The sequence below is a fragment of the Benincasa hispida genome, chromosome 4, assembly GCF_009727055.1.
Source record: "Benincasa hispida cultivar B227 chromosome 4, ASM972705v1, whole genome shotgun sequence".
Taxonomy (NCBI): domain Eukaryota; kingdom Viridiplantae; phylum Streptophyta; class Magnoliopsida; order Cucurbitales; family Cucurbitaceae; genus Benincasa; species Benincasa hispida.
In genome coordinates this window covers 35,137,694-35,209,782 of record NC_052352.1, presented here as the reverse complement: position 1 = coordinate 35,209,782, position 72,089 = coordinate 35,137,694, and the positions used below count along the sequence as shown (strand labels likewise).

Genomic DNA, 72,089 nt, shown 5'->3' with positions numbered 1-72,089 from the left:
GTAATAGTTAGTTTTGTTGTTTTTTTTTTTTTTTTGAGGATTTTGAGGCTAATTATCCCGGTTCATCAACTTTTGCTTAATGTACATGAGATGTATGTTGGTTTATATGCCATAATGTATGACATATAGATTTGAAACCCACCTTAGGTTATGCATTTTATTCATGCATCATATATTATAAGTGTTATAATATAGTTATTGGCATGATGAAATTACAAGAAAGCATGCACATGCATCATGAAATATAAGAGTTATATTATGTATGCATTAAGCATATTCATGCATCATCTTTATATTAGAAAAGTTATAGTATAAAGGTGTATGAAAGCATGTATGCTTGATTCATTGCTTTGTTATATAAGTGTTATATAAAAGTAGCAACGAATGAACAATGCATGGAGCATGACATTTAGGCTTGTTTATAAGAGTTATGAATGCCTCGTATGTGTAGCTTCGTATTATACTTGGTTTTGGTTGTTTCCGGTTATAAATGTTATAATGGAAATTGGAACTAAAATCGATAAGAAAGAGTTGCATGCAGACTTAGGTGAACTCATGTTTTAAAAGGGTTTTAAAATTGGATTGAGATAGACCTAAGTTCATGGTTCTAATGAGATTAGAAACCTAATTTTAATCTTTTGAATCGTTTAATAGAATTAAATTGATTTCCATAAAAGATTAAATTTGTATTAAATCTATCTATAAGGGACCTTTTGTCTAAGGCGGGTTCTGTCTAGGCTGGGGTATTTAAGCTGACGAAAACAGAACACCCCTACCTAGGAACCTAGTTGGAAAGGTGAATTAGACAGATTTGCTACAAGCATGCGACAGCTGATCAAAGACTTCGTTAAAGACTTAATGAATGATGATCAAAAGTTGTTCAACTTTCCAAAGTAAGAGTTACTTTTGGGCAAACCTAAAAAATCACTTAGTTAAAATCCTTAGTCGTGTTTTTTCTAAGTAAACTAAACCCTAGGTTATAAAATACTCAGTGGGAGGAAGAGATATATATGATATGTCAATGATTCCACTCACGTTTCTCCCTGAATGTTCACGTCGTGAGATTCATGTTTGGCCTTGTGGTGCCCTGGGAGCATCCCCCTTCGGATGGTGTTTGCATGAGTCAATATCAAGGTGGGCGGAGAGAGTATTTATAGTAAGTGGTTGAAGGATGTGTGTTAACATGTCCTGCAGTCTCCTTCACTGGTTTGCACCATGAGATCTTCTTGCACTACCTCATGGCACCCTAGGAGTGTCCCCCTTCGGATGGCTTTTGTGCGGTTGGTCAATATCAAGGTGAACTCCAGAAATGGATATGGTCACTTTAATTTTTGCCCCAATCGGATTTTTCCCTTTGGATTGGCTGCTTGAGGCGGAACTCTAGGATCTAAAATGAAGGGTCACACTACGGGAAATTGTTAAACAAGTTAATAATTTCTTGACCAAATCAATGATGGCTAGTCGTTATAGGAACAAGAGTTGTTCTGGTATTAATGACTGGTTGAGAGTGTATTAATTCAGAGGAGGGATAAATTGACTACCCTTTGGTGGTTTTTGTCCAAAATATTTGAAGCATCATTGTGAAACTAGATGTCATATGGGGTTCATTTCAGTTTTGCTAAACCGTATTGGATGTTGCTTTTTCAACGAGTATTTGCTAAAATCTAATGTAGATCAATGTGTTTGTTTTTCAGCAACATGAATGATTTTTCGTTAGTGCCTCTTTTAGTTTGACTGATTCGTACATTGGAAAGAGTTCGTTAAAATATATTTCGTGGTAAATGACCTCGAGTTTATCATGGTTGAGGAATGTCCTCAAGTCCTAACCCTTGATGCACCATAAAATGTTTGTGATGCATGCAAGGTGTGGATAAAGGCTAACTTGTTGGCCCGACTTCACATTTTGGCTAGCATACCTGATGCTTTGTCCAAAAGGGTTGAGAACATGGTCATTGTACGTCAAATCATGGACTCGTTACAAGGATTGTTTGAACGTCAGTTCTCAGTTTTTTTGGGCAACAAGGGATGGATGACAAAGAAACCAATAGTGTCAGTTTCCAAGATAACCTCTAGTTAGAGAAAGCAAGTGTTGTTGATTCTGGAAAAGTTCATCAACGAGAATTGTTCTCTGAAATGGAACTTAGAGCTTATTTAGGTTCTGGTACTAATCCCACTACTCTCCAAAAAAGGAAGAAGACTAAAGACAGTAAATGTGATTTATTTGTCTTGGAGACGTGTTTGGTAGAGAATGATGATTCTACTTGGATACTTGAGTCAGATGCTACTAACCACGTTAGTTCTTCCTACTAAGGATTTAGTTCCTGGTAAACGTTGCAAGATGGAGAGTTGACTCTTTGAGTCAGTACTGGTGTGGTTGTTTCTATTGTTGCCGTGGACAGGTTGAAGTTATTTTTGGACAAGAAACATTATCTATTATTGGATAATGTTTTTGTAGTTCCTCATATCAAGAGGAACTTAATCTCGGTTTCTTGTCTAATTGAACAAGGTTATACCGTCTCCTTTTTTTCTGTCTCTTATACACATCTAGATGTGTATAAGAGACAAGTATATGGACCATCAATTCCATAACTATATGATAGAACATGGAATCACGTCTCAACTCTCGGCTCTAGGTACACCTCAACAAAATGGTGTATTAGAAAGGAGAAACCGAACCCTGTTGGACATGGTTCGGTCTATGATGAGTTATGCTCATCTTCCAGACTCATTTTGGGGATTTGCAGTGGAGACTTCATGTTACATTTTGAACAACGTTCCCTTGAAAAGTGTTTCCGAAACACCTTTTGAGCTGTGGAAAGGTCATAAAGGTAGTTTACGCCACTTCTAGGTTTGGGGATGTCTGGCCCATGTGCTTGTGGCTAACTCCAAGAAGTTGGAACCACGTTCAAAAGTTTGCCTCTTTGTAGGCTACCCAGAGGAAACGAGGGGTGGATACTTCTATGATCCGAGTGAGAACAAAGTGTTTATGTTGAAAAATGCTATCTTCTTGGAAGAAGACCACATCAGGGATCATAAACCACGAAGCAAGTTTGTTTTACGTGAGACTACTAAGGGTTCAATAAGAGTTGTTGAACAAATTGATAGATCAACAAGAGTTGTTGATGTCGGTTCATCTAGTATACCATCTTAAGAGTTGAGACTGCCTCAACGTAGTGGGAGGGTTATGAACCCACTGGATCAGTACATGGGTTTGACTGAAGCTCAAAACATCATATATGATGATGGGGTCAAGGATCCATTGTCGTATAAGCAAGCAATGGAGAATGTTGACAAAGATGAGTGGATTAAAGCCATGAACCAAGAAATGGAATCTATGTACTTCAATAATATCTGGGAACTTATGGATCAACTTGATGGGGTAAAACATATAGGGTGTAAGCAGATCAACAAGAGAAAACAAGGTGTAGATGGAAAGGTGTAGACCTTTAAGGCTAGACTTATGGCAAAAGGTTATACCCAGGTTGACGGAGTGGACTATGAGGAAACTTTCTCACCTGTTGTCATGTTGAAGTCCATCAAGATACTCCTGTCCATAGCCACATTTTATGATTATGAGATATGGCAAATAGACGTCAAGACTACCTTTTTTAATGGTAAGCTTGAGGAGACCATCTACATAGCTCAACCCGAAGGGTTCATTGTTCCAGATCGAGAGCAAAGAGTTTGCAAGCTTAATAGGTCCATTTATGGACTGAAACAAGCATCTGGATCGTGGAACATTATATTTGATAGTGCGCTTAAATCGTTTGGCTTTGATCAGAACATTGATGAGCCTTATGTTTACAAGAAGATCATCAATAGCTCAGTAGCTTTCCTGGTACTGTATGTAGATGATATCCTACTCATTGGGAATGACGTAGGTTTTCTGACTGACATTAAATCGTGGCTAACCATTTAATTCCAAATGAAAGATTTGGGAGAGGTGTAGTATGTTCTAGGGATCCAGATCATTTGGGATCGTAAGAAAAAAAGTTGGCCTTATCTCAGGTATCGTACATTGATCAAATGTTGATCAGGTACAAGATGCAGAATTCCAAGAGGGGTTTCTTACCCTTCAGGCATGGAATTGTTTTGTCTAAGGATCAATGTTCTAAGACACCTCAAGAGGTTGAGGAAATAAGACAAATTCCCTATGCTTCAACTGTTGGAAGCTTAATGTATGCAATGTTATGTACTAAACCTAACATTTGCTATGCAATAGGGATTGTCAATCGTTATCAGTCCAATCCAAGATTAGATCACTGGACAGCGATCAAAACGATTCTCAAGTATCTTTGGAGAACGAGAGACTATATGCTCGTGTATGGAGATAAGGATTTGATCCATACAGGATACACAGACTCTGACTTTCAGACTGATAGAGATTCTCGGAAATCAACATCAGGGTCAGTGTTCACTCTGAATGGAGGGGTTGTAGTTTGGCAAAGCATCAAGCAAGGATGCATCACGGACTCCACTATAGAAGTTGAATACGTAGCCACTTGTGAAGCTGCTAAAGAGGTTGTTTGGCTTAGGAAGTTCCTTACATTTGGAAGTTGTTCCAAATATATCTTTGTCGATCACTGTCTATTGTGATAACAGCAGGGCTGTGGCAAATTCAAAGGAACCTCGGAGTCATCGTAGAGGCAAGCATATTGAACGAAAGTATCATTTGATTAGGGAGATTGTACATCACGGTGATGTGATAGTCACGAAGATCATGTTGGAGCATAACATTGTTGATCCGTTTACAAAGACTCTCACGGCTAAAGTGTTCGAGAGTCATCTAGAGAGTCTGGGTCTACGAGACATGCGGCATCTTGTCTAGGGCAAATGGGAGATGATACTGGGGTATAGAGTATGCCCTAGTTTATTGTATATTGTATCGGTTTTTCATGTATTGTACATTAGTCTCCCGAGGCATTAGGATAAGTGGGAGATTGTTGGGATTGGTGTCCTAATTCTCTTGGAGTCACGTAGTTTGTAAACATTGTACACATTGTTATTAATAAAATAAGAGTTATTTTATTTGCATTTACTCATATCCAATAAACTAAGATCCGTGATTATTGTATGTAAACTTAAGCATGTATGTGAGACATACAAGTGGAACATGCCTTAAGTAATAACCTAAATTGTCTGTAGTATAAGGATAAAGGAGGGATACCTTATCCCAGTGACACTATGGATACGGTCCACTTTGTAGAGGTTTACAAATGTTGCAAACTACTATAGATGGTCTGATCCTAACCATTCATGTGGAGACATGCGAGCAGAAATGTCCTATACAAAAAGTTTGTATAAAACTAGACCACGAGATGATTAGTCTCTTTATATAACACAGTTGATAATTGAGACTTACATCTCACTAAAGCGACCGTAGGTGACATGACCTTAATCCTAAGTGTTTTGGGAACTCCTACCTTTGAAGGCAGTTCTTTGATTAGTATGGGTGAGAGTGGCCAGATTGCCAACTCAACAAGCCTACCTTTTTAGGGATTTGTCTAATTATGGAGCTGGGAACTCAGTTACACAAGATGGGATTCACTTCTTCCCCGAAGTAGGGGTAAATAGATAGATTGCTCCCTTAAGGATTGATTCTAGGTCTTAAACATAGTAGCCACCTCATCTCTTTGGAAGAGAGAACCCAATCATAGTAGGACTATGACTTATTATTCACTAGAAGAATCAGTGGCACTTAAAGAGTTAGATGTAACTACAGGAGCAAAACGGTAAATTGGTCCAGCTGTACTTACAAGCGATTTGTGAAGGGTTATCGCACTGTTGATTGGTTAATATGGATGCAGAAATATATCTGTAGTAAGAAAAGTGCAACTATTAGTCTTTAGTAGAGTGTCTGACAGTTAACAGATGGTGGATCTCGTGACTAAAGAGTTTAGTTAGCTATTCACGTACCATTGGAGCTTCAAACTACAAGTCCATAAGGTCCCCTTAGTAGCTCAATGGGTTCAAGGGTAGAATCAGATTTTGGGGTTGATTTGAAGTGTTCAAATTAACAAGAGGAAATTCAATTATATGTGATATAATTGATATGATGTATAAGATACATTATTTGGAGGAATTAATGTAAATATAATTTACATTAAGTACCATAAAATAGAAAAAGAATAATGGTTTTTATGTTTCATGAGAAGAAATATTAAAACTATAGGTTATAAATATAATATGGTAAGTTGGTTATCATATTTATTTATAATATTAACTATATGATAATTAATTTTTTTTCTCTAATAACCGATTGAGTGGGAGGTTATTGGAAGTTTTATGGTAACCGTGAGATAAAAGAAAAATTGTTTTCCTAAATTTTAGTAGTTGCTTCATTCGAAAAGTTCTCAAGAAGATAAACTATCAAGTGAAAGAGTTTCACTAAGCGATGGCATTGACAAAGACTAAACGATCGTGTAGAGTTGAATATACGATAGTCATTCAACTGATCATTACTACACAATCGAGTAGCAAAGTCTATACGATAGGCTTGTGTTTACTAAACGATCGAGCACATCGTCTATGAGATAGACCAGTTTCTTATCTCCAACTTGCTCAAGCCAAGATCATACAGAGCCTACAACTTCTGGATTCTCACACTGAGAATACGAAGATAACACTTGTGGTGGTGTCTTTACTTAGTTCGTGAATCAAGTTGGACTCAATTGGGTTAGAGGAGTTGTTAGTTATGTTGATTGTGTTCGTGGTCGTGGTGGTCCGATCGTCGCATTCGAGTATTATTGTGGATGCTTTGTAGACTGATCGAGGGATTCTTGAAGAATGTTTCTTCAAAGGTATGCATCCTCTATCCCTTGTATCATCGTATAGCATGCTATAATTTTTGTATATGCATGACCTGTTAGTTTTTGTTTTTAAACTATAATTGTCTGTGATCAATTCGAATGGAATTTGGAACGATCCCTTCCACTGCTCATGGAAATCCTCTTGTTTGATTTCCTTCACAATTCACCTTTCCTTTCCAAGGCAGATGCAAATAGGAGAGGCATACAACCCCTTGGATAAGTAGCTTAAGATAGTGAGTGACAAGTTTTAATAAATGTTTTCTAATGCAAGTTTATGAATGATTTTCAACGCATAGGCATTTTATATGAAGTTATTATATTACGATTTTCTTCAAAGCATTCCTTAAAATGAATGTTGATCACATTATCTTTGTTTTTAAATGATGAAATTATTTAAGAGTTTAACATGTATTTTCCAGTAGCTATGTCGTGTTTTATCACATGATGAAATTGATCAAGTACACTCCATGTTTTACAAAGCATTATGTGTTGATATGAAACCATGAGGTATGATTATTTCCAATATGTATATTTTGTGTATGTTCTTAAATGCTTAAATGTTTGTTCCTTGTACAAATTCTACTCCATTGTTAGTACCGAAGGTATGGTAAGGTACCCAAATTTCAATGACGTCAGGGATCCTTGACACCGAAGGTATGGTAAGGTGATCAAGCCAATTCAGCTCTGCATGCATGTATGACTATATTATCGACATTGATGAGATCAAGCAAAAGGTCTCTCTCTCAACTAAGGTGATTAAGGATTGAACAAAAGGGCTTTCCCACATGTTTAGCCAGTGAAGCAATGTAGTTTTTCAAAATGATGTTAATGAGTTTTATTACAGGGTTTTCATGATGTATTTTATGATTTCAGTTCCATTTTCAAAACCCTGATCATGATTTTATAAATGTTTTCCTTGATAGGCATGTTTGTGTTATTTATGATTTAAAGTACGTTTTACATAAGATAATTACTCGTTGGGCTCTTCAGCTCACTCTTTTGAAATATTTCCCCTCCTCAATTAGCAATCGATGTCCCAAAACCTAGCAGCTGCCAATTAGTCACTTCTCAGACCCATAGAGAGTGGAAGGTTAGGTGGCTCATTATGATCTGTTATTTATTTTTATGTCCGTGTCAAGGGAAATAGGGGAAGTCATGTTGAACAGATGTATATGACTTTGGCTTCTAGAAATTATTATGTATGTTCATGTTGATGTTGGATCGACACCAACATGCATTGGAAGGGAACAGTATCCATAAGCATTCTAATTCATTAATTTTGGTTGAAAAGAAACATATTAAATAGAGTATAATGGATTTCATGAACATACCTTGGTCGAACCAACAAAATCTCCATTTCCAGCTATAAAATCCTCTGAATCCTTGTGTAGACCACCACAGGATCTTCCTTACTATCCTCTTGGTGCTCTAGATTGAGTTTGTGGACTCAAAATAAGCTAGAATCAAAGAGAATATGGAGAAAGCTCACTGAATAAACCCATTGAAGAACACCTTCTTCATCCAAATTTTTCAGCAATAATTCAGTCGGTTCTCCACTCTTTCTTCACTCCAATCTCTTCAATATATTGCAGACTATCTTGCAAAGAGATGTGTTGCATGGGATGCAGTTCATGCTTAGAGTAAACCAAAGGAGAAGGTGGATTTCTTGTAAGCTACTTGAAGATGAACTTTGAAAAACCCATTTTCAAGTTTTGTGTAATTTTCAATTTCCAAAATCTATTTTGATTTTAAAATCATATTTTGTTTCTAAAATCAAAATTTATTAATTTTAAAAATTAATTTCAAAAATTAATTTTCTAATAAAATTAATAAATAATTATTTAAACAATTTAAATAATTCTAATTAATTTAATATCCAATATTAAATTAATTTTTACACAAATTCATCTTCATATATTTAAATCATATTTAAATATATTTTCTCTAATTCCCGTTTGATTCTAATTTGAACGTTTCAAATTAACTTATCACACTACTCTAGAGCTGTCTCTTATACACATCTAGATGTGTATAAGAGACAGACTCTATACTATCCCTAAGGCGGGTAGGAGTGAATTCCCTCTTGTATCCTATGTCCCCAACTATCTATCCAGTCTTACCCCTGAAATGGCAGTCATATTGAGCTGGCGCTATTGAGCCAATCGTCACCTATGCAAATCTAAGGGAAATCCCAGATAAATAGGAATTCATAGTTAGCTCAGGATTAAGATCAAGTTACATAGGTCATCGTTTTGAAATAGTCAGTCTTAAATAGTAAACAGTGAAATAAAGTAAGAGTGACTCATTTCGTGGTCCGATCTTGTACAAACTCTTTTGCATAAGGACACTCCCACTCCTCATGTCCAACATGAACGAATTAGGATCACTTTGTTTGTAGCACTTTACAACTCCTTGTAACAACTACAGAGCAGGCCGTATCCAATAGTGTTACCAGAATAAGGTACCCAACTTTTTCATGTACTATAGATCATTTTGACTATTTACTCGAACCTGATCTACCTTTATGTTTCCACATAAAGTTCAAGTACTCATCCAATAGTCAAGGGACTTTTAGGTTTATTGGATTTCTATTCAAGTAATAGATCTATTCAATAACACATTTATTGAATTTTCAGAATAAGCTCCATTGTTTACATACCACGAGTTTTAGGACATAAAACCCAACAGTTGATATCTTTGATTAGCAGTAATTATATGCATTAAGTTGTTGTTGAAACTATATGTTAAGTCCTAAAAAATTATAAATTGCTAATCAGGTTTAACAGGTGCTAAGGGTACAAGTTTTTAGGAGTATGTTGGACAGTAGTTGTCATAAGAGGGTTGGCAATTGTTATTTTCACATCTCTTCTCAGTTTAAGTGGGTAATTTGGGGAAGGGTGTTACATGAATGAAGTCCTTTAACTCCCCGAGGTTGATGGTTGGGGTGAGTAGAGGTGGTGAGGAAATGTGTTGAAGGGATTGGTGCGGCTAGATGACCAAATCCTCACCAGCTTCGGTTTGGTGCTAGTTGGATGGGCTAACGCCCAAATCGAGTGGGTCATCAAATTTTTCCAAGAGATATGGCGAAGGAGATTTTTCTTTAGGGTCAGCGGAGGGAGACTTCTACGGTGAAGGGGAGCTTCTTTATTGCTCAGTAGAAGATTGGCTTTTTGGATCAATGGGAGGTGGAAGCAAACTTAAAGTTTCAAACAAAGGGGAAAGTAGAGGCAAAGGCTCTTGAGGCGCAAGGGTCTGTAGCAGCAATGGAGTATGGAACTGATCTGCTAGATTATGGCGCTCAGGACTAGTTCCGACCAGTTCCTCAAATTTGGCCTTGGACTTTTATCTTTTGGCTGGTGGGGTTGAGGGTCATTCAGGTCAATGAGAGTTGAGGACTTAAGGATTTTGGCAGGTTTAGGGAAAAACGGGGAGTTCCTTAACAATTGCCGCAAGATCTTATTAGTAATAATCCTGTTTACCCTTGACAAGGGCTTTTCGCCTACACCAAAACCTACGTACAAGCAAAGGCTTGGGATGGTCCATGGAAAGAAGAGTTGTCATCAGGGCTTGCCGAATTTGCCCCATATTTGCTGTGTAATGAGGCACGCCCAACATTGATGGGATGTCTCTGTGATGCAGTAGGCCGCCATCGGCCCGCTCGCATGTCCTCTACACAAATGATTAGAATCAGACCATCTGTGACAAGTCACGACACTTGTGACCATTCCACAAAGCGGGTCGCATCTGTAGCGTTACCAGGATAAGGTTTCCCTCCTATATCCATATACTGCAGACCATTTTGGTTATCACTTAAGATATTATCCACTTGTATGTCACCACATACATGCTTAAGTTACATACAAATAATTAGGGATTTTATGTTTATTGGTTTGTGGTAAAGCAAACTAAACATACAACTAAGTAAAACCAAGATGTGAAGTAAATATCATATATTATACAACATAAGCGTTTGTACAAACAATTTACAAACTACAGGACAGAGACTTTAAGGCATCAACCCCAACAAGAATGACTATGCACTGAACTTACTATGCATCGAGTTGTAGTTAATCATGCACTGATCACAAGTTTTCTTATAGTTTGCCAAGTATAAACAAAATACAAGTTTCTCGATGTAAGTCGAGATCGAACTCACTACGAATGTTTGGAAAGTAGCGTGTCTGTGGCAAGGACTAAAGTAATTGTAGTAGAGTAAAAAATCATGTGATTAAATTATCTAAACAGATAATGAACACTTCGAGTTTAATTTTGAGAAAACTTAGCTAGATAACAACTTTAACGTGTGTAAAAAAATGTATGGAGAAGCAAGGTTTAGGAGAAGTCTATGCCTAGTTCCTAAGTTTAGCTTCAAAGATAATCCAGGCTCGCAATATTCGTTCATCACACACCTCTTGGCGGCTAGCCACGTTTGTCATATCTCTATGACGCATGAATGATGTTGTGTTGAGCATAAGGTTGTTTCTATCTCTAGAAATACTTCTTATTTTGCTTAGTGAGATCCACAACTACTTACCCCCTCGGACAATTGGTTATAGCTACTTGACTCAATAAGTGATCATAGGCAAGTATTTAAATAGCCATATACTAAGACAATAGGATTAACCCTTAAAGACTCAACTTAGCTTATAGCATTAAACTCCCCCTTACCCCATTGAGATTAGTTATTCATGGTAAATGAAAAGGCGATAATGGAGAGGGGGGAGATAATAGAAGTAGACATGATGAGATAAAAATAGACTTGTTGTTTACATTAGTGAATAATCTCTTGACATTTCAAATGCAATACAACAGTAAAAGACAATAAGAGAGTAAAGGAAAAGACAATTTTAAGCAATTTCTTGCTTACTTCTAACAAATGTGATGTCAAGGTTGCTAGTGACAAAATGGTAGTATGAAGTGGAGAAGATCCTCTCAAGCTCTTACTCCGGTGAAGTTCCGGTGATAAATCGGGGTAGAGATTGGAAGTTGAAGTTCTCATAAATACTCTCTGTTTCACTCTTTGCTTGTGGTGTAAGTATCGTACCTAAGGGTGTTCTTAGGTAAAATTCGACTCTTTGACCTTTTCTTCATGGGCGTCAAGGCTCTATTTACAGAGCCATACACTAACAATCGTTGGGATTCCCGCTCTGATCAACCATCAACTCTGATGTGGTAGGTGAAAATATCAGCATTGCTATCAAGGTCAACATTCTAAAGCTATGGCAGAAGATCCACTGGCACTAGGTCAGAGATCCCGAAGCATGCAATCAAATATTTGTTCATCGGGTAGAAGCTCGGTGTATGCAGACAGATGTTGCGATCAACTACAAAATATATACTTTGGCGCAATTTAACTCATGATATGCGGCCAGTATGGATTTTTTTAGTGTACTTCAACGCAAGTGTATTATCTAATATGAATTCTTAGTATAATCAACGCATATTTTGCTTATCTACTCTCATTATTCTAAGTAAGAGGCTATAATAACTTATATTTCTATAAGTTATCAAGGACCATAAACAAGTTGTTCATTAGAGAATCAATGAAACTTAAGGAGAAATATGTAATTAGGGATAAAACGATAAATTCGACTCAACAGTAATTACGAGCAATCCGTGAAGGATCGACTTATTGATGACTAGTTATATCCATGGACATATAGATATATCTATAGTGCAAAAAGTGTAGCTGTAGATCTTTAGTGAAGTGACCTATAATTAATGAATGTTGATTATATTAATTAAAGAGTTTGATTAATTTAATTTCAAATCATTGGTGCTTCTAATCTGTAGGTCCATTAGGTCCCCTACTAACACTAAGGGTAAAACAAGGATCAATTGATTTTTAGAATAATTTGAATTGTTCAAATTATCTTAGGGAATTATATATTTGATTAATATAAAGTATAATATATAATGATATAATATAGTATATAGTTAATTATAAATATGATTTATAATTACTATATAATACGAGAGAATAATATTTTAATAAGATTTGAATATTAAATCAATATGAATTGGATTCATATAAATTCTATATAGTAAAATTTAATATGAATTGGATTCATATTAAAACTATAGGTTAAGAGAGAAATGTGTATTTTTATATAATTTAAATAATGCATGATCAGATAAATATGTGATATTTATATTGATTGATTAATAGTTAATTAGTTTATATTTATTTAATTATTTATTCTATATTAAGTATGATTATATATATATATATATAGGAAAATTCTTATAAATAGAAAAATTCAAAAAATATTTAGACTTTATAACAAAAAGTAAACTTTTTATACAAAGTGTAAATATTTTTTAATATTTTATTATATTTAAAGACCCTTTTAAAAAATATTTAATTATTTTATTATATTCAATATATATATATATTACTTAAAAATAAATTAACTCCCCTACAATTATGTTGGGGAAGGGAGAGTGGGATGAGGGGTTACTTTCACCTCACATTAGTTTCTATGTTAAAAGCATAGAAACACATAAGGTTTTTTATGCTAGATCTCTAATCACTCTTTGACAATTAAAATTCTATTTCCATTCTCTCTAAAATTCCAAGAAGAATTTCCTTGCCATTTTGGATCCCACCACATGTGATCCTTCCTGGAGACATAGTTGGGTAGCCTAATGGTGGAGTTCGTTGAAGGATTAGTCTTTAAAGAATTTTCATTGAGAAATCAAAGAGACAATGTTAAAACGCTTCCGCTTTGGGATTCAATCCCTTCAACATGCATGTTTAGGTATCTTATCCTAAAGTTGTCTTTACCTCAGAGTTGGCCATCTCCCATGCATGCACCAACTCACCCTCCAGGTGTCAACTCCTAAGGTTTTCTCACCTCAAAGTCGGCCACTTCTTCTATACTTGTCAACTTTTCTTCTCTTTTTTCTAGCTCCTACTTTCATCTCCAACCTCCATGGCTTCAACTGCTGATTGACCCCTATGCTTAACTTTGGATGCATGGTTCCCATACCATATGCCCAACCTACCATGTTTTCTCATTTATTTGGTTTTTGTCTCCTTCTCATAGCATAGTTTTTCCACTTGATTATTTTTCCAAGTGTTCAAGGCCACTCTCCATCCTTACTTTCCAAGTACGCGTCCAAGCTCAGTTCTCCTACGCTTCCAAAATGTCTTCTATGCATCCAAGATGTATCAAAGTTAACTCATTGAGGTCATACATCCAAGATGACCTTTCTTTCTCTTGTTTAGTATTAATATTGCCACACCTCAAAATATGCACCCAAGCTCTCATTCTCTCTCAAGATTACCTTCCATTCTCTTGTTTGGTGTTGATGTCTAGGGTTTCTTGATACAATTCTCCTCAAGGTAGTTGTTTCATGCTTTGTTTATGCTTCTCATGTGCCCAAGATAGAGTTCAAATTATTGGGGTTGATGCCATAAATCTCGTAGGGTCCTACAGTTTATAAACATTGTTGAACAAACTCTTTATGTATTTAATAAAATATATAATATTTTATTCATTATCTATAAAATATATGATATTTTTGTTGCATTAACCACAAACCAATAAACTAACATCCAAAGTTATCTTTGTAACTTAAACATGTATGTGGAGACATACGGGTGGATCATGTTTAAGTGATAACCTAAATGGTCTGTAGTAGATGGATAAGGCTGGGTACCTTATCCTGGTGACACTATGAATATGACTCGCTTTGTAGGTGTTACAATTGTTGTAAAGTGCTACAAATGATCTAATCCTGATCATTCATGTATTAGATATACGAGCGGGGATATTCTATACAAAGGAGTTTGCATAAGACCGGACCACGAAATGTTTAGTCTCATTATATAATACTATTCATAATAGAGACTTACATTTCACTAGGATGACCATAGGTAACATGACCTGAATCCTGAGTGAGTTGTGAACTCCTGCCTATGAGCACGATTCTTTGATTTGTATAGGTGAGAGTGGCCAGATTGTCGACTGAACAAGCCTACCATTTTGGAGATTCGTCTGATTGGGGAACTGGGAACATAACTACACAAGATGGAATTCACTCCTTCCTCGAGGCAAGGGTAAGTAGATAAATTGCTCCCTCAAGGGCTGATTCCGAATCTTGAACAATGTGGTGTTACACCCTCCCTTGGCTTGAGAGAAATTCAGTCATAGTAGGACTATGATCTATTGTTCATTAAAGGGATCAATGGTACTTAAGGAGTTAGATGTAACTACAGGGGCAAAACGGTAATTTGGCCCAACTGTACTTATGAGCATTTTGTGAAGGGTCATCGTACTGTTGATTGGTTATATCCAACGGACACAAAAATATATCTGTAGTGCGAAGAGTGCAGCTGTCGGTCTTTAATGGAGTGCCCGATAGTTAACGGATGGTGAATAATGTACTTAAAGAGTTTAATTAATTATTCATGTACCCTTGGAGCTTCAAGCTACAAGTCCATGAGGTCCCCTTGGTAGCTCAATAGGATTTAGTTGAGAATCAATTTTTGGATTAATTTGAATTGTTCAAATTAACAGATAGACTTAATTATATATGATATAATTAAGTTATTCAATTATATGTGATATAATTATCATAATGTATTTGATACATTATAGCTTAATGAGATGAAATAAATATTTGAATGAGATTCAAATATAGTTTCTATGAATTAGATTCATAGTTGTTAAATTTAATATAAATAAGATTTATATTAAATGTCATATAATAGAGAAAAGAAACTACAGTTTATATTGTATGTAATACAATATTAAAACTATAGGTTCTATGTTATATATATATAAATAATATGGTAACTTAGTTGTTGTTGTTGTTGTTGTTGTTGTTGTTGTTGTTGTTGTTGTTGTTGTTATTATTATTATTATTATTATTATTATTATTATTATTATTATTATTATTATTATTATTATTATTATTATTATTATAAGGAAGAGAGTTTCTCTATCTTTTCTCTCCACCCACTTTAGCGGTTGGTGGTTAATTATGGCAAGAAGAATAAAAAGAAAATATGTTTTTCTTCTTCTTCTATGTTAATCAGAGTTGAACGACTGAGAGAAAAAACCATAAGCGTTCTGTGTCTTTTGAGTTTTGTGATAGAGTTCTCAATCTTCTTCCACCTCCACATTAAACTTTCCCTCTTAACCAAAATAGTCAGAGCTCACCACTCATGGGCTCTCACCCTGAGAATACCAAGGTTTCATTGTATTAGTGTCCGGATTTTTGTTTGAGGCTTATCTTGAAGAAGGTCTTCAAGTTGTTCATGATTGTTCGAGGGAAAAACGCGAAGAAAAGTTCTTCAAAGGTGAGGTTTCTTGAAACCTTTTTTCTTGTAAAGCATGCTGTAATTTAGATTTAAATGTATATTTGTTTGCTTGTTTACTGTAAAATGTTGTATTCAATAAATTATAGAATTTGGATGATATGCTTTCGCTCAAGGTTCTCATTAGAGTTCCTTCACAAATAACCTTCTAGGTCCCCAAACTACCTTCTATGGTTTGTTCACCTTGATGAGTTGAGCCTACTTATGTGTTGTCCATAACATTTAACCAAATCCTCCTCCTTGACCAACCATGCGTCCAGTATACCCTCCCTATGCATCTAAGATGGGTCTAATGCATCATTTATTCAAATGATGTATATGAGATCATTCTCTTGTGATCTCGTGTCCAAACATCTTAGGTTAGGTATCCAATACTTTCTCTATGTGCCCAAGATAGCTTACATGCGCCCAAGTAGTATTTTCCACGATCAAAACTTGTGTCCAATGCTTCCAAGAAGTAACACTAGTTCCTTTGGTAAGTACTTCCTTTGTCTACAAGGTTTGAGCTCAACTCACTTCAACTACGCTTCCAACCTTAGGATCGTGAGTTGAATCTTCTCCACTATACTTCCAACCTTAGGATGATGGGTTGAACTTGTTCGACCACGCTACTAATTTTGGGTCATACTCCTTTCCTACTAACACTTAGTCAAATTTTCACTTCTCCGATGGACTATGTATTCAACCCTTCTCCTCCGATCTTCTCCTACTAACACCTAACCAAATTTTTATCCTTCTCTTCTAGTCCATTGCATACTTCACTCCTAAGTTCAACTGCATGGTCCCAACAATTAGAAATTTTCCTAAGTATCATTGCTTCTTTCAAAGTGTAGTTTGAACATTTAGCCAAATTCTTACCCTCCAAAATTCCAGCATGGGTTCCAATTAAGTATTCTTAACTCCAATGATTGTTTAGTGATCTTTAAACCTAAGTGGAGGGAAAAGAAATTGAGGGCTTACAAAAAGCATACTAGGATGCCCCAACATCTCCATGTGCCTAGAAATTTTACGTGACCGCAAAACAAAATATGATAATCCATATATCTATTTTCACAAGAATTTTGGATTCCCACTAAAAAATGACCCCTAAAATTATATTACATGAAAGGATAGTACAACTTATAAGCACTTACAAGATTACTATAAATTTTTTTTAATAGATAAAAAAAATGAGCAAATTGCAAAAGTCACTCTTATAGTGCGACGATGGTTGCAATTTCACCCTCAAACTTTAACTAAAAAAATTAAACCCTCAAATTTTAATTTAATGTTAAAATCGGGCCCTCAAACTTATAATAGTTATAGAAATTGGACATATAAAGGATAAAAATTGAATCTCCAAACTTATAGAACTTTTACAATTAAGAATTTAATTTTAATACTTATATAAATTTGAAGGTTTAATTTTATAATTAAAAATTTTATGGTATAATTGTAACCGTAATATCTATCATTTACTTACAAAAAATTGGCCAGAGAAATAGTAATGGTAATAATCCAATATGCGGAGGCGGGTAAAGAAGGTTCCCGCCACGAAATCACAACTTCCAAACCCGCCCGTTGACAAAGTAGAGGACACGTTCGTCATTTTAAAATTCTCAAACAGCGACAACTCCCGCACGTTTTTCGATATACAGACCTCGGAACACACGGACATACCGTACTCTAACCACATCAGATCCCAACCCGCCCCCTCCACATAATTTGGTCATTAAAAAAAATCCAAGATTAAAAAAAAAGAAACGAGAGAGAAAATGCCAGCCGGTCCATTTTTCTGATCGCCGAGCACTTCACGGATCGGATCTGCGTATCCTATAAATGGAAATGTTCCGATCTCAACGCCTTGAAGACTCGGTCTTGTTGGCTCAGTCGCCTACTGATCGTTCCACAATTTTGGACTTCAATAATCCTAGGGTTTAATTGTGTCTGATGCATACATTTTGATATGAAGTTATGTGCAGTGAATGCACTTTGCTTAATTCGTCGGAATTCGATTATCTGATTCTCTCCCACGCATTTTCCGATACTACCACTCTCCCCATCAGCAATGGCAGCTTCTCCTGTTAATTTTCTCTTTTGGTTCTTGCTCGTTTCGATTACACTATGGCTGGTTTTCATGTAAGTCCCTGAATTACTTACATTTCTGCTTCACTTATTCCTGTTTGATCGTTTAAGTCAATTTGGTTTTCTTCACAAGCTCAATGCCATTGCATTGTAGGGGTAATGGTGGAGAACGTTTAGGAATGAGAAACTGATTGTTTTAATTTCAAGTAGATTATTGTACTCCTATGACTTCTTCCCCTGGTTTGGGAAGGGTGGGGAATGTCATTGACGCCATATGAGTTATTTTTTAATAATTTAATCGGTCATTGTATATAAGGGAGAAGATGAGTTGTTTTTAGCTTGTATATGGTGGACTTATGACCTCCTGAACGTTGCAATACAAGATGAATTTGTCACATACAAACTTCTATTCTGAGATATGGAAAATAACCCCAAAAAATTCCGTGAAGGATTCGTTGAACATCAACCACAATGAAGATTAATCAATTCTTTCTAAACTGAAAACAAGGAGCCAACTTCAGAGTCATCAAATAACACCATCCAATCAGAACCCAAACTACATCAATTTATCTATCTAGACTACACAGTGAACGGAGGTCCTAGTTTGAACCATGCTGACAGAAACAGTTCCAACCCAACTCTTGAATGAAGCTCGATCCTCCAAACTGCTTGGATGAAAAAATCACCTGAAGTTTGATTCTCCAACTTGTGATGTTTATAAAAACATATTAGAAGTAATTTAGTCTCCTCAAGAAATGGCTTGTTCTTTTATTTCTTTTGAACAAGAAACAAAACATAAGGAGTACAAAAGTGCCAAGTATACAATGTGTAGACAAAGAAATAAAAAATAAAAGGGGAAAAAAAGTAGGAAACATCCTATGAGAAAGCTCTCCAGTTTGAACATATATCAGAGGGTGAATAGTTGACACTATTTCACTGCATTGAGCAATCTGTTAAATAATCTTTTGGTACATGTGTTAGTGGAAGCTCGGTAGATTCAGAAACATAAGTAGATAATGGAAGTAAATAAGTAGGGCATTCAGAATAGTTGTGCTAGTGGATTCCTGAGCAAGAAATATGGTTTTGTGTTTTGTTTAGAGAAATTTATCTATCTTTAGTGTGACAATTCTGTTACTGATTTCTGGTTAAGATTTAATTGCTGCTATCTCATCAAGATCTTATGATTCCATTCCAACTTCCAATATTCTCATCAACTTCCTTTAAGATTGCATCAATGTTGATAATTTCAGTTGGGATTCTGATTCATCGTAGGTATAAAACATCTATTAATGTTTTTCAGGTTCGCTTCTAGACTGGTGGCTTGGATCTTGAGCAGGGTTGTTGGAGCATCAGTAGCGTTTCGTGTTGGAGGGTGGAAATGTTTAAGGGATGTTGTGATCAAGTTTCGAAAGGTTTCATTTACATTTGTAAAGTTGTTAAATTTAATTTAATATTTAATTATGTGACCTAAAATTTAGGAACAAGGAAAATAAAATGCTCTTGAAAAGCCTCGTGCCCTTTCAAGAATATATTAGTATTAGTAACAGTCATTAGCCTTCCACTCTCCTGTGTGGCTTCGTGATGCGTGGATGGGTTAGGAAAGCTGGGGAAGGGATAATTGTCAAAGCTGCATTTTCCCTTTGGTTTCTGAACAAATATGGTTAATTTAATCGTAATTTATTTGAATAAAAATTTATTTAAACTGTTTGGTGTGATGTTGAATTTAGAAGTAGGATTTTGGGAAGCTAATTTTGCCTAATGGTCTATAAGTTGTGTTTTTCTATCGGTTTTCTTAGTTTAGAGGAGGTATCATCAATTAGATGTAGTCGTTGATCACCCGACCCAAAAAATGAAAAAAGGAATGAAGAAAACCAGCTGTTTGCCTCGTGTGTCCTCTTTTGTTTTCATCCTTTTTAATGCAGTATAGATTTCCCTGGCTGTTCCAACCTCCCAGTTCAGACACACGCACACAAAAGTCTCATCTAGACTGTCAACTTTAATGGGGTACCCTGATATCAAAATTTTGCATTATGAAGGTTCCAAAGAACAATGAAAGGGATGTTTGCTAAGTTGGACATTCTGTACTTTCAGATAGATTTCTTTTTTCTGTTGATTTTATTTCGGGATATTATATTTCACAACAATCTATGTGGTTTTGACTCCAGCTCCTCGATCAAGTATTTTTATTTATTTCTTTATACAGACTGATAGCTTTCCTAAGCAAAGTTGACTAATTTTATCAGTTACCACCTATTTTTTATGTGCTTTCCATTGCTATGTTATGCACATTGTACTTTTGCTAGAAGAATGGATGGTATTCTGTTGTATTAGGAGGTCATTACTCAAATGGGATTGTGAGACTTGTTGTTATCTGATTATCTTCAGGGTGCTATTGAATCAATATCAGTTGGTGAAATTAAATTGAGTTTGCGCCAGTCCTTGGTAAAGCTTGGTGTGGGGTTTATTTCTAGGGATCCGAAACTACAGATATTGATATGTGACTTAGAAGTTTGTATGAGGCCTTCAAGTAAAGGTAGGCCAAAGTCGTCGAAGCCTCGGAGAACCCGCAGTTCAGGCAGAGGAAAGTGGATGGTTGTAGCCAATATTGCTAGATATTTATCAGTTTCAATAACAGATTTGGTTCTAAAGGTATGCATAGTTCTGAGACTGATGTTTGCAATGTTTTTTTACGATTTTTCAATTGAAACACATGATTCTGAAAGTTACTTATATATTTGGATCTATATGTTGTAGAGCTGATTACTGTGCCATTTTGTCTTCTATTTATACTAGTTCTGATTAATTTGTTATGTTTATAGTAGTTTTTTTTTCTGTTTCTTTTTTGTTTGTGCAATTGGATCTTGGAACATTGCAGACTCCCAAAGCTACCGTTGAAGTAAAGGATTTTAGCATTGATATATCAAAAAATGGTGGAACAAGATCAAATTTGTTCGTCAAGTTACAAATATTGCCTATAATTGTGCATATTGGTGAACCACGAGTTAGTTGTGAACAGTCATCCAACTTAAGCAGTGGGGGATGTATATCTGCTGTCAATTCATCTTTTGCCACTATGGAGAAATCTTCTGCTCCTTTTAGTTGCGAAGAATTCTCTTTGTATAGTGAATTTGGTCACGACAGGTACTTTCTTTTGATTGTTTCCGTCGTTTTCATTCTGCTTTAACAAATGTGGGCCTTTATCTTGTCAAATTGTAGTTTAATCATTTGATAAGCATGTGCCCATTAAATTCTATGGCATTTTCCTATCTTTTGTGTTTGTCTTTTAGTTTCTTTGATGTCCCGTAATATTCTCATTATCGTGATCTTGAAAGTAGTCTATTTGATAGAAAGTTTACATTTTTATTTTATTTTATTTTATTTTTTGACATAGGGAAGCTGGTATAATCGTTAAGAAGGTTGATGTCACTTTTGGGGAGGTCAATTTGAACTTGAATGAGGAGCTATTTTCAAAAAGCAAGAAGGGGAAAGACACTTCTTTTGCCTCGGAAGAAACGGTAGATTCAACTGCTGATTCTCTCCCTGCAGTGAAGCCACAGAAGAAGCAAGCACTTGCATCTCTTTCGAAGTATTCCTCTGCTTTCCCAGAAAAGGTTGTATTCTGATTCGTTGTTATGTATTTTTGTCTTGTTCAGATCAGTAAGCATTTTAGTATTTGAGTGGTTTTCAGTCTCACTGCACTCCTCTATTTATTGAGCTCTGTTTTCAGAATATAAAGGTAGAGCCGTAGAACAGTTCACTAGATTTTACCTCATTATTATTGAGGAATCTAGGTCATGAGCTTTCTTTTGTTTTATTTTTGTTATAATTTTGATAAAAAGCAAACATCTTTTTGTAGGTGCGCTCTGTCCATTATTGTTAATATTATTTTTTGATATGAATCAAAGATGTATATTCATCAAAAGAGCCACAAGAACTAAAGGCAGGGGTAGAGGAAACCCCCTCCCACAAAACTAATTAAAAAGAGTCCTCCAATTGTTAATAATCATAAGAAGGCTATAATTACAAAAGAAACTGGTGTAATTTGTACGCTACCAAGAGCTGAAAAAAAGCCCAAAAAGAACTAAAAGAAGCAAACTTATCTTCAAATATCCTACTATTCCTTTCTTTCCAAAGACACCACCAAAGTGCATGAGTAGCACATCTCCAAAGGATTTTTCCTTTTCCACAAAACCTTCCACCATCAAGACCATCCATCATCCAATCATCAATCTTCTTAGGAAGACAACTAACCACCCCAAAAATTACTAAAAAGAATCCTCCAACCTGTAGAAACAAACTCACAACGCAAAACTGGAACTCTTTTCTGTCCATTAATTTTTGTATTACTGCTTTGTGCATATTAATGTCAACTGGAACTCTTTTTTGTAATCCTTTAGCTGTTTGAGAGTAGCTCATTCCCTGCTTTGTATGAGCCCCTTTGTGACCAATACTAATTCTATTATTTCTGATTAGAAAAAAATTGTAGGAATGTGAAAGGAAGGTTGATTGAAACTTCTGATAAATATGTGAAGTTGACGTATGGGAAGAAACCATATAGGATTCTTTGATATGTATGTTCTTTTAGTAAGAAACAATTGCATTCGTTATGAACAAATGATTTGGTGTCTGACCAAGCCAAGAGGCTAGGGTGATTACAGAAGTATCCTTCAACCAGCTAAATTGAAAAGGAACAAGCCATCACTCTTTAACATTAAAAGAAATGTTCCTATTTCTATCACTTGAGATCTCCTAAAAGATAATGGGACATTTCTCCTAACTGAGTTTAGGCATCTTCTTGGACAACAATAGGCTAGTTGGGCAAAATAGTAGCAGGCTTGATATATTGCTTTAGAACTGTTGAAAATCATCCGGGACCCTTCTGATGTGGAAGATACATGTGATTAGGAGTTTGGATTTATGGCGAAAATTTATCTTTTCCTTGATGAATATTTGCGGCCAGCCTGGTTTTCTTGACTAGGAAACATATTACAACCATCCTTCCCTACTGGCCAATCATAATTTGATTTTGAATTGATGCATGGGTGGAGCAAATTAAAGGCCAGGGGGGCCCATGTCATGCTTGGTTTTCCTTCTTTTAACCCATACTTTAAGATATCTATTTTCTCTCTCTCACTCTCTCTTCTCTTTTCAATTTGTAATTTTGATAGCAACCCAAATGCATTGATAAAGGAAAATATTCAAACAGCCAATTAATATTGCACGTGCTTATGAATGAATTTAATTCTTTAGACCCTGCCTAATGACCATTTGATATTTCAAAATTATTCTTGTTTGCATCTCACAATTCTTGACGATGGTTTTCATCTTTCCTAGAGAAACATCTGAATAACTACCTCTTTTAGTTTTCAAAACTTGACTTAGATTTTGGAACTCCTGAAAAGTAGATAATAAAACAAAGAAATTCATGGGATAAAGTAGTGTTTATAAGTTTAATTTTAAAAACCAATAACTAAAAGCAAAATCTGAGTTTTGAACCTTTAATTATTTATTTACATTTAGCATACACTTGACATCATTTTTAATATTTTGTAAGCTTGTGTCAGCTCTGTTTCACTGTCTTCCTGTAAGAATTTTTCTGGTTGCATTTATCACAGCGCAGTGAATTTTATAGTGAAACTGATAAACGAGTGTTTCTTTGACAGGTTTCCTTCAGTCTTCCTAAACTGAATGTTATGTTTATGCATCGTGAGCATGAGCTTGTTGTTGAAAACAACATCATGGGCATTCAATTTAAGATAATCAAATCACGCTGCTTGGAGGATTTAGGAGAGACTGCACGTCTTGATCTTCAAATGGAGTTCAGTGAGATTCATGTATTGTTTAATCTTTTGTTGATATGGAAACTTGCAGCTCTCATTTTAAATATTTGTCATGTAGCTTGCTCAATCTTTTTGACTATGTTTCCTACGATCTCAGTTACTCAGGGAGGCTGGCACTTCCTTTCTGGAGATACTGAAAGTCGATATAGTTACCTTTGTTTATGTTCCAATACAAGTGAGTATCCTCAATTACAGATTTAAGGTTATTTTCTTCACCTCGTTCATAATCATAATTTGTTCCTTGGTGTTCATTCAGCTTTAACGAATGTTAGGTCTTTGTCTTGTCAGAGTGAAGTTTAATCATCTTCAGATTATCATTTAAATACCTTTCTAATTTGATTGATTTAAAGAGGCTAAAAAAGGTAATGGAAGATGAAGCTTTCTTTTGTGGAATGATGGTAAGTTGAATGAAGATGTTTGTTCAAAGACTTCTTTAGAGCATCATCTGCTTCTTAATTTAAATGACTCGGGTGACTATGGTCCTAAGGTGGCTGGTCCTATCCTTCCCATAGATGCTACATTTTCACAAGAATAGCCACTTGAAGAAGACAAGCATATCTCCTTAGCCTACAGTGAGTACTAATTGGGTGAAGCCAAAGTTTATGAAAGCGTTCCCATTGCATCATTCTCGAAAGAAAGAAGTCCCCATTATCCCTGAAAGCTTAGAGAGTAATTCTAATGCTTTAGAAGAATCTTGTACTCATCTTTTGATTTCTTCTTCACACTCGATAACGCATCATAATGTCTTTTCAAAACATCAGTCTTGGGATCCTGTCAACCTCTCTAAGCAATCCATCATCTCTTTTTCCTTAGGTCAGATGTTCAGGTTATTAAGGGGGATCCAAGCCCCTTTTTCTAAAGAAGTTCTATAATCTTTTGATGTTGATGAGGAATCAATTGTAAGTGTAAGCAGTAAGAAAGAAAAATTTCTTATAGAGGAACCAAAGGGTGTCTCAGCTTCTCTTCCACAACACACACACCATGTATGCTTTAGAGGATTTTCAGAGGCAATTGCAGAAGCAACGCCAGTGTCTTCTCCTTTGATTTCTGAAAAATTCTCTTCTCTGGTAAAAGTTTGCAGTCTTCAGATGTGGGCATTTCCTCCTAGATCTTTGAGAGTTACAGTTTAATGGTGTTCGCCCTGTTCAATTAGAACCATTAGCACTTTTATGGATTTTTTGGGGCTGGATTTTTTGTCAGTCAGAGATTCTTAAAGTCTCATTTTCCTCTCATCGGAATTTTTTCAAGGTTTTTTGGTCTGTTGCTATGCAATCTTACCAATTTTTCAGTTCATTGTTTCGCTCTGTTGGTCTATTTGTTTTGGGTCAGTTCGTCTCTTTTGCTTCTTCTGGGGGCTCTTTTTCAAAATTTTTGGTGCTTTTTATTGTAGGCTTTTTCTTTTGTCTTATTTGGCTTGTACACTGTGATTGTCTCTTTTTTCTGTCATTTTTCTTTGGGTACTTTGTACTTTGGAGCATTAGTCTCTTTTCATTTTATTTATGAAAAGTTTCTTTCCTTTTTAGGAAAGAAGAGTAAGGACACTAAGGCAATGAAGCTTATGGTCTTGAGTTGTGTGAAATTCCTCCCTTAAATTCCCAAGGCCTGTTGTTGATGTTTGATTGTTCTATTGAGTTTGAGGCTTGGGTTCAGTAGTTCACACTTGGTTTTTTGGGGCTCAGTTATGCTTTTCTCCCGGATGGTTTTCCTTTTTGGTGGGGCTCAATTTTTTGAGTTTTTTTTTTCCTATACTTTTAAGTTCAAAGCTTTTGGTTTTTGGGATTGTTTTTTGCTCGATTTTCAGTGTGCGACTTTTTGTGTTTGCGATTGGTTTCTTAGACACTTTTGGTGTTTTGGGGCTCAGTTATGCTTTTCTCCCTTATGGTTTTTCTTTTTGGACAAGGCTTAGTTTCTTTTAGTTTTTTTCTTCTTGCTTTATGTTCAAAGCTTTGGTTTTGGGTGTTGTATTTGACTCGATTTTCAGTGTGCAGCCTTTTGTGTTACCATTGGCCTTTTAGACTCTCCCTTTGCTAGTTTCTTTTTGCTTTGTTTGCTTAGTGTGTTCTTGTTGTGGAAGTTTCTTTTCAGTTGTTTGTTCTTTTTGGTTTTTTGTAGTGGTTCTTCTTGTATTCTTTATGTTCTATTTTTCACTCTCTTGCGAGGTTTATGTCTTTGAACATTAGTCTCTTCTCATTTATTCAATGAAAATTTTGTCCCAAGTAAAAAGGAAAAGGACACAAAAAAAGAGTAATGCTCCGAGTAAAGTGTAACCTGGGGGATTGGGTTGCTCCGAGAAATCTTCTTTCTTTCCCGTTCACTTAGGGGGGTGTGGAGACAGTTGCTGTATTTTAATTATTGCGGTGTAGTCCTCCAGAGGTATTCTGAATGAAAGCACAATTCACCTCCCAACAGTTGCTGTATTTTAAGTCTCGTGGTGTGGAGACAGTTGCTGTATTTCGAGTCTTGCGGTGTAGTCCTCCAGAGGTATTCTTAATGAAAGCACAATTCACCTCCCAATTGTAAGAATATAGGAAAGGCACCTTAGCCTATCTCTGAAGTGGAAACTTTTTACAGTTTTTTGGCTGACAATTTGGTTAGAAGTTTTTACACTTCAATCCATTATTTTTAGGGTTAAAAACTAGTACTTCAAAAACCACAACTTGAAAAAGTTCGTATATCTCAAGTTCACGCATCTTTATGAAATAAAGTCTTTACTTTCAGACTTGTCTTCGAAGAGAACATTGTGATTGCGACTTATCGAACAATTTCTATCTCAAAAATATTGCAAAGGTTTTCCACGCTCCATACCCCCCTATTTCTTCTTAAGCCTGCCTGACTGTGAGACCGACTGGTCAAACAGAGACAAAAGTCGGCCCGCCCGGAACAAAAGGATCAAATCCTTCGACACCCCACGCATGACTAGGCGGGGCATAGCTTCTATTGCTGGCTTGTCTAGAACCCCTTCTTTAGGGTCATCAGAAGAAATCTTCTCTGCCCATTTTCAATTGGAAAATTTTGCTCCCAATCATCATTATTAATGAATCAAATCATCCAAAATCCTGAATTTTTTGTTGGCTCTTTTGATGAATAGAACACGCTCCTTGAGAGACAATTATCAGCTAGAAATTTTGTTGGGGTTTTTACTTCCTTATTTTATTTAATCTCCAATTGGAGAATGTCGTTGTAATCATCAGTAGGTGCTGGGATTTTTAGTCCGTTATTTCATCGATCAATGAAATTGTTTCTTATTCTAATGAGACAACTACCAGCTAGAGGCAAAGATAAATTGAAGGATGATAGTTGAGAAATGTACTCTAAAATTGGGATTCTTTTTGGTAAAATCCAACAAGTGAGTGCATTTTTCTTCTTATACATCTTGGTTAGTAGCTTCTTTTAGATAAAGTAATACTTGAGGTGGTTGCACTCTTTTCCCTTGCATGGTAAGAAGAGGGATAAAGTTAAGTCATTTTGTATATCTTTTAAGTTTAATGTTTCTTCTATATGTAAAGAGGCTTTCATTGGAGAATTATTAGCCCTTCTTGGAGTGTTTTTTACCCCCTGTTGTAAATTCAAGTATTGTGGTGCAGAGAAGAGCAGAAAATTCAACTTATTTTCTGGATGTGGGTAAGCTGACTCTATGTCAGAGTCAGAGTCAGATACATTAGATGTTGATAAATATGAGCAGTGAAGTTGGAAGCAGATCTAAGAAATGTAGTTTTCACTAATGCCCAAATATGACCAATTGCCCATATGCTTGCCAAAAACAACATGACAACCAATGCATATGATATATTAACATATATATGCATTTTTTTTATAAAAAAAATGAGAGGTTTTGAATTAGCAAGTCAAACACAGACAGCCGGGACAAGCCAGATGTCCCTATGCTATGGGGGCATCAAACACAAACGGAGAAGGCAAACTACAACAAGGGCCTCTAGTTTTTGTGTTCCCCACTGTTTGAGCTGTTACCAACCTTTGTCTTTTAGAAGATGACATGTCAATGCAACAGTGTTTTTTTGAAGATATAGTTTCCTTATATTACAAATTAGATGTGCTATTACTTCGTTGGAGTTGTCTATTCTTTGTTATTCTGCCTATAATGTTTAGTAGCTATGCAGCTAAATGTTTAATTGGTGACACCCATCATTAAGCGTAACTTTGATTGAACTTTCTCTTTCTTCCTCATGATTCTTTTATGTTTCAGTCAGCATCACCGATTAGGGCCGAAGTGGACTTAAAGTTGGGAGGTACTCGATGCAACATAATAATGAGTAGACTGAAGCCATGGTTGCGCCTCCATTCTTCCAAAAATAAAAAGATGGTTCTGAAGAAGGAAACACCTTCTGAAAAGCCACAATCTTCCGAGTCCAAAGCCATCATGTGGACATGTACAGTCTCGGCCCCTGAGATGACTATTGTGCTTTATAGTATAAGTGGTTCACCATTGTTTCATGTAAGTAATGTGCTTATATCTATCCTCTTCCTTTCATCTTGGAATTACCAGGGAATTTATTATGTGCTCTAAATCAGATATGTGCTATTTTCGGTATAGTTGGAAGGTTGAGATATTTATTCTGCAGGAATAACTGTCCTTTATAGATTCATTTTTTGATCTGTAAGCAATTGCAACTTCATTGTTGTCTGCAATACTCTCTCTCTCTCTCTGTGTGTGTGTTTTTTTTGGTGGTAACTAAAATAATGAGATATGTGCTCGAAAATCTAATTATGCTTCTTGTACTGAAAAAATGAAAAATGATGCAAACAAACTGTAACTAAAATAATGAGATATGTGCTCGAAAATCTAATTACGCTTCTTGTACTGAAAAAATGGAAAATGATGCAAACAAACTATATCTGTTTCCCAAAAAATCAGATATGTGCTATCTTTCATTGAGGGTTGATTAAATAGATGAATATGATCTATACAATGCTACATGGTACGGGCATTCTACCTTGGTTGATGTGGCCACCAATATTTATATCTGTTCGTTTGTTCATATTATATTATTTAATCCACCATAAGTTAATTACATTGAGCATGTGCCATGTTCATTTGTTTATGTTGTCGCAGGGCTGCTCACAATCTTCACATGTATTCGCCAATAATATATCAAATATTGGAACTGCAGTACACATGGAGCTGGGTGAATTGAATTTGCACCTGGCTGATGAATACCAAGAATGCAAGGAAAGCCTTTTTGCAGTGGAATCAAATGCAGGTTCTTTGATACACATAGCTAAGATAAGTTTGGATTGGGGAAAAAAGGACATTGAACCATCTGAAGAAGAGGGTCTTAGAAGCAAACTCGTTTTGTCTGTTGATGTGACTGGTATGGGTGTCTATTTTACGTTCAAGCGTATTGAATCACTTGTTTCAACTGCTGTGATTTTGCAATCACTTTTAAAACAATTCTCTGGTTCTCGAAAGAAAACCACACAGAGCAGAGGAGACCGTTCAACTAAATCATCAGGGAAAGGGACCAAACTTCTGAAACTCAATCTTGAAAGATGTTCCATAACCTTGTGTGGGGATGTGGGTTTAGAGAACACGACTGTTGCAGACCCTAAACGTGTCTATTATGGATCACAAGGTGGTCAAGTTGTTATAAGCGTCAATGCTGATGGCACACCTCGTTGTGCAAATGTGATGTCTACAGTGTCTGATGAATGCAAAAGGCTAAATTATTCTGTAGTTCTTGATATTTTTCATCTCAGTTTATGTGTGAACAAGGAGAAACAGTCCACACAGGTTGCAGTTGAGAGAGTTCGGTCAACGTATCAGGAGCATTTGGAGGAACACGGGAAAGATACAAAATTGACATTTTTTGACATGCAAAATGCTAAATTTGTTCGACGTTCTGGGGGTCTCAAAGAGATTTCTGTATGCTCTCTATTTAGTGCTACTGATATTTCAGTCAGGTGGGACCCTGACGTTCATCTATCTCTTGTTGAATTCGGACTTCAGCTGAAATTACTTGTGCATAGCAAAAAGGTTCAGGGAGATAACATACGTACTGAAGATGCTTCAAACTCAAGAGATGCTGAACAAAGGACAGAAACCATATCTGAATCGGGGCAACCTGATAAGCACAAGAAAAAGGAATCAATATTTGCTGTTGATGTTGAAATGTTGAGAGTTTATGCTGAGGCTGGAGATGGAGTTGATGTAGTTGTTCAGGTTCAGTCGATCTTTTCTGAAAATGCACGTATAGGAGTACTTCTAGAAGGACTTTTACTTAGTTTCAATGGTTCTAGAGTATTTAAAAGTAGCAGAATGCAGATTTCACGTATTCCTCGTGTGTCTACTGGTACGTGTGATACAAAAGTGTCAGTTACCACTTGGGACTGGGTTATTCAAGGTTTGGACATACATATTTGCATGCCATACAGGTTGCAGTTACGTGCCATTGATGACTCGGTTGAGGATATGCTGCGTTGTTTAAAGCTTATCATTGCTGCTAGGACATCTCTTATTTTTCCAATGAAGAAAGAAAGCTCAAAAGCTAAAAAACCTAGTTCAACCAAAGTTGGGAGTTTAAAGTTTTGCATACGCAAGTTAACTGCTGATATTGAGGAGGAGCCATTGCAGGGATGGCTTGATGAACACTATCCACTATTGAGAAATGAAGCTTCTGAATTAGCTGTTAGGTTAAAATTTCTTGACGATTTAATTTCTAAAGCAAACCAGGTTCCGAAAACTACTGAAACAACTGAATCTACTCAAGAAAGGAAGATATACTATAATGGCATTGAAGTCGATCCGCAAAATCCATCAGATGTGCTCAAAATGCGAGAAGAGATATATCGACAGTCATTTCAATCTTATTATCGTGCCTGTCAGAATTTATTACCATCAGAAAGTTCGGGTGCCTGCAGTGAAGGTTTCCAGTCTGGTTTTAAACCTAGCACTGCCAGAACTTCTCTTATGTCCATTACTGCTGCAGATTTAGATGTTACCTTGACAAAAATTGATGGTGGAGATGCTGGAATGATAGATGTTCTAAATAAACTTGATCCTGTCTGTCTTCAGGAAAACATACCATTCTCGCGACTCTATGGGAGAAATATACTCTTGAATGCAGGTTCTCTTGCAGTTTTGTTGAGAGATTACACATTTCCTTTATTTTCTGCGACTTCTGGTAAATGTGAAGGTTGTCTCGTGATGGCGCAACAGGTAATTTTTCTACTCATTTCCAATATACACTTTTATAACCTGCTCACCATTGTTATGACACCTTCATTTTCTAGATGCCCATTTTATTATTATTATTATTTTTTTGGAGGGTGGGGAACGTGAGAGGGCAGCAGGCTGGTATTTTTGTTCATCATAGACATGCCAGAGTGGGGAGTTTGACAAGTGTAGTTCCTTAACTAATGTGTATATACTTCTTCCATCTTTGCAAATATAGTATTTGAAAAAAGTGAAAGTTTATCGTGAAGCAGGGACAAATACACCTTTGCTAGGTTTTCTGACATGTACCTTCATCCCAGCTGCTGTTGCTTGGCTGAACAGTATGCTGGAGATATGCTTTTGAGATGCCCCTCTTTTATTCTTTCAAAAGACTTCTACAAGCTGTCTTTCAACAGAATATTGTCTCTCTTTCGGTAGTGAGTGAATTGTTAAAAAAAGAAAAAAAGAAAAAAAGAAAAAGCAGTAGTTAGATTGGACTATAAATTTCATCCACTTAACTTTAGGGGTCATCTTTCAAATACAGGCAAATCCATCGAGCTAAATGGCTTTAAATGAATCTTATGAAAATTTGGCCTGAGAGGAATAGAAAAGGCCAAAGGGGCAGAAAGAAATTGCAGTTTATTTATTTATGTTATTAATGTTATTATTATTATTTTTTTTACAAGAAACAAAACCTTGCATTGAAGAAATAAAAAGAGACTAATGCGTAAAAGATACAAAGTGAAATAAACTAAAAAACAACAAATGGAACAAGGTTCCGTACATACATCCCTATTCAAACAAATGGTTTTATACACACTTCTTAGTTCAAACAAATGTCTTGCATAGAGAATCTAAAAAGGAGATTAGATAGAGAACACCGAACAACATTAAGAGAAGCCTTGAGCTTGGTTGGCACCCTCCTTCAACACACTATTACAAAAAGATCTTACCATCAAGGAGAATGGTATGAAGTATAGTTACAAAGTAACATGTGTTGAGCACTCCAACTAGAGCCCGTAAATGGAACAATATCTTAAGTTGTGATGCTTTCTTGATCGACTTTTTTTCTGTAACTATGATCTCTCTTTTCTTTCTCCATTTTAATGCTATTTTGGTCCTTATTCTGATTTGGTTTCTACACTTTCAAACGTTGATAAAATATCATTTTGGTCCTTACTATTAATTTTTCATACCACATTAAAAAAAAAGTGTGGTAGGACATGCTTATCATTCATTCATTCAATAAGTGGATGTATGTTAGACAAGTATTTGAAGCTATATACGTGGTGGGTTGGGTGTCAAGTTTCAAAATGATTCACAAAAAAAGTTAACAGCAAAAACAAGTAATTTTAGGGGTGAAAATATGATACTTGAATGTTTCCTGACTAGAGTAGAATAAGTATGAAAAATTAGATACCAAAACTTTTTTAAACCACTCTTTTTATTTAGAAAATGGAAAGAGACTAATACTACAAAATCCAAAATTCAAAAGAAACCACATAAACAAAAGTTACAAAAAATATAAAAGGAAATATATCAATGTCAGCAAGAGTAACTGAAAATGAACCATAAAACTCTCCCAACTTAGATAAATGTCTTGAATCGAAAATCCCTTGAAACTTTTGGAGAGAGATCACCATAACGAGGTTTTTAAAATTGTAATAATCTTTTTTGTTGTATGCCAATGGGAGGTTTCCTCACTCTGCCTTTGTTGTTGGAGGTTTCCTCAATTTCATTTATCCATGAAATTAATTTTTATTGTGTGAGAGAGAGAGGAGGCTGTTTGCATTCAGAGAGATAAAGAGAGTATTAGTTCTTAACAAGGTCAGGAAAGACGGTGGGGATGGAGGAAACAGTAAATTAGAATTCTACTGATTCTAACCTCTATCGAGCTATATTTTGAAACAGAACAAAGAATGTAAGGAGGCTTCAAGAAAAAGAAAAGGAAAAAGGGGGTAAAAACCAAATTACTTGAGGAAGAATGATGGGTTTTATATAGGGAAGTGAAAACTAAAGCTTCCTTAAATACTTGCGAGCAAAATAGTGTAGCTTAAACCTTGTCTCTTTCTAGAGGACCCTCTCCCTTTGAATGGTTGGTTAGCATGTTAACACTTGAAGGAACATGTTAATAGGGTATTCAGACTTCTAATGTTATCATGATTACTGAACCCTAAGAATCTCTACCCTACATTTGTTTACTGCTCATCTTTTCCAGTCACCTGGCCTTGTAAGATTCCACATGTAGCAGTCATATGCTACCTTGCATCTAAGATTCATGAATTTGTTCCATTTGATTATGGCTATATTTTCACTTTTCAACCAGGCTACGAGTTTTCAACCTCAAATGCAACAAGAGGTGTTTGTTGGGAAATGGAGGAAGGTGCAGATGCTACGCTCTGCTAGTGGCACAACCCCTGCTATGAAGACATATTCAAACTTGCCCATACATTTTAAGAAAGCGGAGCTATCTTTTGGAGTGGGATATGAACCAGTTTTTGCTGACGTCAGTTATGCTTTCACTGTGGCCTTACGAAGGGCTAATCTTAGTGTCAGGAATCCTGGTCCACTTATTGTGCCTCCAAAAAAAGAGAAGAGCTTACCATGGTGGGATGATATGAGGTACTACATTCATGGAAATATCACTTTATGCTTTTCTGAGACATGGTGGAATGTTCTTGCAACTACTGATCCTTATGAAAAGCTTGATAAACTTCAAATATTATCTGGTCAAATGGAGATCCAGCAGTCAGATGGTCGTGTCTTTCTTTCTGCTAAGGATTTTAAGATTTTAACCAGCAGTTTGGAGAGTATGGCTAATACTCGTGGTTTAAAACTTCCTCAAGGCATATCTGGTCCATTACTTGAAACACCGGTTTTCACCCTTGAAGTAAACATGGACTGGGAATGTGATTCTGGAACACCATTGAACCATTATCTACATTCACTTCCCATTGAAGGAAAAGCTCGTGAAAAAGTGTTTGATCCATTTAGATCCACATCTCTGTCACTCCAGTGGAATTTCTCTCTTAGGCCTCCTCTTCCTTTGGGTGATAAACAATTGTTGGATAATATTGAGAAAACTACTGAGTGTTCTACAAGACTGAATTTTGGAGCTCATGATCTTGCGTGGATTGTTAAGTTCTGGAATTTGAATTACTTACCTCCTCACAAACTCCGTACCTTCTCTAGATGGGCCCGTTTTGGTGTTCCTCGGGCTGTAAGATCTGGTAATTTGCCCTTGGACAAAGTAATGACTGAGTTTATGTTCAGAATTGATATTACTACTCCTGAGATAAGACACGTGCCATTAGATGATGATGATCCAGCAAAAGGATTGACTTTTAGCATGGCAAAGCTGAAATATGAACTTGGTTACAGTCGAGGCAAGCAGAAATATACATTTGAATGCAAGCGGGAGACCCTCGATCTTGTCTATCAAGGACTCGATCTTCATATGCCAAAGGCTTTTATAAATAAAGAAAATTGCAGCAGTGTTGCAAAAGCAGTTCAAATGACCAGAAAAAATTCACAATCTGCTTCCATGGATAAAGTCCCTGTGGAGAAAGGCAACATAACGAGCAGCTCAACTGAAAAACATCGTGATGATGGATTCCTTTTGTCATCTGATTATTTCACAATTAGGCGGCAGACTCCAAAGGCTGACCCTGCTAGGTTATTAGCTTGGCAAGAGGCTGGAAGAAGAAACCTTGAGATGACATATGTAAGGTCTGAGTTTGAAAATGGGAGTGAGAGTGATGAACATACACGATCTGATCCAAGTGATGATGATGGATACAATGTGGTCGTAGCTGATAATTGCCAGCGTATTTTTGTTTATGGACTCAAACTTCTATGGACAATTGAGAACAGAGATGCTGTTTGGTCTTTTGTTGGTGGTCTATCCAAGGCATTTCAACCTCCAAAGCCTTCCCCTTCAAGGCAATATGCACAAAGGAAATTACTTGAGGAGAACGAGCCACATGATAAAAATCAAGTGTGCGAAGATGGTGGGATCTCTAAGCCCCCTAACAATGATGGCACAGTTGCCTCCTCCACATCACAGCCACAGACTTCAGAATTACAGCCAGCTACATCTCATTGCATTAAAACAGAGAATTTATCATCTACAGATAAAGGGGAGAACTTATCGTCTCCTGCACCTGGTACGTCTTGAGCATTCATTTATAGCAGAAATAATGGCATTTGTTTGTAACAGAAATAGTAGCATTATAGTTCTTATAAAAAAGGCAATGCCGTTATAGTTCTACCTTGATGATGAATCTTGCTGTGATTGAAGCATGTGTCTGGGACATGTGGGGTCATATTGGAAAAAAAGTTGATTTTAGTCATTTGTTGACAAATATTTTGTGGGCTAAGAGGCAATTTTTTTTTTCAGGAAAAAATGGAAAGTTAGATGACGAAGAGGATGAGGGGACTCGTCTCTTCCAGGTGAATGTGGTGGGGCCACAATTCAATCTTCACTCAGAAGAAGCTAATGTAAGTTAAAGAGTACCTTCAGACTCCAACTTTATCATGAGGATTAAATTCACAACGGTTTCTAAATATCGTTTTTTCTGTCTAAACATTGCAAGTAATTGTTGTGAACCACGCAACTAATATCTGCTAAATGAGATTGTCTTGTTCCCTTCGGTGATTAATGCTTTTTCTCTGGACATTTCATGATAAAATTTGTTTCATTGTTCAACGATATGGATATTACTCACCAAGAAGATATCCATCTGTATTAAGATTTCTTATATAATCACCTTTTCATGTTTGGGATTCTCCCCTGATTTCATTCAATGAAATTTTCTTACCAAAAGGAAGATTTGTTTTTAATAAAAAATTTCCTTTTCTGTGGAAGAGAGGTGAAAAGGTCATTTAAGATCTAACCTTCCATTATATTTTGATATAGCTTCAGAATGCTGTACGCTTAGAATCCAATGCATGTATTGCCATTCATTTCTTTTATTTTCTTCTGTGCGCCTTTATTGTCATCATTCCATTATCAGAAGAAAAATTCTAGAAAATTAGTTTATGTACAACATGAAAATGTAAACCCAAGCGGTCAATCATATTATTGTATATTATCTTAAATAAAATGGAATTTTCAATCCTTTTATTCCTTTGAATTCTGCCTAAATAGTTTGAATGTTTGGAATAAGAACCTTTTCTTGTGTTAAATCACCAATCTACCCAAAACTTAAGTGGATGGGTAATAGTAAATTTAATTTTTCATAAATGTTTAACACTGTTCTCACTTGGTTGTGGAAGGTCTAACAAGTAGAAATCAATATTAAAAAATATTTTTTTTAATTGGAGAAGAAATGACATTACTTGGGTTTGAACATAGGATCTTCTATTGTTAAATCACAAATTCACCCAAAAACTTAAAGTAGATGGGATACACAGTTTTTTTTTTTTTTTTAATCCATATTTAACATCTTACACCTCTCTCATTTTCTTTGGATTAAATTTCAGGTTTCACTTAGATCGTTTTTGAATTGGGAAACCTTCTCCCCTTTTCTTTATTTAATCACATCAATGAAATATGTTTTTTTTCCTATATTTAAAAGAACAATAATTTACTATCGGTTTGTTACATTTTGTCGCTTCCATCACATGCAAAGATGTTTTAGTGATGATTCATGTTGTTTCTGTTGCTGAAACAGGGTAGGTTCTTGCTTGCTGCTGCTAGCGGGCGTGTTTTAGCACGATCATTCCATTCAGTCCTTCAAGTTGGCCATGACATGATAGAGCAAGCTCTTGGCACTGGAAATGTGCAAATTTCAGAGAGTGAGCCCCAAATGACATGGAAACGGATGGAGTTGTCAGTGATGTTGGAGCATGTTCAGGCTCATGTTGCACCAACTGATGTTGATCCAGGGGCTGGATTGCAGTGGCTTCCTAAAATTCTAAGAAGTTCTCCCAAAGTAAAGCGAACTGGAGCTTTGCTTGAAAGAGTGTTCATGCCCTGTGACATGTACTTCCGATACACAAGGCACAAGGGTGGAACTCCAGAGTTAAAGGTTTGTTGTTTATCTTTCATTACTTTAGTTTAGTTATCTTTTTTATAGCATTTCTACGTGATGAGAACATACAGTTTTTACATGTAGAAGAGCATCTCCACGTAATGTCACATACCTCACCTTTAAACGAACCTCCATTATCCTTCATGGAAAATTAACTCAAACAAAGTTGAAGACAACATATTAAACTGCTTAAAAAAAAAAACCTCTCAACTAGAACGAATTGTATAAAAAATTAAAATAGTATTAGAAAATAATCTTTTTGTGAGTATTACTTTAATCCTTAAAATCAGTGAAGTGGTCTTTCCTAGAACAGTCTTTGAAAGTTTACTCGACATTACTAGTTTACCATTTCCTCCAAAACATAATCATAATAAATGAAAACCCAACTTTTTCTCGGGAAGAACTGAAAGAAGTCGCAATGAGTCTAACCCAAAAAATAGCAGGACAAAATGAGCCAAAAACAAAGAACAAATAGCTAAACTACAAAATTACAGCGAAGAGTTTTAGTTCAAAAGAATGAAATATAAAAGGTAATCAGTGAAAACCAATTAGTAAGAATGTGACCCATGAAGCATTGAACCTTATCAAGACCTTATCCAAGAAGCCTCGAGCATCATTAGCTAGCCAATTTACCAAAGCTAAACTGTCATAGATGTGGAGAAAATGTGCATTGTTTGAAAGAGTGCTTTCTTGAGGTTGAGGAAGCACATGAGACTAAAGATGACGACATAGCACTTCTTTGCTTGGTGATAAAGGTGAGGTATGTAACATTATATCAACAATAGTAGTAATGAAAGCATGGCCTCATGGGCTTTAGCCATGCATGAAATGGCAATGGAGTTCTGCCTAAAAACATTGAATTTTGCGTTTTGTCTAGACCAAAAATGGGTCTGCTTTCATAGTTCATGAGATCAGCCCAAGGCAGCTTGGATTGGGAGGCTATGCACGGACACAATTGTTAGTTCCATGAAACTAAATGCCTGCCATGGTCCAGAATGATCATCCTTGATAGTTTAACTTGGGATTTTTTCACCAAGAAAAAGTGAACACTTGTGAACTCTCATAGAAGGACAAGAGGTTTTACTTGTACCCCCAAGATGACGTCCTACCAAGGGATTAAAAATGAAAGCTCCTATCTCATAACACACTTTGAGTAAAGAATTTCCTAGTGATTTAGTAGAAGCGTCAGACTTCTTTTGGATGGATGCTTGAAGCACTAGGCTCGATTATTATATCTTCTCATACCAATCTTATTGTCTTCTTTCAATAATTTACTGGCTTCATTTCTAATGAACGTTAATAAGCTTTCCTCTACTGCTCGATGTGTAACATCATATTGGCCTTGTTAGAGTTGACTCAACTTACCTCATTTTTGAATGAACCCCAAGGAGAAGGTGATGGGCCTACAAGTCGAAGGTTTACTTGATAAGGACCATGACAGTTAGAATGGATCTTTTACGTTGTTCTAGCACTTTCAACTCCTATCAAAATAGCCCATGGAGAATCTGTATAGGTCACAAGGCTAATTATCAAATAATTACGGAATGTTGGTTTCCAATTCTGTGCTTATTCGAGTCACCAACATATTCATACTTGTCCAGATTGCAATCAAAATACATGGTCTAGATCCAATCATCTTGCTATGGTTGTCAGAAGGAGGAAGATAATGAATCACCCTGCAAAGCTAGTTCCCCTGTCATGGACTCGGATAGTGAGCAGGGTTACCCTTTCTCTAGAAAGTTTGTTCATTCTTTGAGGAAATGGAAAATGTGTATTTTCCCAATCTCATCAAAGGATTGTGTGGTTAGCAAAAAATGAAATAGGGAGATTGTGAGTAAGCTTTGCACATGGGAGAATAAGATGGTTAGTGGAGAGAGTCAGGAAGAAAAGGATGTTAGGAGTAATAATGGTTCTTTGGTTATATCATGAAGCTTCTGTCTTGGAATGTGAGAGGGCTTGGAGCCCTTTATTCGATCCTTGCTTTTATAGGTTTTGCCAAAGGTGGATAAGGGGTACCTTGGTAGTTGCTTGGCAAGTACCAATTTTTTTATCTTGATTATAAGAGGGAAGATTTATGTCGAAAGAAGGATTAGGCAAGGTATCCCATCTCCCCTTTCTCGTTTACGTTTGTTGGTGTTGCTCTTGGTTGTTCAGTTCGCTATTGTTGTGGAAAAAGAGTTCTTCAAGGCTTTAGGGTGGATTCAAGCCAGATGTTGATGAGTCACCCACAAATTGTTGACGATACACTCATCTTTTGTCCAAGTACTTGGTGGTTGCTTGGCAAGTGCCAATTTTTCGATCTTGATTATAAGAGGGAAGATTTATGTCGAAAGAAGGATTAGGCAAGGTATCCCATCTCCCCTTTCTCGTTTACGTTTGTTGGTGATGCTCTTGGTTGTTCAGTTTGCTATTGTTGTGGAAAAAGAGTTCTTCAAGGCTTTAGGGTGGATTCAAGCCGGATGTTGATAAGTCACCCACAAATTGTTGACGATACACTCATCTTTTGTCCAAGTACTAAAGGCTGCCTTCAAGAGTGGCAGGATGTTTTTACTATCTTTTTGAAAGGAGCAAGATTATCTCTTAATGAGTCAAAGATCTCTATTGTTGAGATCAATGTTGATTTGGAAGAAGTTGGGATTAAATTGTGTGCTTCCATACAATCCTCACTCTCTGACAGTCCTCCGTTCTGAACTCATGGGCGAGTTCTTCCTTGTGTGAACATTTTATGTTCAACTTGTTACAGGACCATCCCATTCATACTTTCCAGCTATCCTTTTAAACGTGAAGGCTAGCTCTTCCTTGTATGGGGGACTGATTAGCATATTGCAGTTATTTTCCGTATTTTGTTACTTCTGGGAGGTGTCATTAATACTACTGACCGTTTGCTTTATATGTCTCTTTCTCCCTCTTGGCGTCATATGTGTCAGAGGCATACTAAAACGCCGGTTCATTTGTTTTTGCACTGTTCCTTTGCTGCTAGTTTTTGGGTTATTGTTTTGTCTGCTTTTGGATGGTCCTATTCTAGCCCTAATAGCATCTCTGATGTTTTGGCATCATTGCTGGTGGGTCATCCTTTTGGTGGTACTAGGAATGACAATTTGGTTGGCCATTATTCGTGCTTTCTTTTGGAGCTTAAGGAAGGGAAGGAACAGGCGGCTATTTCATGATTCTTTTTCCTCTTTTCCTTGTTTTATGGAAATTGTATTGTCTACAGCTTTCTCTTGGTGTAAAAGGAAGCACCCATTTACTCATTTCAGTTTATCTTTTTTAGTCAGTAATTGGCTTTCCCTCCTATAATGCCTTGTAAGTCTTGGGGTTTTTGCCTAATTTTACGTTAATGAATAGTTTCTTTTACCAAAATAAATGAATAAAAAATAAAAGAAAAAAAGAAAAAAGAAAAAATCAATTGAAACATGGTTGGAAAAGAATGCCATTTTGGTTACCCTAGCTCACGTCTCCACCTACCTGCTCTAGGCTTGGATTTATTCATACAAGAGTTGAATATAGCAAGCATAATGGTATTAAGTTCAACCCCCTTCGGTAAGTTGTGGAGCCCTCAGTTTTGGTGATTTGGAAAATAGTAATTTGGCGTTACTGGCCAATTGGGGCTAAAATTTTTCTTTGAAGAGGATTTTTCTTTTTTTGGGTGCATGGCCAGTTGAATCTCTTGTTTTGTTTAAGCTTAGCGATGACAACAGACCATTGGCTTGCAGTTACTCTCTTTTAGACGGTTTTTAGAGGATGATGAAGTGCTGGATTTTCAGCACTTTTTGAGTTCATAAGAGGGTAAAAGAGTGGTTGATCACCCTGTTTTGTGTTGCTGAAGTTTAAAGTCTTCAAGAATGTTTTCCATCTCATCGAACCAAATGAATTTTTCAAGACAAGCAATGACCTTAGTTTGATCAATTTGAAGTTGCCTGAGTTAAAGCTTCTTCTTGGTGTTCTCTTTCCCAACTTTTTGCAGTTTTTCCTAAGTCTTACGCATAAACGAGAATATATTTATTTTACTAGTTTAATTATCTTGTTTGGTCCTAGGTATTGCTCTCAGTGTATTTGGTAAGTTTTTGTTTTGTTTTGTTTTCTTGTCTTTTGAGCTAGTCCATTTTCATTTATTCAATGAAAGGTCTTGTTTCCTTTTATAAAAAAGAAAATTAAAAAATTGGAATCAGCAAGGAAATAATGAAAGGTCTTGTTTCCTTTTATAAAAAAGAAAATTAAAAAATTGGAATCAGCAAGGAAATGCTGGTTACATATTGGTAATTCATTATGTAAAGAGTATTGCCAGGCCTAAAGCTCCAGATCATGACACTTTTATTAAATTATTGCAATGAGATTAAATTTACCTGACCCATTATCCCAAGCTTTTGGATTTAGTAGAGCTTTAAGATAATATCAAAGATAGAGATTGTGTGCTTGAATCTTTATAATTTATTTGCTCTTTAATTAATTTTGAGAACCACATATTAAGCTTTGTGCTAATATGAAGCACACAAGCAAGAAGGTATGTGAAGGTTTTGATTTGAAATTAAATTCACTATGGCCACAAGCTTAAGATTGAGTTTAGTGGTAATTCAACAACTTAATCGAACCATTGGAGCCTAGGCTTTGATCTATAGATGGGGTTTTAAGAGAGTTGACCTAAATTGGGGCAAGTTCAGATGTCTTAATTAAATGTTTGGCTTGCAGAGTTAATTTGCTTAGTCTGTGTATTAGTCTTGAATTTAGTGTTATTAATGTGTTTGAATGATCTTGTTGCAGGTGAAGCCATTAAAAGAGCTCACTTTCACTTCTGAAAATATAACAGCAACAATGACTTCTCGTCAGTTTCAAGTTATGGTTGACGTGTTAACAAACCTCCTCTTTGCACGGCTTCCCAAGTATGTTCGATGAATTTTTGTCTATGGCTCTCAGTTTTTCTGGAATCACAGTATTAATGATTATATTCTGCTATTTTTGGTTGGAATTACATCTTTCTTCTTCTTCTTCTTCTTTTGAGACTAGGATTTGGCAAGGTATATTTTGTATATTTTGATTAATTACTCCATAGCTTCTATTTTGTATAGTTGGAGCCCTTTCTTATAGTCCAGCTTTCTTTTTTGTGAGCTTGGTTTTTTATATGTCCATGTATTCATTTATCTTCACTCAATAAAAGTTGTTCCAATATAAGATATATATATGTATATATACATATATATATATATATATGGCAAGGTGATCATTGATAGCGAAGGTTTGGATGGGGAGTATCGTCTTTTCAGCTTAAATAATTTTATGTCATAGAATGTTGTTCCTAAACTTGTGTTCGTGATTGTCTCATATTGTCTTTCGAATTTTTTATTTCCTTGTATTTTGAGCATTAGTCTCTTTTCATTAATTCAATGAAAAGTTTCATTTCCTTTCAAAAAATAAATTATTGATAGCAACACTTGATAGAATTTTGGATTATCCTATTATTATTTCTTTTTCCATTATTATACAAAAGTTACATGAACTGCGAAGTTCTTAAAATAGCAACAGTACATGATATACAAATGTATATTTTATTTGATTAATTTGCTTGTGCATGTATAAGTAGGAGTTTCGTTTCAAAAAGAAAAAAAAAATGTAAACTAGGAGTTAATGCTTGATGCATATGTAATTTCAGGCCTCGAAATAGTAGTCTTTCATTTCCTTCGGAAGATGGTGAAGATGTTGAAGAGGAAGCCGATGAGGTTGTACCTGATGGTGTTGAAGAGGTAGAACTTGCAAAAATCAACCTTGAAAGGAAAGAACGGGAAAAGAGGTTACTTGTTAATGATATTAGAAAATTGTCTCTCTATTGTGACGGTGGTAGTGACCTAAATCCAGAAAAAGATGGTGAGATGTGGATGATTTCTGGTGGAAAGTCCTTATTGGTGAGCTACATTTTGGACTGTTTTTGTTATTTCTTTTGATCATCCTAAACGTGGATTGTGAGTTTGGTAATTTTAATATATGTTGTTTCTCTAAATTTAGGAATAGTTTTCAATTTGAAAATTTAGCTCTGCTTGTGAGCATGCATGTGGTATGGTTGATTGTCACCTGTTGATGATTTTTTTGACAAAGTAGAACTTCATTATTTCTATGTTATAACTTACGTCCTTTTATTTTATTTTTTATCTTTTTGCAAATGTCATATGGTTACAATCTACATCCTTGAACCTTCTTTTCGTGGTAGTGGTAGCCTTAGCTAGTGATATCTTGCTTATAAGATATTCCTCGCATATACATTTAAGTTGATAGTGCATGACCATACTCATCTTAGTTCTTGCGCACTACTATTTAGCTTGACAGAGGTATATAATCAAAGTGCATCCTTCCAGGTGCAAGGATTAAAAAGAGAGCTTGTAAATGCACAAAAGTCTAGGAAGATGGCATCTGCATCGTTGAGGGTGGCTCTTCAGAAAGCTGCTCAGATAAGATTGATGGAGAAGGAGAAGAACAAAAGTCCTTCATATGCTATGCGGATTTCTTTGAAAATTGATAAAGTAGTCTGGAGCATGCTTGTTGATGGTAAATCTTTTGCAGAAGCTGAACTAAATGACATGGTGAGAGTCTAAAAATGCCCTTCATTTCTTATGCTCAAAGATACAAAAACCCTGAAGAGGGGAAAGAAACAGATTAAAACAAATGAACTACAATGTAAACATCTCCATATGAGAAATACCTTATAAACCTAACAGACCAAAAAATATATATATATATATCCCACTGCTAAAGATCAAAAGAACTTAAAAGCCAGTGCCAAACAAGAGAAAAGCTAGCAACTGAGAACGATAATCCTTGAGTATGTTGGAGAAACCAATAGACTGCAAACTGAGATAAGCCAAGATCACAAAGCCAACCCAAGGAACAAAGACCAAACCAAAGTGGGAGGTAGAGATCTTGAATAAACAAGGAAACTGAGACTTCTAATTTCAGAGGAAACCCACAAATCATGCCAAAAACGCTATTCAGTTGCCCCTTCCATACTTGAAAACTGCTATAAAGAAGAGTAGAAGAATTTAAAAATGCTCCTCTATATAGACGTTCTTTCAGCAAGCTTCGATCTTAAAAATCCTATTATCAAGAATTTTTGTTAGTTACAACTAGGCTAGTTGATGCTGTGGGATATCTCATCTCCTCCTTTTTGTATGCTTCTGTTTAATAAAACATTTTCACGTTTCTGTAATAATAAAACTGGGCAAGTTTAGTATTTGTTTCTAGGTTTAGATGTTTCATGTTATCTTTTTGCACACATTATCAGTTTGTTTTACACTCAAGATGTTTCATGTTATCCTTTTAGACAAGAAATATCACAGTTGTTTGATAGTTCAAATTTTTACAAATTAACCAGGATGAAAGGATTGGTGAAATCCTGGCAGTTGTAAACTAATGCTTGTCAGTTGAACTTTTTTTTGGACATTATTCATTTCTTTTGTTAGCATTCTACAATTACGGTGGTGGTTGATTATTGTAGTTAATACGTGGTTACCATCTGTTACTACAGTTTTATGATTTTGACCGGGATTACAAAGATGTTGGCATTGCTCAGTTTACTACGAAGTTTTTTGTTGTTCGAAATTGCTTGCCCAATGCCAAGTCTGACATGCTTCTATCAGCATGGAATCCTCCATCAGAGTGGGGAAAGTACGTTCTTTTTCAGCTCTTTTTATTTGTTTCTCTTGATTCTCGGTGAAAGTCTACGTCTGTCTAGGTTGCATCCCTATCCCCTGGGATGGTTTTTGTTGGATCACATGCTAATTTCCGTCTGAAGTTCTAATATAATCAATGCTTTTTGGTGATTCAAGATTATCATTTTCAACCTCACAAAATATGTAAAATAGTGAAGTGTGCCTCCAAGGGTTGGTCCTGTTAGCTAAATATTTGAGTGAGTTCAATAAGAAAAAACCTTGATGGATTTGAGCTTTGGGACAGGTGTAGGTGTCTCTGAGTTAATAGGTTAGGCATACTGAACAAGAAAATCCATTTATAAAAAAACACATGCACACAAACACACAAATTATTTCTGTTATCTATTGGATATACGAAAAATGGCATAATTCCCCTTTGAAAATGAGCTTCCTGTTTTTCCTTGTGAAATTTGGGTATTAATTACTTCATATGGTTTTCAGACAATTACAGCATCTACTTTAATGGCTGCAGATTAGTCATGCTTCGAGTGGATGCAAAACAGGGAGCTCCTAGGGATGGAAATTCACTCCTTGAAATGTTCCAGGTTAGTGCCCTTGTTTTTTCCAAATGTTTGAGTAATATGTATTTGTATTATTTAGTAAAAAATCGTTATAGTGTGCATTTCCTCTATAGGGAACAGTAGTTTTGAGTACCAAAAATTCGTTGAACTATTAACTGATAAGGAAATGTTTGGTTTAATAATGGCATCGTCAATTTAGATGTTTCACAGTGCTAACTAAATGGACTTTTGAGCTTGTATCCATACCTTAACTTAGGTGAACAAGAAGAAGGTTTTCTTTTTCTTTTTTTTGGCTGATTCGGCGTTGGAAACCAGTTATCAGATAGGTTTTCGAGTCGATGTTCCATTAGCTTTGTGGAAGATCATATCTTGAACTATAGTTGCATAGGGGGTGTGGATGGGTTGCAGCAATTCATTCTCTTTCTTTTCTTTTCTTTTCTTTTCATTTCTTTTCTTTTCTTTTCCCCTTTTACAGTGGATAGTTGGTTGTGTATTATACACCCTAGTTTTTATCATAATCTTGAATTCTTTCTCAGAAAATGCTCCTCGACATTAATAAAGAAAAATAAAAGTGCACCTTGAAGATGAACATATCCTGCAAGGGATTTGTCAGACTGAATAATCCTGAGACAGCAAGTCCTGCTAGGAATTGATACTGACTTTATCCGGTGCATGTGTTGCATGAACAAGACTTCAACAGTTAAAAATAATATTGTAGTTCTGTTTACCAAAAATATTCATGAAGCAGAATCATCTTGATCACTTTAATTTTTCGGTACATGATTGTTTGCTTAATGTGTTATTCTTTACTCTTATAGGTTGATATTTATCCCCTCAAAATTCACTTGACTGAAACAATGTATCGGATGATGTGGGAGTACCTTTTCCCAGAGGAAGAACAAGATTCACAGAGACGGCAGGTGAGTTGAAAGCTTTGTTTCTAAGGGGAGCCAACTCCTCAGTGGAAGGCAACCTTCTATTTTAGTTTACCCCAAGTATAGATTTTGAGTTGCTTACGTTGTGCTACAGGAAGCATGGAAGATTTCTACGGCTGCAGGTTCAAGGCGTGTAAGGAAAGGTTCCTCAGTTCATGAAGTATCTGCATCTAACACAAAAGAGTCAGAGATGTTTTCCAAATTAGGCTTCTCCCTCGGTGGTCAAGGATCTGGCAACGCAGAATCTGCTCAGGTGAGTTTCTTAAGCTTACTTGTGGCTCATGGGGCCAGTTTTCTTTTCTGATAATAGTAAATAAAGAAGAAAAGGAAAGATTGGATGATTTCTTTTTCATTTAGAAAGATGGAACTGCTGGAGTTATGATCATTGGTGTTGAGACCTCTGGAACTGATCAAACGTGAGCTGTATTCCATCTTTGGATCATCTAATCTCATGAAATGTTGGATACTTTCAATGCAGGGATCAAAGACACAGAACCTTAAATCTAATTCTGGTAGTGGTTCAGTCCCTGAGTTAAGAAGAACATCTTCTTTCGATAGGTCATGGGAAGAGACTGTGGCCGAATCTGTTGCTACTGAACTTGTCTTGCAGAGCATTACCAAAAGTGGACAACTGGGTTCTGTCGAGCAACCAGATGAATCAGGCAGTAATAAATTGAAAGATCCCAAAGCTATCAAAGCTGGTCGCTCATCCCATGAAGAGAAGAAGGGAATAAAGGCCCAGGATGAGAAAAGATCCAGACCTCGAAAGTTGATGGAGTTCCACAATATCAAGATAAGCCAGGTTAGCTAGCTCATTCCATAAAGTTCCTCGTCGAATTAATTGTTGAAACCGTATTTTGTAGATTCCTCTTTAGATCACTCAACTAACTTTTGAGACAGGTTGAGTTGTTGGTTACTTACGAAGGATCAAGATTTGTCGTCAATGACCTAAAGTTGCTGATGGATACATTCCATCGTGCCGAGTTCACTGGGACTTGGCGTAGGTTGTTTTCTCGAGTTAAAAAGCATATCATCTGGGGAGTTCTAAAGTCTGTTACAGGAATGCAGGTGAACTTTTAGATATGATCTTCTGCATAATTACACGAATGATACAGTTTCCATATTCCAGTAGCAACCTCATCTATAGTTCCTTTCCACTATTTTAGTTCGCTTTCGTTACTTTCACATTTGAATTTATCAGCTTGCAAGTCACCAATGCATTGCTTGGTTATGATGAAAACTGAAACAACTAAGCTTTCAGAGAGGAAGTAAAGTGGAATTTATTGTGTTTTTGCATTCGACTGTGAGTTTCTGGATTATTTGTTCAGTTATTTACGATCTTAACCACCACTCATGCAGGGTAAGAAGTTCAAAGACAAAGCACATAGTCAAAAGGAACCCAACAACACGGTTGTTCCTGACAGTGACTTTAATTTAAGTGACAATGAAGGGGGTGGTCTGGCAGGGAAATCCGATCAACATCCAATAACCTGGCTTAAGCGGCCAAGTGATGGGGCAGGTGATGGATTTGTTACCTCCATCAGGGGTCTCTTCAACAATCAGCGTCGCAAGGCCAAAGCATTTGTCTTGCGTACAATGAGGGGTGAAGCTGACAATGATTTCCAAGGTGACTGGAGCGACACTGATGCTGAATTCTCACCGTTTGCTCGGCAGCTCACTATCACAAAAGCAAAAAGGCTTATTAGGCGACATACTAAAAAGTTCCGTGCTAGACAGAAAGGTATCTCGACTTCTGCACTATTTATTAGAATATACTTGTTGAGGATCACACGTTGAAAAAATCAAGGGAACCTTGCACTCTTTATAAGATAAATGAGCTACTTCTCTCATTGTCAATTAATTTTGAGATGAAACTCAATGTTATTTAATACTCGAGCAAAAGGGGCAGCTATTGCACTGAGGATCATAGGACTTGTCTCTCGTTATGACCTCTGAATATTTCACTCAAGAAATTAGTAATAAATTATTTCACATGGTATTTACTCTGACACTGAAAATATAATGCAACAGGTTCGTCTTCTCAACAGAGGGAGTCCCTTCCCTCATCCCCAAGAGAAACCACTCCATATGAAAGTGATAGTTCTAGTGGGTCGTCACCATTTGAAGATTTTAATGAACAGGAACAGCTGGAGCAAATGAAAGAGGATGTTTTGGAAGCTTGATGGCCTGATAAAACGTTACAGAGAATGCAGATGAAACTGCAAATCCATCTACTTTAATCTACCACAATGCTCGTAAAATTTCAAAATATCTTTGGTTGAAGCCTCACTCAAATCATAGCGATGACAATAAGAGCAAGACATCCAAAATGCCCTTGGAGAATGAAGCCACCTCAATTTTTCTACCTTTTTTTCTATATATATATATATATAGGTTTTTGAGTACACGAGCTCATAAATTTGTGAGCAACTGGAAATCCAATTTTGTCCGTACATATATTATTTATGGTATATAATAATAATGGTATATCTCAAGTTCCCAACGCACTGCCATTTCCACATATTTCAGCCTGAATTATTTACCACCGTTTTTTTTTAATATTGTGATTAGGAAAATATAGTGGTTCTAAAACTATTTAGAAATCTTTAGTTGTTTTGGAATTTTCAAGGGCGGGAATTTTGTGTTAAATATTTTATCGAGGGTTCAACCCTTGACCTATCGAAAATTAAAGAAGAGGTCAAGGGTTTGACCCTCGACCTAAAAGAAATTGAAGAAGACGACAAAATTTGAAGAGGTACTCTAGACCTGTCGAAAATTAGAGAAGAGATCGAGGGTTTGACCCTCGACCTAAATGAAAGTAAAGAAAGAGGACAAAATTTGAAGAATCGTTTAATAATTATACACGATCGCGCATAATCGTTTAGTAAATTACAATGCGATCGTTTAGTAATTATACATGATCACACACAATCGTTTAGTAGAATTACTATGCGATTGTTTAGTAATTCTTTATTAACGTAACAATAGGTGCAAAATTCCGAAAAGAATAAGTGAACGATGAACAACTTTATTAGACGATAGGAATCAAACAAGATTAATCGATCGCTTATGGGATGCTAAATGTCATTTACAATCTCTCCACGATCGCTCAGTATGACTAAACGATAGCTTACTAAATCCATTACGATTGGCCACAAACTCCTACGCGATCGCTTAACTATTACTATTACACAATCGCCGTCTCAGAACCTATACGATCACATACCTTTTACTATACAGTCGTCTACCAAGTGCTACACAATCGCCTAGTGGAAGTAGACGATGAGCGGCACGCTGCGATGGCTTCTCCATGACAGCGTCTGTCAAACTCTCACTCTCAAGAGCTCTCTTTCCTCACTACACGATCGCCCATAAACTTCTACATGATCATTTAGCTATTACAATTAGACGATCGCCTTCTCAAAGCCTATACGATCGTCTACCAAGTGTTACACGATCGTCGAGCTTTACTACATGATCGCCTAGTGGCTTGTTCGAGATCACTAAGTACGATGAGCAGCATACATGTTTTTATTCAGAACTGAGTCAAAGTCATGTGCAATTGGATTCATCAATGATTGCACACACATCACAAAGCTTTGACTATAATACAGAACTGGATCACGCACCCTAATATGCCCGTCATGTGCAATTTATTGTATATTCAATTTTTTTATTATAATCTATAAAGTTGTACATTATTCTTTTAATAGAGAAATAAATATTTTTTTTTATTATGTATATTTAATTAAGTGTAGATACTTATATTATATATTCAATTTTTTTATTATAATTTATAAAGTTATATATTATTCTTTTAATTAAGTTGTATATTATTTAATTGAGAAATAAATAATTTTTTATCATGTATATTTAATTTAGTTAATTAAGTTGTATATTATTCTTCTAATTGAGAAATAAATATTTTTTTAATTGAGAAATAAATATTTTTTTCCATTCAGATCATGGCTTTAAACCCAGGACCTGTTGATCCGATGTTTTGTAGTCCATTCATCGATCATCTGTTATATAGCGAGATCGTACTACTGGAAAAATATCTTGCAGGCGTCGAGAGGCAGTTCTCCAGTGCACTATCTCACTCCACCCTCGAATACTACCGCTACTCCGCACATCTGTATTCTATGGGGTTGCCAAATCGGGATTATTCAATTGGACTAGCATCTGATCACAGCTTTGGTCGTAGAGGCCCTAAGATGCATACATTTCATATGTCTGTTGGAGAGTGCACTATCACTCTACAAGATATAGAAGTGTTGTTGGGGTTACATGTTGATGGTGAGCCGGTCACTAGAGTGATATACGATGACTGGTCACAAGTTTATCAACTGTACCTTGGTGTGACCCCACCTGCCGAAAAAATTAAAGGATTGAGGTTAAGTTTGATATGGTTAGGAACACAATTCTGTGAGATGCAGACGAGGAAACCGTCATAAGATATGCGCAAGCATATATACTACAAATGATGGGTGGAAGTCTGTTTTCCGACAAATTAAGTCATTTGTTTATTTGATGTTTCTGCCACTATTAGCTAACCTCTATGATGCGGGGCGGTATTAATGGGGTGGAGCATGTTTGGCATGGTTGTATAGACAACTATGCAAAGCAACAAGACCTGAGGTTCGTGAGATAGTTGGGCCTCTCATACTTTTGTAACTATGGGCTTGGGAGCGATTTCTAACGATGACTCCACAGCTACAACATGTCAATGACGCTCAGTTAGCTGAACGAGCCTACAGTTCTCGATAGGTTATTTTAATTCAATTTAATTTTTATATCACTGATCTAGTTAATTTAGAATCTAAATTATCAATTTAAAAATTTAGGTAGAGAGACAAATTTTGTGTGACTAGGACAGCCACACATGTAGTCAGCTAGTACAGATACATGTTTGATCTGCTTCAACCTAATCAGGTACATTAACACTGAACCAAATTGATTATTTTATACACATTTTTATTGTATTTGTCTTTAATGTTCTCCAATATAATATTTTGTGTTTCAGGTTATTTAGGAGCCGTACAAAATTATTATGCATTCTTTGCCCAATTTCTGTACAAATGGTCAAAACATATGGCGGACTATGAGTCTTCTCATATGTTTTCACATTGGTGAGTGGCATCTTCCTGACAGGATGATGAGACAATTCGATTTTCAGCCGGATGTCCCATCGCCTTGTAATACTAAACCCCTACTGCATGATATCGACTTAAGGACTGTAAATTGGTCCGAAAAAGTTGCACATTTGGTAGTGTGATGGCACTATCGTGCAAGGTTTATTGCAGTGGGGATTTCTATTGAACAGTTTGACAGGGATATCACTCAAGACTACATTCATTGGTATAATAATATCACAAGGCACTATATCACTCGTCCGGGAGCAACTATGGGTCATCTGGTAAATGAATGAATATTATCTAATTATTTTTAATTTAAATTTATTTTAAATATTATATAATTGTTTTATAGTTCACAGAGATCGAACAATAGTAGACTCTGTGATGTTGCGAATGATCTGAACCAGGTTCTTGCTATATATAGTGACAACCAAAGCTATATGGAGGAGATACATTATATGTACGATATACCTATTGTTCCTCCACTAGCTCCTAGACGTAGAGGACCTGTTCGGGAAGAGGATGAGTTTGATGAGGTTGCCAATAATGTGGAAGAGTTGCCCCTATGATGCAGACACAGAGTCAAACTGATTATGTTAGTCCGATGATGATGATGTCAGCATTTGTTTCAGGACATTATGACTCAGAGGCTGGTCCCTCGTCTTCATACGTGCATGGACATGGTCGGGATCGTGGAGAGCATAATGAATATTTATATTATGAAGCGCCTGCAAAGGTACCAGAGCAACCTCAAGTTCGAAGTCGACGACGACAACCAGCTCGAAATTGACGACATCCACCTTGTGGGACACATTGATTTTTGTAATTATTTTTATATAAATAAGATATTTTAATTTACACTTTTTTATTTTTATGAGATATTATTTTTTTTAATTTTTTCTTTTTAGAGTTAAGTTAAATAAAATAATAAAATAATAAAATGTTTTCAGAAATTGTTTTTATAAAATAGAAAATTTAAAAAAAAAAAAAGAAAAAAAAAAGGGTAAAGGTCGAATGTTGAAAATTCGACCTAGATNCGAATGTTGAAAATTCGACCTAGATAGGTCGAATTTTCAACACTTGACATATTAAAAAAAAACAATAAAAAAACAACCATATTTATAAAATAGAAAATTTTAAAAAAAAAAAAAAAAGTTGATCGAATTTTCAACATTCGACATATTAAAAACCATATTTTTGTAAATAGTTTCAAAACAACAATATTTTTATAAATTGTTTTTAAAACTACAATATTATTTTAATTTTCCCTTATTTACCTTCATAAATTTTCACCAACTTGAATTTCTGACGTACTGATATGATCTTTGATATAGAAGCCTTCGTTAAAAGTCCTTTCAGTAGATTTCTTTTGTACTCAATATAAAATAAATGTCCATAAATTTTGGACAGTCTACCCTTTGGGAGACTTTTGTTGAAGGTTTTATTAAATGTTCATATGTGGCATACGTAGCATGATTACGCCCATGTTCTGAATATCTATCTTCAAAAGGAAGAGGACCCCTGTAACTCTCTCCTCTTGGGAATAAAAACTACTTATCTCACGATGTTCAATACATAGCATAGCTTAATTGGTTAAACCATATATCTTTGACTAGAAAGGTCTGGAATTTGAATCTTTCCCAATGCTTATGCAACAGAGTAGCATGCTAACACAATTGAATCTTGCGAGATGGAAAATTCAACACCTTGTTCCAAGTAACATTCTAATGAGTTTTGTGCTCAAAATATGCCCTTTAAGGGTCACATTTATTGTCCAAAATCATGACTTGTTGCTTGACCATTGACGTCTCATACTCAACTTTGAAAGCCATTACAATGGAACATATATAAGAAATTAAACCACAAATGGGTCAAAGCCCCAAGGTCGGTTGCCTCTAAAACTACTTGGCAAAGAGCCAAAGTTAATATTTACGAATAAAATTAAGTAGGACAATGTCCTCTAACTAACTACTCGACATGTATTTGTACTATCAATCTCGAGATTTGAAATCTGATCTCATACTTTACATATAAAAAAAAAATCTATTTATTGCCTCTTCAAATCTTTCCTCACACTTCATATCCCTCTCCTTCTTAATATTTTCTGGTGTTTTGATTTTTTCTCCTGTGAATCTCGTCAAATATTAAAAAAAGTGATGGAAATTGGAAAACTTAAAATCTTTCTTCATCGTTCATTAAAATTTTAAGTTTTCAAGAAGAAGAAATAAAGAATCAAATAAGACTCCCTACAAAAAATTTACAAAGATAAATCTTGATTCTGTGTAAGTAAGCTTTGACCAAATGGACTAACAAAAATAGCCTAAAGTCATTCCGTAAATGTTATCCAACAAACTAAATCTTGTAAGAGTAGAAGTAATTAATTTTGAAATTTTTTAAAATGCAAAACCTTAACACTTAATCAAGAGCTATCGGCCAACAAGAGCTTAGCTCAATTGGTATCTATATATGCTAAGGACCAAGAAAATATGTGTTGAAGACCCAGAAGCCCGTGTTTTAAATCTCCCACCCCTTTTTATACTAAAAAAAATCAAGAACGGATGAAAGTACTCCTAAAATCCAAATACAGTGTATTTGAGAATTATGTTTCAAAACATACACTCACCATACTAAACTAACCAACATAGAATTTCAAATATTGGTTTCAGCAAAATAATGTTTTTATCATTTAGTAATCTTATCCAAACAGACTAAAACTTATAAAATAAAATTAATTAATTTCAAAATTCTTTTAAATGTAAAACATAAGATAAATGATTGTCCAAAAAAAAAAACCCTAAGATAAATGATTTAATCAAAGTTCTGATAATTAAGTAAAATTAATAACACAAGCATCATTTCAAATAACACCAGAAACAATCTTCATTTTATTGCACTCAAGTGCACGCATATCTTGTTTTTCATTTTACCCGGTCCAAATTTAATATTTAAAGATTTGAAATTTGTATGAGAAGCCTAATTATATTTTAATTTTGTCACATATGTATAAACATATACATTTTTTAATATTTAGCAAGTATCGTAGAAAATTTAATTTTATAAAAAGGTTTATTTCTATTTTAAAAACTTCGACAAATATCTAAGTTTGCTTTTTCTCATTTTTGACAACATGTGGAGTGGAGAGATCGAATCTTTGCTCACAAAATTGATAATATGAGAGACATTGTCTTGAATTAAATTTGAATTCTTTAACTAAAATAAATTATAAGGTTAAATATCAAGACTAAAACTTTTATCTATGTATAAATTTGTGAACTTTAAAAAGTGTTTATCATATTTCTAAACCTTCTTTTTTATGTTTATTTGGTCAGGTATTTGAATTTTCAATTTTGACTCCATGAAATATCTATTTGATATTGTTTCAGATTCAAGCAAAAAGTTTAGGATCCACGTAGAAATCTAATACATCGATTGAAATATAAAGATAATAATATGTTAGGAAACAAATTTGTCAACTATCCGTGCACATTTTTTAAAGACCTTTCAGACTCAAATCACATCAATTTTGTAATTGAACTAAAGATATCTATTTATTCGTGAGAATCCCCGATTAGACGAAGAATAGAGAAAGAGCCGGAAGAACTTTCTCTCCGTTGGCTAAACAGGGATAAGACGAAGAATATATTTCCCAGCCCCAGCCAAATTCCCCACCCACCAAATATAATATATATATGTGTGTGTTTGTATATATATGTACATATATGTAATGTATGTATGTATTGCTTTAAAAACCCATAGTTTCACAACTCACAAGTAAGCCCTTTTCTGATTTCATCCCAACTTTTCTATACTTTAATAAATTTATAAGATTTTCTATACTTTAATATTTTATAAGATTTTCTATACTTTAATTTTATAAGATTTTCATCCCAACTTTTCTATACTTTAATCAATTTATAAGATTTTGATGTTTTATCAAGACTTACTTTTAAATGAACATTGTAATATTTTAGTTGAAGGGTAGACAATGAACATTGGAATTAAATATTTTAATTGTATTTACATATGAAATATTATTGTTTCTATTAAGAAATTTTTTTATGTTGTTATTTTTTAATTAAAAACAATGTATTAAAAATGATCCATTTAATATAAAAATTTTGAAAATTTTGTTAATTTAATTCATAAATTTGAAGGATTTGCAACTAATATTTACTCGGCTAAATTAAAAAATGGATTAAGGTGCAACGGAGTGTGTCAAAATTCAACTAAAAAAATACTCAGAAGCATGTTAAAAGATATATCAAACACATAACCCATCGCAAAACATTTTTTTTCACGATATACAAGTGAGAATTGAATATCTGCTCCGAAATCGATAGTACAAACTTCATGTCAATTGTGCTAAAATAATATTTTAATTACATACCAAACACAATTTATTGATGCATAAATTTTGCATTTAAAAGAGTTCCATTCAACCATGAGAAATAGTTCGAGTCCAATAATCTTCACCTGTCAAAATTGCAAGTAGCACCCACAACCTTGATGATGGAAATAAAAAATAAAACGTACTGTAAATTTTCCTTTCAAGTTATTTTTATACATGACCAAACAGAACAGTACAAACTTTCCAATTTTGCGATTGGCTAATCCATCAGTCTACACTAAAAAGGTCCCTGAAGGGAAGGGGCCATCACTAAAATTACAGGGCTCGCAATGTGCAAATTTATTCTATTAGCAACTGCTCAAGTCATTGTATATAATATTTGTCAATTAGAAGCAAAACAAAGGTCTATCTTAAGATACAAACACCACAAGCATTTGATCCCTTCATCATTATGACGATAAATTAGGGAAGCAGACCTTCCAATAAAATTGAATCAAGAGTAATCCTACCAAATGAATCGCTCAGATCATACACTGATGGAAGAACTCAACCGTATCCCCTAACAACTCGACTCGTACAGTGAATACAAACAGTTTCTGGCAGCAATATCAACATCGTTAGAAGATCTAACGTCAGCTGAGACCAGTGTGCAACGTTCCGGCCAAAAGATGACCACTGCACACTTGAACCTTATGTCATGGACATTTTTTGTAATTATACAAGTCCTAACTGCCACTCCATTGTTGATGGTAACTTGACCTCTAGGATTTATGCGGGCACAAGAAATTATTAACAGCCAAAGTATTATTTGAAATCTCCTAAGCAAACGATTACCTTCTAATCAAAGTTAGTGGGGATGTCTATATCGGTATCTGACGGATTAGCAAGTTCAACAAGAGGTTCCTGAAGATAAAAACTAGTATAAGTAATTGAATATCAACCCAAAAAATGCAGCAAATCCATACCACTTAGTGATTTTACTAGTTGCAAAAGCAAGGAAATATTAGCACTACGAAGCCACTTGTTAATGCAATCAAGGTCCGTCGTCTACATCTATCAGCACCAAATCTAAAAGAGTTAAGGTTGCCAGTTGGCTCAGCTGCCATCAGATGGTTCATACAAGCAATCTCCTTGGAGAATCATTGGAGAACAACAAATAAGAATAGTAATAACTAACAGCTTAGTCTAAACTTGTACCAACAACTTTCACTAAGTTTCAATTCAATTAATATGAGGCTTGCAAGAATTTTTAACATCTAATGTTAAGGTTAACTGAGCTCTTGGGGCTTACTTTATTTGATTCTCATATATCTGTTATTAATCATGGAGGTTTTCCTAACGAGAAGACAAGATTACTGGTCAGAGGCCTGAAGTGACATTGTCCGATGAATGAAAGGGAAGGGGAGCAGCAATGGTATTTAAATTAGGCTGAATATCTGACTATTAGGACAAGGATTACTTTGTACCAGAGTGGGCCCTACATTTAGTTTGGCTTCTAACAAACTGAACTACCATAATGGAGAAGAAAATTGTAACAGAGGAAACGGAAGAATAATTTCTACATCGGCAATATATTGGTGATTGGGTTTGGTTAAACAGAAATTGTCAATGTCTAGACCTCCATTTTGGACTAATTTCTCTGTTTAAACCTTATTACTCCCAGTATAGATAATGCCTAAAGCTCCATTTGGATTCATTTCTCTGCTTAAACCCATTGGCAACTTAAAATTCAGATAAATAATGTCGGAACCTCCATTTTGGACAAATTTCTGCATTGTATCATTTCACTTCCAAAAGGAACAGAAAATTTGGAAGAAAAGAAAGATCAAACATATTCTCCTGATTCCAGCGGGCAGTTCCGAGGCCTCTACCATGTCTAAGTTTCCAGCAAGTCAGACTTACTTTCTCCTGATTTACTAATGCATACTACAACCGTTGACTTTGAGCATAACAAAAAATGTCAATGGTTAACCTCGTGCATAAAGGAATAATAGCTCTTGTTTTTCTATGTCCTAATGGATTATAATAGATGCGATGATCCAACCAATCTACTATTTCTGTAAATAGCTTGGTCCCTTTAGTTTAAAATTCTCAAGGATTGTGGAGTTTGTCGGTGATATTGAAACCATAATCCATCAACTTAACATGATATTAGAGGAGAAAATCTTGTATCCAAGCCTTTATTCTCATTTCCACCTAAACTAATATTGATTTCTACTGGTTGGGTCATTCACAAATCTTCCCGCTCAAGTGAGGAGTGTTAAGTTTTGATATAAATTTCAATTTACCACGACCTACATGCAAGCTTTGGAGTTGATGAGAGATTTAATAATTTAATTTAATTTTTTTATTGTGAATAAATTTAGCTTCTTTTCAGCCTATTATTTTGACATAATCCATATGCCGTTTTATTAACAAATGAAGAATTATTTAACTGATGTTTATAACTTATACAGGAATCAGGATGACAAAAGATTTACAATTTCAAACATGAAAGCAACCTGGATGAGATATCTAAAGCGTTTGACTAGGGTTTGAGGAAGTGTTTCAAGTTAATACACAATGAGATTTTTATTTTTCAAATTATATCCCAAGGAAAAATTAAAATAGCTTTGCCCTTCCCAAAATAAAGTCATTGAAATAAAAGATAATTCACATTTATTATTTTGAAATAAAAATAAGCAATACCTGCTCATCATCATTTGTTGAATGATTGACAATTCGCATGGGCAATGAATTTGTAAGGTCTCCAGTGGTTTCATTTATGTCCTGCGCCACAAGGAACATCAAGTTACTTTGGAATTGCACACTTTTTCTTGTCAAGTATGAAACAAAGTGCTCAAGGATTTATTTCGTTTTCAACTATGTAGCCTTTAAAATCACTACAAAAACTAAACTCTGAGGGTAATCAATGATACTCTCAGGCTTCAAGAATAGCAAATGGACAGAGTGACGCAGTATAACATGTGCAGGTTAACAAGATTCTCATCGATCAAGCATCCTCGATTTATTGATCGAGCATTCAATTCAAGAGCAAACTAGCTCATGAAATTATGCAATAGGGTGACTAAGATAAACAAATGAACTGCAAATCTAGGATAAGTTTTTTCAAGTGGAATGCATCTGCCAAGCACCTTCATTGACAAAAGCACAGTGAACAGATATAAGAGCACCAATCTGGCACGAACCAATTTATCAACACGAGTAACTTAGTGAAAATGCCGATTTTCACAACGGGGGTTCGGTAATTTAGGATATCTAAGTGAATGGACGGAGCTACCTACTCCAAGGTAAAAGAAAACAAGGGTACATAAAGATCCAACAGAGAAACTCAGCTGCAGGTGAAAAAGAGTTATATAAAAATAGGAGGCTTAAAATCCACTAAGATACGGGCATACTTCCTCATCTGGGTCAGGGTCAATGGAAGGATTACTGGAGCCTTCAGTCATGGTTTTACTAGGATCCTCGGGAGTTCCCTGCATGCATATAGTATGCATTGGCTTCCAGATAACACAAGGTAGCTAAATGGAAATTATTTTAATAGGGGAAAAAAGTAGTACATGTTCATCCTGGATGCCTGAAAATTCTCCCTCCATGATTGTGGGCTTGACATCCATTGGAGTTTCCTGCAAAGCCATTGAGGTCATTGGAAAAAACAATGTAGGTCAATACATCAACATGAATAAAAGCATACAAACTTTCCATGAATCGTCACGAACTGTAGTTCTAGTAACTGGGAAAGAAGAAAAACTAGGCATGCAAAGAAAAGACGTGAGATGAAAATAAATATGTATCATTGATTTTTCTTTTTTTGGGAAATATATGTATTATTGAGAAATAACTAAAAAATGTACACATACAGACTGACAGACATGCATAACCCCTCAACCTCGATCTATATTCTAAACTGAAATAATGCAAGACTTCAATCACTAACAAATTGATGTCAGAGTAGAAGATCATGTAGTGAACACATTCACGTTTCACACAACAGCCAGAAACAGCCTATCAAAATATTAGTTTCATATTCGGTTTTTAGGAAATATTTACTGTGAGAAGGTACTAGAGATGAACAGAAGCTATAGGAGTATAATTTTGAAAAGCAGTCTACAATAAGAGGCGAAAAGGATCAGAACAATAGAATGTCAACCATTCAGGAAGTTAAGAGCTTGAACACATTTAAATGGTGTTATCATAGCATAGTAAAGGGGATACAATATGTTTATTTAACAATTTACATTACATAATAAAACATAATTTATAAGTAGAGAGAAGGAGATCATATTAAGACGGAAATTTTGGTTCTCAAGGAAAAGTTGGCATACATACACTAAGAATAACATGATGCCAGTACCCTAAACCAAAAGATGGGTCAATACTCAAAACACATAAAAACATAAGATTATAAGCCAAGGAATCTACCATCTATTATGTGTGGAAGTACAAAATGTATTCATTGCTTTCTTAGTAGATATGAATGGGATATGTAATATTTCCCTCTTGCCCTAATGACTCATTACTTCGGTTGGAATGTGGTCATTGTTAGAAGAAAAATCAAATCGCTCAAGATGCCACCACCAAAGAGATTTCCCATTTGCCTTTTTCTTTTCCTTTTCTTGAAATTCCCCTAATATGGCTGATTTGAGAATTTTTGGTTATTTCCTAATCCTCTTGGGTAAGGGATGATCATCCAGTCCCACAGTTGTGTGCCATCTGTCTCTCCATACATGGGCCTCTTATCTAGAGAAAAGGCATTGCCCATCTTAGTTGTACTTTCTTTTTTCCCTCATCCATCTAAAACTTCTACTTAAAAAATGAAAAAGTGGGTATCCTAAGCCAGTACCCACCAGAAAATGCATTCTAACAAGTTTGATCAATATCAGAGTACAGTAAGCCTTAAACAATGAGACGAACAATTTCAAAATGAAAAACAGTGCTTTCTTCAACATACAGGTTCCATATGATCCAGAGATACATTTCTCCCTCCCTTGCTGAGATCTCTCAACGTGCCCTGTACAACCAATAAGCCAATAAAAGAAAGGCAAAATGCTAAAGGAAATGTTGCAGAAGAAAAATACCAACAGATACTGCATGAAAAAATAGAATATATTAAAAATTTAAATCCATAAGATATTCTTGGACATAAACCTGGTACCTGCTCTCCATGTTTCTTCTTAAATTTCATTGAAGTAATGAAAAATAGACCAATGCTTAATTTAGGGAGGCTGTTCTTCGGGAAGGGGTTTCTCATTGGAGCAAAGTGAAAAACAAAATAATAAGCTTCAAAATTTTATGAATGATCATGTTTCATTCCGTATAGAAAATGGATCTAATGTCAAATCCCAGGAACATTTTAGAAAGTTAATTCCTCCTTTCCCAGTGACCTTTCCAAGACTTTACAGCTTCTCTTAAAAGTGAAACCTCACTGTAGATCAGATTTGGGGACTCCAGCTGGCCACTTAAATCAAGGAGGAGTCCGAATAGTGACGCATTTCAACCACGGCTATGGCTATGCCCTTCTGTGCTAGCTGAAAATCTCCTTGCTTGGCCAGAAGATAATGACTGTGGGCATGTAAAAACAGCTCTTTTACCAATAAATCTTTTCCTAGATCTCAAAAAAGAGTGATGTTATCATTGATTTTCATCTCTGTGAGGTAATTTGGAAGATACCGGAAGAAAGTTAAGGTGTTCTCAGGAAAACTCTTGTCGGGAAGCATTAACACTTGTGCCCATCCCCAAAATGGTGCCACCTTGGCATGTCTTATGGAGAAGCACAGAGCCAACTACTTTTCCCTTGTCCTTATGCCTGACAATATTACCTTTTGAATTCCTTTGAAGAATATATATAATGTCTGATTCTTGGTGTAAACACTTTAAGCCTTTTGGTAAATACAGCAATATCTCTACTGCACTAACTAAAAGACATCTTTCTTGGCACACAGTTTTCTCCAGTTGTTAATATCTTATTCTGTTAACATTATACTAAAAGTAATAATAATAGGAAAAGATATTCAAGATGTAAGAGGACGTCTTAAGTTAAAATTTATGTTGATAATTCTTAGAATAAAAACCTTGTTCGCCCACATCAAACCACATGCATTACATAAAGTCCTCGGTCCAGCAGGCCCACGACGCATTGCAGGTGTATTGTTCTCACTAACACCACAATGTTGACATTTCCGCAAACTGAAAAATATTTTAGAAGGAATATTATTATTGATAGAGGTATATAACAGCAATAATATATATATATATATATATGTATGTATGTATGTATGTATGTATGCTATTGTATGTATGTATGTATGTATGTATTGTGTGTGTAGTGTATTATATATATAATGTATGTATTATGTATGTATAGTGTGTGTGTGTGTGATATCATATATATATAATGTATGATGTATGTATGTATGTGTGTGTGTGTGTGTATATATATATATATATATGTATGTGTGTGTATGTATGTATGTATGTATGTATGTGTGTGTGTATATATATATGTGTGTATATGTATGTATGTATGTATGTATGTATCCAAACAATATATTGTTGAAAAATAATTTCAAACAACAGACTAAAACCATGAACTCACACAGTTTCTGAACGAGTCCCATCTTGGAGGCAACTATGAGCTGATTCCCAACTTGAAGCACCTGAACTTTCTTTTAAGGATGCAAATTGGCCATTCTTACGGTGCATCCTAAAACAACAATGAAAAGTAAAAATAATAATTAAACGTGCATAGCTATAAAAACTGTTTCCATAAAGAAGTGAGATCTACTTTCACTTCCCAAAAGACAAGAGTAACATTAGTTTCTCAAAAAAAAAAAAAAAAAAAAAGAAGTTATCAACATACCTCTCATTTTTATTAGAGTATATAAATGTCTGCTACATAAAAATTACTTTAAATTTAAATTATCAAGTTGGTTCAAATGAGCGAATTCTAACAGAAGCAGAACAAAAGTCCAAGGGCCTCAAACTTATTCAGCAGAACAGAAACAAAGATAGTGTACTAGCTATTACTATTTAGAGGCAAAATTGGTTGCCTTAATAATATGAGGCTATGAGCTAAGTCATCCTGCAGCTGAGACCTAGAATTTTGTACACTATATCCATAAGCATCTTGTATCAAACGATGAGAGAAGAAGAGGATTGAATTAACCACAGATGCCAATGCTAATGCGCAAAGTAAAATATTCTCACTAAACTTTTACTTCCATGTCATAGTAGCCTAAGTGATCTTACCTCTGTGCAACCTCTTTCCGTACAGTGTACCTAATTTTCTTGTCAAAACATCTCTCCTTCCGTTTTTCACGAAACCTAACCAGGGAGGCTATTCTCCGTGATAAGTTGGAGCGCTTTGGGGTGTCAACTATACCCTGAAGACGGTAGGCAAGATCGAATATATGAACAAACCCACATAATATGGAGTAAAATTTCCACAATTTGCATTACCCTGTTATTATGATCATATGGCACTTCCATTGTAGGTACACCTGTTGGCACATCACGCCCTCCAAGAAGTAAGAGCACGGCTTGTACCTGTCACATCAAAACCCTGTAATTCTTCTAAAGAAAAAAACTCCAAAGTAGACTGGATTCCAAAACTAATAAACCCTGCTCAAAGAAAGGCAAGAATTCCTTATCTTAACCAAATTGTTTTCTTTAAGATGGAAAACAAATAGTTCTTTAAAAAAATGTACAGATCAGCTGCTCTAATACAACAGTCACGCAAAGAGAGAAAGATACATGCATGAGACAAGTCCCAATAAGGAAGTACTGCCAACATACCCCATCATTGTTGTGCTTAGTCAAAAAGAAGAAGAAGATTGACAGGCTATTCCAAAAGAAATCTGGGAGATCAAACATACTCAAATAGACCTAGAGAACAAAACCAATCCTCCCAAATTTCAATGAAAAGAAATAGGCTAGGTTGACTAATTGACAACGGTATGGCAGTTATCTCATTTCCTGGTGTAATAGGCGTCAACCATGTGATCGTGAAGGCAGCCCACAATTCTGTGGGCAGGCACCAGATGTGCGACACCTTTCATTGGATATCCCAATGAAACACATGAGCGGTTGCCCCTAAAAATTGGGAATCATCATGAAAAATATCTGACTGCCACAGCATAAAGCTCTGTAGATAAAGCATCTTACAAGTTACAACAGAACTTCATGCAACAACTCAATGATAGAAAAAAAAATGACATAACCAGGAAAACAGAGAGAGAAACTAAAATTCTGAGATCTGCACATGAATGTTCTATATATCCATTGAAAAAAGTACGAATATTCTAACAAGTCAGACAATTTGAACAAAAACATTAATATAGTCTACCCAAAGTCTCTGCCTCTCTGTCTCTGCGTGTCTGTCTGTCTCTCTCTCAGAAAATATAGAGAGAGAGATAATAAGAATTTCATTCCAACACAATCCTCCAGAAAATCAAGACTGAGACTCCTTTTTAACTACTATAGCCTATTTTGAATAATTTCAGGCCCTCAAAGTAGCATAAAGACACGAGTTCGGGTTCATGAAAAGTCTTAACAACTCCAGCTTGTTCAAAGTAAACATAACTGCGAGAATAGAAGCATATACTTATAACAAAAATGCCAGACAACAGGCTAATAGGTACCTTTTCGGGAGTAACTGCGGGGAACACATAAACCTCGCCCTCAAAAGAAAGCGTAAGTTCACTAGTTCTAGACGCCATGACCAACCCTCCATGATTCGCTACGCTTACTGAAGTCATATGAGCTTCTTCGACATCATCCATAACATCACCGCCGCCGCCGCCGCCGCCGCCGCCGCCGCCGCCACCACCACCATCTTCATATTCAGCGTCATCATCCCCCATCATTGTAGGAACTTGGACATGCCCCTGGAAGGGACGCGCTTGCAAAGGCTGAGGATTTGCAGCCGCCATCAACTTTATGAAAGCCCTAACTGCACCAGAAACCAAGCCCTAACCGTCAACCACCTTCATGTGTCAAAGGTGAACAATTCCATGAAATTCTGAAAATCCATACTCAAATCGAAAATTCGAGCTCGAACAAAGCTTCAGAAACCAAGAAGATAGAAAAATTAAATTAAAATTAAAATTAAAAAAAAGGCTACCAGAAATGGTTAAAGGATTTGCAAGATGTGCCCTTGTGTTTCCTTGGAGAGACTCAAACGGGTAATTTTCAAATTTTCAGTCTTTTATTTGTTTTTCTTTTTTAAAAAAATAATAATAACGAGAAATAGTGCCGGGGACGGAGATTTTTCAAGTTAATAAACATAGATACTGGAGGTATTATTCTCTACGACGCATAGATGCAAAATTCTGTGGCGACCTCATCTCCAGCCGTTTGTTTGATTAGGAAATCTGATGTACAATGGGACCCACATGATTTGACGGTTCATATTGGTCAGCGGGTGTCAAGGTCAATGGACTGAAGCGCCGGCCAAGTGGAATCCCACCTCAGGATTGCTCTTTTTATAATCAGATCCAACGGCTGGTAACAACTACTAAAGTCATGGGATAATGTTTCTGAAATTATTTAGGATATACAAGTGGGCCCTGTTCTTTGATAAAATAACGACTTTGCTATGTTTGGTTAACGTTGACTACATTTTGCCATTTTCACTTTTGAGTAATATATATTTTGCCTTTTTTAAAAAAAAACTTTTTAAGTAATATATTTTGCCATTTTCAATTTTAGTCATATATAATTTAAATTTACTCAATATATATGTTTTAAATTCATGAATTTTACCCCCTCATCCCATCCCCATCCCCATCTCCCCTCTTCCTCTTTTTGTCTCTGGAGATTCTCGTAAACTTTTTATTCAAAGGCACTTTTAGGCCCCTTTTTCTATTCTTGTCTATCTAAAAATATCACTGTTGTTACTATTATTAACGACTCATTTAGATTGGGTTGAATTTAAATAAACAAAATTTTTATAGATTGAGTTGGTTCATAGGGTTCACCCATAATAATTCAAATTAACCCAAAATTATTATAAGTTTAAAAATTGTTTATATATATAAATATATAATTACATATTTTTCTAATCATTTATTTTCTAACAACTCTAAAAAAATATTTTTTTTTGTACTTTGGAAAAAAGAAATTTATAATATACATTAAAATTAAGTTGTTAATCTCAATCCAACATTTAAAATTAATTTTAAAAAAAAAATTACATATTATTTTATTTCTTTTTAGAACAAAAATTTAAATAAATGAGCCAAGTAACTCAAATCAATTGAAGCCAAATTTTTTTTGTGGTTGGATTGAGTTGAGTTTATTGTTTAATGAGAATTGTTTGGGTTGAAAAAACTTGTACCCCAAACAATTAGGTTAACTTTAAAATGTGTTTCAATCCAATCCAACTCAACCCAAACAACAAACATCGTTATCAATTAGTTTGAAACTTTTTACCGTGTAATCCTTGTTCTAGTAAATCATTAGTTAAGTACTACTAACCTACCAAATATGTTGAGTTGGAAGAAAATCCACATGAGTCAAAGTCTTTTGTAGCTTGGTCAATTGAAATTAGAGAACCGTTTGATGCAAGTCTTCAAAGGCCATAGACTAATGTGACATCAAGATTAATTGTTTAGTAGTCTAGTCTATACGAGAAATCAATAGATGAATCTAATCTTATCCTAACGAGACAAGGTGAAACTCTCAAGTTTAAGTAAGTCTAGATGACTTCGTTGGATACAACACAAAAATTGTTAGGTCTATAATACCCAAAACAAGGTCAAATGTTACATAATTAGTAATAATAAGATTTTGTATGAAATGTACTAGGCGCAAGAAAAATACAATTAAAAACACTATTACATATTGTACCAAACTAATACATCACATCCTTGTACAGCCACAACTTTACTGTCACACCCCCTCTCAGGTTATCCTCTTAATCTGAAAAAGGATGTGAAGACAGCGAATGTCAACCCTCTTATGACATTCATTGCCCACTTGTAACCGGCTCAACTTGTTCACCTGTTTTGCCTAATAAGCAATTGTATATTTAACAACATACATAATCTCATAGATCAGTCTTTAAGGCAACAAAAACTCCATTCATCACATGTTTGAGTCCAACATACAGAAATATTCACAACATTTACATATACAAAAGTCTCTCTCAACTCTCCCTAGTATGATTATAAAACACCAGGACAAATAAAACATAAACTCAGGACTTCAAAAAGTCTCTAATCTATCTACAATCTAAGGTAGTGACAAACTGACTGTAGTAAGCGAGGCGCTAGGAACTCGATCATTACCTGGGAGAGAACATTTAAAAAGGTCAACTGGGAAGCCCAGTGAGTGATTAGTTAAACAAAAACATGCTTGAAGAAATAATTAAAACTGGAATCAAACATGCTTCAGCACTTTAATTGCATAAACATTCAAGGGAACATTTTCATATCTTTAAGATAGAGATATATAGAAACTTGAGTTCTGGAAAACATGCTTAAATCTCATTACTCAAAACTAGTTCGTCAACTTGTACCCAAAACCTTAGTTGAGGTAAAGCAAGCTCAATACTTTCCACGTCAAAACCTTAGCTGATGTAGAGTACTCTCAATACCATCAGCGTTGATAACTCTTATACATGCACGTAAAAATTCCCCAAAAGGTTAAGCACCTGGAGCCTCTAAAATCAAGGTACATCATTCAAGAGTTTATAAAACTATGCTTTAATATCAGAGTACTTGTAAATACATTAAAAACATCCAAGCATGTATAATAACTAGTTTTCGTAAAAAAAAAATATATGGGTTCAAATCATGCTAATAAATTACAAGTTTCATAACATGCTTCAGATGTGGCCTTTTGGAAGTATAAATCATAAAACATGTATTAATCAAAGCATTCTCATCATAGCTTTGAATAAATACTTCATACCAAAGAAAGGCATGCTTTGAACATTCAAAGAACTCATTTGAAAAATATTTTGTCACTCAATGTTATTGGTTAGCTCCCAAGGGTTCGTAGGTTCTTCCAATTTCCGTTTGGCCTAAAAAATTGAATTAATATCCCTTTGTTAACTTTTGGACAACCTTAAACACTTAACAACTTATGAATATTCCAACCATTTAAGCCTATTCTCTCAATTCCTAATTAATCCTTAGATTCCTATTTGAGTCCATACTTCGTCATTTTTATTGCTTAAAATCCAAAACACTTCTTAATGGAGTAAAATATTGCTTACCAACTCCAAACTTCCCAAATTAGTCCAATGCCAAGCCCATGGCAACTAGACGCACGATTAGGGCAGATGTGAGCACTGGGACCCGCACACCGTGCCTAGGCTTGCACACAGGGGCATCTGGATGGATGCCAAGGCTAGCAACACACATGCGTGTGCTAGGTGTCGAGGGCGCGCAAACTGAGCGTCGAACAAACGTGCATCTGGACGTCGAGCGGGCGAGTAACTGGGTGTCAAGCGTGGCCACTGTTGCACAGTCGGACTTTGTTGCATGCATAGTGGATATGTTGTGCATGGCTAGTGCGAACACAAGGCACTTCACCAATAGACTACCGACAGGCCAACTCCCCGCCTAGCTTCTATAACCTCTAGCTAGTAGCCTCTCCTTCAAACACCTAATTTCCAGATTTCACTTTCAGTACTCCAAAACACTATTTCCAACCAATTTAATTCAAATTTTCTTTCCATAAACCTCTTGAATAACCTTTAAATTTATTTACCTCCAATTTGAGCTTCTAATTCCTCCAAAATAGCTCAATATTCACCAACTTCACAGTTTGCTCGGCTTTGCTTAAAACACATACAACCTCGAGCTCTCTCCAAATTTAGCAACTTTCCAATTGAATTTCTCCACAGCAACCCTTGCTTCTTCTTTATAGATCAAGCTTCAATTTGGCTGCAAAAATATTCTCTTTGCACAAGTAATTTGGGCAAACCAACCCCCTTCTGTCCCTCTATTTATACTTTTCATTGCATGTCTACTTTGACAGCTCATGCCACTAAATTTTGTGTTTAAGTCCAAAATCATGTCATTTATGTTGGGGTTGATGTCCTAAAGTCTCATGTCCTATAGTTTGTAAATAGTTTGTACGAACGCTTGTGTTGTTAATATATGATATTTACTTTCACATCTTGTATTTTGCTCGGTTACTTGTTTTATTTGCTTTACCACAAACCAATAAACATAAAATCCCTGATTATCTGTATGTGACTCAAGCATGTATGTGGTGACATACAAGTGGATCATGTCTTGGGTGATAACCAAAATGGTCTAGTATATGGATCTAGGAGGGAAACCTTATCCTGGCAACGCTACGGATGCGGCCCGCTTTGTGGAATGGTCACAAGTGTTGTGACTTGTCATAGATGATCTAATCCTAATCATTCATATTTGGGACATGCGAGCGGGGGCGTCCTATACAAAGAGTTTATATAAGACTTGACCACGAAGTGTTAACGTCTCGTTATATAACACCATTCATGACAGAGACTTCACTTCACTAGGATGACTATATGTAACATGACCTCAATCCTGAGTGAGTTGAGAACTCCTACCATTGAGGGCGGTCCTTTGATTTGTATGGGTGCGAGTGGTCAGGTCGCCAATTCAAACTTATCATTTTGGGGATTCGTCTGATTTGGGAGCTGGGAACTAGCTACACAAGATGGAATTCACTCCTTCCCCGAGGCAAGGGTAAATAGATAGATAACTCCCTTAAGGGCTAGATCCGGGGTTTGAACGATTGTGCGCCACACACCTTCTCTTGCCCGAGAGGTTTTCACACATAGTTGGACTATGTTGTATTTGTTTATTAGAGGAATCAGTGGTACTTAAGGAGTGAGATGTAACTACGTGGGCATAACGTTAATTTGGCCCAGCTGTACTTACGAGCATCTGTGAAAGGTCATCGTACTCAATATTAGTTATATCCGATGGACACAGAAATATATCTATAGTAAGAAGAGTTCAGTTGTTGGTCTTTAGTGGAATTTCTGACAGTTAACGGATGGTGGATCTCGTGGCTAAAGAAGTTTGGTCAGCTATTCACGGACCATTGGAGCTTCGAGCCACTGGTCACTTAGGTCTCCTGGGTAGCTTGGATAAAGTCAAGAACCAGTGTTTGGGTTAATTGAAATGTTCAAATTGACAAGAGGAAGTTCGATTATATATGATATAATTTGGACTGGTTAATTATATATGATATAATTGGCTAAATGTATGAGATACATTATTATGGAGGAAATTAGATATAAATATGATTTATATCAAGTAGAGAAGAAAATACTATAGTAGATATGTGATATCAAACTATAGGATAAAAATATAATATGATTATATTTATTAATTAATTAGTTGGCTAATTATATGATAATTAATCCAAAATTCACGTTTGAACGTGGGTTAGTGGAGCAACGTCGATTATTGTAACCAATGAGTTAAAATGAAAATGGTTTTCATTTTGATCGATCATCCAAAGAATTCGTGAGAGTGCGCATTGGTAGAAATCTAAACGATCACTTACATAAAACGAGAGCCTATACGATAGTCCTCTTCGTCTAGACGATCGTCTACCTCGCGCCTAAACGATCGTACCGTGTTTCCTCCTTCCTCTACCAAATTCACCAAAGACCACCCTTTGGGTTTTCACTCCGAGAATACTCGGGGCTCTTTAATGGTGGTGTCATCCCCATGGTGTTCGTGTTCGCGGTTGTTCGTGCTGCTGCAGTCGACGCTTCTGCTAGGCGTTGATAGATCGCTTGGAGTGTTCCGCTGCGTTGAGTTCCGAAGTGTGAAGAACGTCTTCAACTGGTATGGAACTCTCTCCCTTGTTATTTATCTTGTTCTTAGCATGCCGTTAATTAAGATTTGATTGCATAACTGTATGTTTGAATGTATTATATGTATTTCAGTCACGGTGAAATCAGAGCGATCGGAACACGCTCATGGAACTATTAGATATGAGATCTTTCAATTTAGCCCACTAATTAAAATTAAGAAATTATTTCCTAATTCTTAACAAATAACCCCAATGGAAATGCCTTTCACCTCAAACACCTCTCTCGGCCAACACAACCCTTCTCATCGCCATGTTCAACCACATTTCATTGCCTCATGCTTCAACTTCATCACCTCATGACCCAATGCTTGGCTTGATCAACCTCTCAACGCCAAACTCCTTGTCCTATGCCCTTCAATCGCATAGGTTGTCCTCTTTTCCAACACTTACCCAAAATCTCCTATACTTAGGTCATACTTCACACCCTTTTCTGCTCTTCCCAAGCTCCACGCTTAACCTTCCTTTCCCAACCATGCTTAAATTCTTACTAAGTGTTTAAGAACACATAAAGCAACCTCCACATAGTTTTACTTAGGTTGTTTTCAAGCTTAACACTTAGACAATTTTCTTCTTTCCTTTTCTTACCTCAAGCCCAAACAAAACAAATGTTAAACTCACTAAGGATCATAAGGCATAAATACATCAAAGTTAACTCCAACTTAAAAATTTAGAGAAAAAGGTGTAGGGCTTACAAATTACCTTCCCCTTAAAAGAATGTCGTCCTCAAAATTTAGTCGAACATCCTTAAAAGAAAAAATGTGGCTACTTACTTCTCATTAGGTCCTCAAACTCTCATGTGACCTATTCCACTCCATGGTTCTTCCATAACACCTTTATTAATGGAATGGTTTGTTCTATAACACTTGTTCTTTCCTGTATAGGATTTGTACCGATTCCTTTTCATACGGCAAATTCTCTTTTAACTGTACTGGCTATGCTCCAAGAATATGGGATGGGTCTGAAACATGCTTCCTCAACATTGAAACATAAAATACATCATGTATTCTGGCCAACTCCATCAGTAAAGCCAATCTGTAAGCTAACGATCCAATTCGTTCATTAATCTCGTAGGGTTCAACGTATGACTCAGCTTCCCTTTTCTATCGAAACGTAACGCACTCTTCCACGAGGATAGCTTGAGAAAGACTTGGTCTCTAACTTCAAACTCCAATTCTCTACATCGCTTGTCTGCATAAATTTTCTACCGGTCTTGAGCTATCTTTAGATTTTCTCTGATCAGCTTAACATTCTCGGAAGTAACTTGTGGTCCTATCAACTTCCTTTCTCCCACTTCATTCTAGCACACAAGAGTTCTACAGTATCTCTCATACAATGCCTCATAGGGTGCCATTCCAATACTTGAATAATAACTGTTGT

General features: G+C 35.6%; 2 protein-coding genes across 5 annotated transcripts; one reads left to right on the top strand and one right to left on the bottom strand.

The window, feature by feature from the left end:
- Positions 1-17,851: 17,851 nt before the first annotated feature.
- LOC120075575 (protein SABRE) lies at positions 17,852-48,901 on the top strand. The gene is made up of 23 exons (XM_039029102.1): positions 17,852-18,255; positions 19,502-19,613; positions 20,587-20,850; positions 21,077-21,342; positions 21,593-21,812; positions 23,865-24,035; positions 24,139-24,216; positions 28,246-28,494; positions 29,113-31,215; positions 33,539-35,378; positions 35,612-35,712; positions 36,888-37,244; positions 42,006-42,124; positions 42,892-43,141; positions 43,589-43,813; positions 44,755-44,894; positions 45,411-45,483; positions 46,278-46,379; positions 46,489-46,647; positions 46,873-47,196; positions 47,295-47,462; positions 47,754-48,135; positions 48,426-48,901. Exons 1-23 carry the CDS (start codon positions 18,185-18,187, stop codon positions 48,575-48,577), a joined length of 7,926 nt encoding a protein of 2,641 aa, XP_038885030.1. The 5' UTR covers positions 17,852-18,184; the 3' UTR covers positions 48,578-48,901.
- Positions 48,902-56,059: 7,158 nt separating this feature from the next.
- On the bottom strand, positions 56,060-65,150 carry LOC120075478 (GATA transcription factor 24-like). Of its 4 annotated transcripts, XM_039028901.1 has the most exons (12): positions 64,999-65,150; positions 64,517-64,827; positions 63,336-63,422; positions 63,126-63,259; positions 62,473-62,580; positions 61,949-62,063; positions 60,829-60,888; positions 59,438-59,503; positions 59,276-59,353; positions 58,566-58,646; positions 56,712-56,780; positions 56,060-56,638 (listed from the first exon to the last, which is right to left on the bottom strand). In XM_039028901.1, the coding sequence occupies exons 2-11, from the start codon at positions 64,805-64,807 to the stop codon at positions 56,715-56,717; spliced, it is 1,086 nt and encodes a 361-aa protein (XP_038884829.1). In that variant the 5' UTR covers positions 64,808-64,827; positions 64,999-65,150; the 3' UTR covers positions 56,060-56,638; positions 56,712-56,714. The 4 variants fall into 4 exon arrangements, with proteins under 4 accessions (XP_038884829.1, XP_038884827.1, XP_038884830.1 ...); XM_039028899.1 differs by having other exon boundaries at positions 56,060-56,780; XM_039028902.1 differs by lacking the exon at positions 59,276-59,353 and having other exon boundaries at positions 56,060-56,780.
- Between the last annotated feature and the right edge of the window lie 6,939 nt (positions 65,151-72,089).

Coding starts and splice junctions, on each gene's coding strand:
- LOC120075575 (XM_039029102.1), top strand. CDS start 18,185: ATGGCAGCTTCTCCTGTTAATTTTCTCTTTTGGTTCTTGCTCGTTTCG. Junction 21,343..21,592: donor AGTGAATTTGGTCACGACAG/GTACTTTCTTTT, acceptor TTTTTGACATAG/GGAAGCTGGTATAATCGTTA. Junction 43,814..44,754: donor AAGCTGAACTAAATGACATG/GTGAGAGTCTAA, acceptor CTGTTACTACAG/TTTTATGATTTTGACCGGGA.
- LOC120075478 (XM_039028899.1), bottom strand. CDS start 64,807: ATGGCGGCTGCAAATCCTCAGCCTTTGCAAGCGCGTCCCTTCCAGGGG. Junction 62,581..63,125: donor CGGAAAGAGGTTGCACAGAG/GTAAGATCACTT, acceptor TTGTTGTTTTAG/GATGCACCGTAAGAATGGCC. Junction 59,504..60,828: donor CTCTGGATCATATGGAACCT/GTATGTTGAAGA, acceptor ATGGCTTTGCAG/GAAACTCCAATGGATGTCAA.